Below are 72,089 nucleotides of genomic sequence, written 5' to 3' on the forward strand. Positions count from 1 at the left end.
ATTTATACAAATGGGGATCATGCCGTACACTCTCATACAGTTTATCCTTTAACAGCGATATACTACATACAGAACAAGTCAGGATACAGGGACTGAATGGGTCATTTGTCTTCATATTTGAGCACTGCTGTGCCTGATCAATGGCTGCATGAACTGGCTGTGCTGGTCTGTGTTAAGAAAGCAGGAGTTAACCAGATTGGCTTATCTGACAGTGGTGACCTTTAAACAGACACACACATGGAAAAAGACGACTGTGTCTTATTAGCTGTGTTGTAACAATGTGTTTTATTTATCCCACTCTGCTGCATGAGGCTGTGACACCAAGTTTCCTTCAAATAAGAGTAAACTAAATGGTGGTTTGACTGACTCACTATTCTAGCACACAGAAGGCCAAGCAGTTCATCCACTATCCCAGCAGATATCCTGACTGCAATAGTAGGATTAGGATTAGGAAAGCAGCAGAGATTGATTCTTCCCCATAACACCAAAACAATGGACTGTACTGTTATCATGAACCTCCGAATGCAGTCAGGTGATGATTGTTTTATATGAGCACAGACATGCTAACATAGAACGAACACTGCTGAAAATCTCCAAACAACATCAAGTTTTTGTGTGCGTTAAATCTTATACAGTATAATTTACTTTTATTCATGTAGTGCCAAATCACAACAACAGTTGCTTTTTATTAAGGCAGAGACGCTACAATATACCAAACCTGAAGTACCACCATTTAAAACAGTCACTTTTCACAGACATACTTTGAATACACTTAACTCTATACTGTTTGTGGTTTTCTGTGGCAGTCAAGCAAGTCCTGACATCCCAGAACAATGTCTCTGCACACATGGGTAGACGGGCCACAAACATGGATAAACATGGCAGGCAGGGAAGCCAGAATGAAACACGAGAAGGAAACAAGACACAAGAACTCACACAACCGATATGAACACAGACACACAGAGAGACACACAGGGGGAAACCTCAGAAACTAAACAGACCAACACAGGTGTTACAGAATAAACTCCAGACTAACACAGTGGAACTAAACATAAATTGTATTACAAAATGACAAAAGACACAGGAAAACTCAAAACACTGGGTCAAATCACCCAGGACCATGACACCTCTTACTTTACTTAGACTTAGGTCCTCCTACGCCGTTTGGTGCTTTGGGAGGCAAATCTCCGTCAGCGCACTCGATCAGCTGCAGCTGCTTCGGCCTCGTCCCATGCAATGTGCAAGGCGCATAAATCCTCAATGAAAGTCCCCTGCCTGGTTTGCGTCTTCCATGATGATCCACGTGATGGCGATCTTGGGCAGTCGGTGCGGGAGCTGGCACACGCCGCTCAGTCACGATGTCATGGAGGGGACGTGTGGCAGTCTGACAGTGGACTTCTTCGTTGGTGACATGGTCTGGTGGTAAGAGACCCACGGGATCCGACTTTGCCAGCGCTGTTGGGCCACATTGAGTCTTTTGGTGATATTGGCTGATTCGTTCCACGTCTCACAATCGTAGATTGCAGTAGGTATAATGATGGAGTCGAGCAGACGAATCTTCGTCGCCAGATCGATCTTTGGGGTCGACCAGATCGGCCAGAGCAGCTGGGAGACCGTACCTGCTTTTGCAATCTGGCACACGGCGTCATAGTCAGCATCTCTGTCGCTTGCAGGGATGCTGCCCAGGTAGGCGAGTTGATTAACCGCCTCCAGTGGTTGCAGTCCTACCATAATGGGGTGCTGTGTCGTCAAAATTAAATGTTTTCCTTTTTAATCTTTTTTTTTGTATATTTGTAATATTCTTTTTATTTATTTCATGCATGTATTTTAAGACAGGTGGTGATTATGTCTCCTCCCCCCGTCTTCATCATTAATGACCTATTCCAGTATTTAATTGGGCGTGACTTAACCAATTAACCAATACTAACCTGGTATATGTCAGCTGGTTCACCCGTGAAGATGTGATTGGTTAATTTGAATTTTTTCTGTTTCCTGTTTTTAATTTAAGCACACTTTTACTATGTGTTACTATGACCCTGACGAAGGCCACAAGCCGAAACGCATTGGTCAGGCAATAAAGTTCCTCTTCCCTTCAAGTGTTGCTGGAGTTCCTGTATTGTCCTGTGTCGTCACGACACCTCAGCCTACCAAGAGTCTCCTGCACTCCATGTGACAGAAGCCCCGGGATGAGGATAGCTGTCATGGCGAGGCTAATGTAGGTTTTTCTTTTTCACAGTTTTGCAAATTTCAGTTTGAAGACAAATTCCATCATTTAGCACAGCCTTGTTCATCACAGGACACCGGCCTTCAAAATGCAAACCCTGATTACAATTAGTCTCACTCATGTTGCACCTGTTCAGACTCCGTTGGAAGAATCGTTTAGTCAAGAGTACAAAAAGACGTTTGGAGTGTGTTATGCAGGTGTTAGGTAAGAAGAAGCCCAGGCACACAGCAGACGAGAGGAAGCGAAACCCTTTTTTGTTTTTTCAGCTGAACACTTTGTACTGGAGTGACTTCCTGTGTTGGATTTCCTGTTTATATGTAGTCATGTTTAGTATATTATTTTCATCTGTCTGTAATTCGGCTCCAGTATACTGGATATATTTTAATGAGCTAAGTTGTTTTTTGTGTTTTTGCTGTTGTAGCACAGTAATTTCACAAGTTCTGGGAAAAGTAAAATATTTCTTATCTTACAGAAAAGAAAAACAGCTGGAGGTGAAAGTGCCACACATTAGGGTTCCTTTACAGCACAATCTTTAACACACACAGTAGTCCAATAGCCTTTAATGAAAATCCTGCAACATTGAAATACCTGCCTAAGAAAACAGTGAAACAGCTACTCACATAATTAAGCTAAATGGTTCCTGCATTGCTTGGGCATGAGAATGTGTTGTGTGACATTTTCATTTCAGACAATATGACTTGCTTTAAAAGATTAACAATAGCTGCAGCTCTGAATTTTCATGGGGAGCAAATTTATTTTTCTTTTTTTGGAACGTCTCGTTTCACTTTGAAATGAAAGCAAAGCACAAATAAACAACTGGAGGAATGTGTCTCTTCCACTGTTAATTTCCTTTTTCTCAGCATGTTTGTACTTTCTGCAGTACAATACTGTTCAACTGATGCTCACGAGGGTCTGGTACCACAGTGTGTTCAACACTGATTTTATGCAGACAGAGGGGGCTGGCAGTAATCCAGAAAAGTTGGAGAGCTGTAGGAATTAGCACCAGCTTTCAAGGCTTGATTGTTAAATTGTTAAACCATTTTTTGTTCCCTGAAAAAGGCCCTTTTGTATAATTCTGAAGTCTCACTCATTGTTTTTCAGTTTTGGGTAACTTTACCTTTTTTAACCTCTGACAGTTCACCACTTACCTTTGTACCATTTCAAGCTATTCATTGGACTTGAATTACTTAAATTGCAATAAATAACTGGACAAAAATTGGGCTGTTCCAAAACTTTTGACTGGTAGTGTATGCAGTTGGGACAATGTAACAAATTTGATGTCAGCACATTTTTTATCAATAAATAGTACATAAGAGACTCACAAGAGTTGACTTTGTAAAGTATAACCAAAATTATAATTGTTTAATATGTGGAATGACAGACGAGGGGTCTATGATCTACAAAATAAACACTGAGTCAATGCGTATACAGTGGCTATATGCTCTTCAGCTTTCACGGCCTCGCTGTTTCGCAGATTTTTTGTGCAATTTTGCATGCTTTTTTTTTTTCAGCGGATTGTGTTCTGCATCCTGATTGGCTGTAGACCATTGTCAATCAATCCCGTGCTGTGTCTCCTGTACAGGGCAGAATGCTTTCAGCCTGTCAAATTTACATAACTCTTTCATCGCTAACAGTGTGACTCTGAAGTGCTGCACTGTACGTTTGTATGTTTTCTCCAACAAACACAATACTGTCAATGAAACGTCGTCACATGCGGGTGCCTTTGGTTTCATTCTGTAATACTGGATTTTTTTTTCTACGAAGGTTTGAACTTTGAGAGTTTAAACGAGAGAGAAAAGTGTGAAAATATTCATGCCTGTCAACGTGTATAAAGTGTGTAGTGAGGGGATTTACAGCCTTAAAACATCTATAATAATTGTAAAAAATATAAAGCTGGCTACTTCGTCATTTTTAGAACGTAACTCCAGCGATAAACGAGGGACCGCTGTATAAAGAATAATTAAAAATAACCGTCTTTATTAGTGACAGTCACTCTATTCATGTTGATGCTTATACATGCACCACATTGATATCTTGCAACATAAATCAAGATAAAGAAACCATGTCAAAAGCTCGAAGGATTTCAGTACTGTATGGCAGTAAGACATCATGTCAAATCTGTTGAAGCTGGAATCCAAAATGAGGACGAGACGTGCAGTTGTGTTTAAAAACACATATAGCATGTTCGTGGCAGCAAAGCACTGTGGAACTGTGGTGTTAACATCACTTACACTTTTGGTTTTTGGGAGCTTTGCTGACACGATTGTTATTAGAGCAAATCTTCCCGGGATAAAGCAAAATAATGTGTGTGTGTGTGTGTGTGTGTCACAAAAATGAGCTAAGACAACCACAGACATATATCACAGCCAGTAGCTTTGTTATGGCCAGCAGGCATTCCACAGCTCACGTCTGATCTAGTGAAGATGACACCTGATATTTGCCATGCAGCTCGGTGCTTTCTCCATCATGGTAATGAGCTAGCTGGCTGCCACTGCAGGGACCTTTGTTTAAACAAGCCCATAGGATGTGATGTCAGAGACACAACGCTCCACAGGAAGGGTTGGAAATGATAGCCGACCCCTGCCTGCCCATATAAATGACTCTGATCAGCGGTGGTGAAAGCTCAGCCTGAGCTTATTATTTACTGTTGTTTTTAAGCTGTTGTTGTTTTCTCCCCTTTTTCATATCAGTCATTATATGAAATTCCTCTCTTGCTGTGTCAACACACCCATTTGATTCTACCCAGCTGATCCTTGTTTTGGTGTATGATAATTTATTTTCCTTTGAAAGTACAGAACTGGGTGAGAAAAGTACAACATAACAGCTTATTCACAGGGTGCAAATCAAATACTAATTTGCTGTTCGAATTCAGCCGCAGTGGGATGGTTTCTCTTTCTAAAAACCAAACTAATGCACAGGCTGACTGCAGCCGATGACAGCAGGAGACGCAGCAGCAAACCAACGTTACAGCTTCTTTAACGGGAAGCCTGAGAAGTCAGTATGGTTGATGCCGAGGTAAAGTCAGAGGTTTCTCACCATAATAAGATTTGTTTCCCCGGATTTGCTGCTCTTACAATTCCTGCTCACAGGTTTTCCTCTCGTACGTTTGATCACCTAACACAAGATTACGTTATGGCTCAGGATTAGTTTCCGAGGGAGCGGCCTGGCATCCTAGGTGTGTCTTTCTGCACCCTAAGAGGCTTATGGGAGAAATATGTGCTGGTTAATAGCCTTATATTTTCAGCCTCTTTTTAAAGAGAGAATCAGATTTCTCTTGCTCCTCTCTCGCCAAAGTTTGTCACATAGATGCTGATTTGTCATACAGCCTGCTAATCCAGTTTTACTGTGTAATACATCTGAACGTAGCAGTAAAAGCTTTGGCTTTAATTCTGGGTACACCACAGGAAAGGGGCTTTGTAACAGCGTGGGCCTGTCAGATGGGTGGCTGTGGGTAGGGAACCAAAGTCTCACACGCTGGTCATGAAGATGATGCTGATTTCTCTTCAAGACAAGAAGACAAAGCTGTTTGACATTTACTTAAAGGTTACTTTTTATTATTTCGAACTCTCTCTTTTGTCCTGTAGTTGTTGTTGATTCTGCACTTCCAAAGAAGCCTGACAGGTCCCCTCGGTTCAGTCGTGTAGTTCATCCTCTGAAAAAGTGACTTTTAGCACAGAGGCTCCTCCATTTAACCACCTTTGCAAACGAAAGACATCCAGAGCTGCGTGTGTGGAATGGATATCTCTGAAATTAATTTAGACTATGTGAAAAGAAATGAAGAAAACACTCATAGTTACAAACAAGCCAAACAAAAAGACAACTAATCACTAAAAACGCACACACATCCAGCCCTGACATGCTTGGCTGCAGCAGGCATAGCCTCACCCAAACTGGATAATTAGGGAGTGAAAAACACCTGATGGATCTGCTGAGGCTGAAGTTCAGGTCAGAATCTGACAACAGCATGAATCCATCCAGTGTCCACCTGGCTTGTGCTAACAGTTCAGGGTGCTGGTACATTGGTTAAGCTTCCTGATACAAATGAATGAAGGCCACGGAGTATGGAGGTCTGTCGCTTACCATGTGAAAACTTTTATGTCCACAGTTTAGCTGAAACTCAGGGCTCTGTGCACCTTTGGGATGTGGTATATCTGGAGATTAGCAACAGCAAGAGTGAACATATGAAAATCAGTAAAAATTACTGTCACCATGTTAGCTTTCAGCAAACTACTGGCATGAATTTGTCACATCCTGTTGAAGGACTACAGAATAGGGCTGTATCCCAATTCAGGGTCTGCAGCCTTAAAGGCCACATTTTAAGGCCGAGTACGTCACAGCGACGCGATGAAGGCTGTCCCAATTCAAAGGCTGCTCGAAATGCGGCTTTTAAATGCGTCCTTCATTTCCCTGAATTTTAAGGACGTGGCGGTGTAGACTTCGTGGCCCAACATATCCCAGACTTCATAGCGCGGCGGTGGGTGTGGATAATTTTGCCGATGAAAAACGGCGGAAGAGGAGCGGCCGAAGAGTAAACTTTTAAAAGTAAGTACTGAATATGATGTCACTTATTTATGTACAAATGTAGAACATTAAAACATTCCTGTTGGCCACATGTCGGCAAAGTTATGTGACATTAGTGATGTTTGTACTAACTTGGTTTTAAAGCCTTTACTTCTAAATAAATATATAGTCGACCTTAATCTTACAGAGATGTGATGATTTTGTGGATAATTAAAGTCAGTCATATATCCACAAACACAACAAGCTGAAAGTCAGTCATGCTGCTCGGTTTGCAGTCCTGAATATCACGGCACAAGCAGGATTCACTGAACTGTTAATGTTAGACAAACTCAGCAGTGTGTGAGGAAGAGGAGGAGGAAGAGCCAGCAGCAGCTGACAGATGGAGAGAATAGACAGACTGTTCCCTGTTTGTGAAGGACTGCTAGGAAAGGTTAACATCACTAACTGTCTGTCCTGAATCAGTCTTATTAGGTAATGTTCAAATAATTTTATCATCCCAGTGTTTTCAGTGTGGGAGAAAGTACTCAGGGCCTTCGAGTTACACACTATGAAAGGCAGCAACAAGTTTAATGTTCAGAAACCTAAAGTATGTGTCAGCTAGTGATGGGATTTCCGGCTCTTTTTAGAGAGCCGGCTCTTTTGGCTCCGAACCGGCTCTTCAGGTTGTTTTGTTGATTTAATTAATTTATTATTAACAATAATATAAAATTATGCACAAAAGGAATTACTAATGTAAAAGTGGTTTTATTTATATATGTTAATATATAAATACATACAGTGGCCCCTAGAGACAAAGCACGTACAAACTCCAAAACACATTTCTAGCGTTAACTGAACTTCCAAACAGAGCTACCTAGATCACTTAAATTACACAATTGAAAGCATATGTGTATTGTTTGTGTATTTATACACAAGCACTCATATATATTCCAATAATTTAAAAAAAAGTTTACCTGTTACTACCACACACCAAATCTGGTCGTTGGTACTTCCTGACTTGTGTAGCCACGAGGTAACAAAAGCTCAACACTGGGCCCCAGCATCCTGGAGCACTGCTGTTGTGTTTGTACGTGTTTTGGAGTTTTTACGTGTTTTGGAGTTTGTACGTGCTTTGTCTGTAGGGGCCACCGTAAATATACTTTTATTTATTCTCTCCACATAAAATGTAATAAATAAATCATATAATACAAAAACCAACTATTCACATTTCAACTTTTAACTATTTAAATTTTCAGCTTTTTCCTTTTAAACAAATTTAAAGTGAAACAACACAAAACACTGCAGACCACAACACAATTAAATATAAATTATAATATGAAAACAAAAAGAAGATGCATATTCTCTGTCATATGGACCTGCATGAATAAACTTTCTGAATCCTTTAACATCTGCAACTGAAAATAGTTGTGGATGATTACTATACCTTTCTAATGTGACGTTGTTGTCCCTGGCTCCCTTTCTCTCTCTCTCACGTCAAGGATCCGGCACTAAGAGCCATTTCGTTCGCGACCGAATCAGCAGCAGAATGGAGCTAAAAATAAATGCTGGTTTCAGTTCTATGAAGCTTTGAGTATTTTGGATCAGTAGCACTGCTGTGTTTGTTGCATCATATTGCTGTAATTGTTTATATGCTTTATATATTCTGAGGTAAGTTGATCTATAGTGTTACATCATATTCTATAAGGATGTTATGTGTTTGTTTACTTTGTGCCCAGTTTGACCCATTTAGCAGAAGTCAGCCTGTTTAAGGCTCTGATATCTATTCTGTATGACTTAAAGCAGTTATGACATGGTCTGATTTTCTCACCCAATAAAGGAATATTTCATATATCAGTCGACTCTTCATTCTATCAGACACAGTTTTCGCAGCTCAAACATTTTCTTTTTACACATATATGTAAGCATTGAGCCAAATTTAGTAATGCCAACATATTAAAAGAACAATATTTGTCTCTTATGTATAATACATCTATATATACACTGTCAAAGATACTTGTCTTTAAATGAAGATTTAAGGTGATAGGAAATATAAATAAATGCAACTTGAATCTTTACTGAAGCTCAGTGTTTGACACAGAGTTCAAACTCACTGCTGTAATGACTAATAATGATTAATATGATAACTATAATATTGGCCATATCATATTTACACTGACTTTAGTCTCATGAACAACATGAGCTAATTGTCATTTACTAGCTAATCTTAAATGACTGTTCAGCACAGAAATGAAGCCCAACAATCATGTTTTACAGTCCTGTGGTCTCAGCCTCAGATACTCATCAAATCACACAAAGCTCGTGTAGAAACAAATGAACAAAATATGTTCTCCTTCATTTCAGTCAAACAAAGCTGTATGACACGTTTCCAGCAGTTGGTATCATGGCTGCTAGGCAACCACGGCAGAGCGACGGAGGCTAGACGTCCGGCCTAGCCTCCACCGGCCTTAGCGGTGGAGGCTAGACGTCCGGCCTAGCCTCCACCGGCCTTAGCGGTCTTTGAGTACGCGACCCTTGAGGACCGTGAAGGCTGCGTACTTTAAGGCTGCAGACCCTGAATTGGGATACAGACTAGTTCTGACATCAGCACAAACAGGAACAGGAAATGTAGGGTTTGGACAGACTTCCAGCTGAATTACATGACTCTTTGAAGTACAAAGAAATGGTACGCAGCTATGAGCCACCAGTTGGAGCATCTATTATAAGCTATTATTGTTCATTCTTTTAAGTTAGCTTTTGTTGAATGGTGGCTGAGCTCTCCCTTAGCAATAGGATGGGAATTTGAGTCATTCAGGGGGGGCTCAGGGTAGAGCGGCTACTCCTCCACATTGACAGGAGCCAGTTGAGGCCGTCTCCTCCTGTTAAGGTGCTCCGACTGGCCTTTCCCTATCGAGAGGAGGCCTCATCATAGACCCAGGACATGCTAGAGACATTACATCTATCAGATTTTGAAGGAGGTGGAGAAAGGGAGGTCTGGGCTGATTTCAGATAAGCAGAAGAAAATGACTGGATGACTGTTTTTGTCATATTTTAGTAACACACAACATATTTTGTAGCACCGTGGTTTCATATTGAACATTTTAAGTGTTTTTCTTCTTGTTGTCTGTCTGGCGTATAGCGTACATTGTGAGGTGCTGCACAGCTGAGCGTCATGATTGATTATTGAAGAGTGTGAGTAATGCTTTCTGTCACGGTGTACAAGGTGGACTCACACGCTGGACTCCGGGGATTGATGCACACAAGAGAATTTATTAATGAACAATGTCCAATGAGTATATATACAAAAGGTGCGGGGCAGTGCTATCTACAAAAGGTGAGAGGGGCAGGGCTCCGGGGGAAATCCAGGTAAACACTCTCGTCTCTCTCCAAACTATCCAAACACGAATCCACTCGAACACTCGTCACTCAGGGAACACCAGGGAAACAGTCCAGAGGGTCTGCACACAAAGAAACGCTCGTTAGATTCCAAACACACAACTATATGGAAAAACACTTGCTAGACGCTCGACTTTCACTGACGCGATTCTCACAACGATCCAGCGAAGAACAGCCGTTGCTTCCTGGCTTAAATGCCATCCACACTGATGAGGCACAGGTGTTTCCTCCTCTGAGGGCGTGGGCCGAGGGCGCGAACCCATAATGAGTTCCGCCCTGGCGAGAGAGAGAGAGCGAACTAGAGAGATAGAGAGAAACAGCTGATCAGCGACCAGCTGAACCTCCAGGCCGTGACACTTTCAAATACCTTTGTTATTAATATCTTAGTGTAATATAAAAGGTTCAGACTCTTTTCCTTGTTTAAATGAAGAACTTAGCTGCCAGCACATACAGAAAGCCCCAGCCCCTAACCCCCCATCGTCACCTCATCTCTCTTCCTTGATGCCTTCCTTCATTTCTGCAGCCATCCAAGCAGCTAGCCTGCCCCGTCAGCAGAATCAACAATGCTCTGGCTGCTTTGCAGTAGGTGCCATGCATTCCTAATCAGCCTCTCATTCAGCATGGATAGGAATAAACAGCAGGTACACTGAAGCTTGTATTACTGTGCTGTAAATCAAGGTACCCACCACCTCTTAAAATGCAGCAAATTGCTGACAAGAACAGTGTGTCTGGTGAACCCACAGAGTGGACTTTTACTGCAGTGTGAACCCACAGGCACGCTTGCTCAGGAGGAACACTGAAAAAAGAACACAGGAACATTACACAGTCCAGCTCCATCATAAAGGTGGACGTGACTGAGCCTATGAAATGTCTGATAGCTGCTCTCACCACTCTTAAAGGCACGTGGGAGGATTTTGTTAGAGATGGTAAATACACGGGATTTGTGTCACAGCAGGTTTATAGCCAGCCAAGGGTACCAGTGGGCCTTTGTCCCTTTGGTTTCTCTGTGTACTCACCATTGTGACATTTATCCAACACAGGAGACAATACCCCCAGCACCCCCACCAAACACTACCACCCACAGGTCATGCTTCCAAACACAGTCAGACTCAAAGGTCAGGCATGCTCACTCTGTCTGTTAGTCTTACCTTTGCCTTGATGACTACGTGTGCCTTCACAGTGTCGTTATTAACACAGCGTGTCATCCTGTGTAAAACTCTGACAAATCAAACAAGCAGTGGAGATCCCGTGTGAGAGGGGAGCAGCTAAAAGTAGCATTAATGCTTTGAATTACTCGAGGTGTCCTTCGCACTGTGTCCTCTCATCTCTGTTGGTTTCATTCTAACAGCAGCTTTAGCTCATGTAGTAGGAGCTGTAGATGGTTTCATGCCTAATCCGTATAATCAGTATAACAGACCTAACACTGTGCTGTGCTTCCTGCCACAGTCTACAGACCTGCGCATCAGGTCTACTGACTCTCTGTGGTCTGCTGATGTGACGCAGATCAAGTTCATGAAGCATAAACAATAAAATACTGTGTGAAAGTGCTATAAATAAAGTGCATTAGATTACAATAGAAAAGATGAAGAGTGCAGAGTGTGAGTCATTACATTTGAAATAATTCCAACTGAAAGAGCAGTTTTATTATTGCGTTGATATCAGATTTTGGATATGAATGTGAATACCTCATCTCTGCCCAGCCTGCCCTCCATGTTTAAATGTTTTATGTTTATAGGCGTGTTTGTTTGCTTCTGTCAGAGGAGGTTCCTCTGAGCTCGCCACCTTCCTGTCATCAGCTGATTAACTCAGCTGCTCCTCATCAGGTCAAACTCCTGTGAATCAACCTGCACTGAAAAAAAAGTTCTTTCAATTTACTTGATTTTATTGTGTACATCGGTCCCACATAATATGAATAAGTATGACTGACTTAATTTTCCACTTTCCCTCAAGTAATTAATGCTTGTCAAATCAAAGTATTTTATTTACATCAGATTACTTAAAAAAATCATGTTTGATGTACTAATATTAATCTGTTATCATAATATCAATGTATTGCATAATGTCAATATATTTTAATTTTTAACACCAACTTATTTGTATTTCCACCTACATGAATTTTAATCTTCATTTTAAACATGTAAGCAGGGCATTAAGGTTGACTTAGAACATATTGCTAAAAATCATCAGTAAAAATTTCTTACAACATGATACCAAAAGGAAAAATCATCCTGCATTGCAGTCACATGAGGGGAAAGCAATAAAAACATAAGCAGTATAACGTTACTGAACACAAAATGAAAAACTGCAAAGAATTGCAGAAGTGCAGTCTTTGACTTCTCAATGAAACAGATGGTTTTTGAAAGCAAGAACTTTAGAGAGTTTAGCTCCATCCAGTTCCATGAAAACCTTCTGGAAAACGTCAAAGTTGTAGCGAAGGTCAGCAGGATAGGCAAGGTTTAATGCATACATGAGTCCAAATAGCATTATCACAGCAAATGCTACATTATCCAAATTCTTCACCACCCTGATGCCTGCAAGGACAACTCTTGTTCATCTGCTGAAGCTTGCTCTTTAAAAAGATAAATTCAAACAGTGGTGTCTTCAACAGTCTCACTGATGGCACGTTCTTCCATGCCCTGTAAAAAAGAAGCCATGTTAGTCATTTCATGCCAAGTAAGTAATATGACACACTGTGGAAAGTCCAATAAAAAAAGACAAGTACATACCACATACTCCCGGATAAGCATGCCAGGGTCTTCACCCATGTAGATACACACTCAGCATCAACATCTTCACACTGAAATGTAATGTATGTAATTAGCATCTTCATTCAGCCCTTGTCCTTCATTTAAGTTTTAATAGTGTACTTTACATGAATGTTTTTAAACTAAAGGCACACAAATTAATAATAGGTTTACTGGCAATTAATAATAAGTTGACAAAGTGAAGGTTAAAAAAACAAGCAGATGTAAAAATACAAAATGAGAGAATTTATCATGGGAAAACATTTGAAATCTTCCACAATTATAAAGTTTCATCCAAAGAGGATCATGTTAAGTGAATGTTGAGGCTTTATCACTTACATTATCCATTTATACCACAATTCTTTTCAGTATTAGTCCAAGCTCTCCTCTTGTGTTGACCAACTTCACCAGGTTGTCCAAGTGGAGAGCCAGCTGAGCCACGAACTTTGTCTGAGGGGGGATGGTGGCAATTCTCTTAAACTCAGCGTTGATCTGAAAACATGAGCACAGAGGAATGAGCTTCAAAGGTTTAATACCTGGAAGAAGGCTGCAATCACTCATGCTGAAGAAATGGGCTGTCAAATAACAACTGTGCCTTAACCATTTTAGGCTAATACCGCAAGAACTCCGTGTATGAGGCAAACCTTACCTCATGGACATCAAATAGATCAGGCCATCTTGCCATGAAAGCCTCCACCATTGGTGCATCACGAACATCTTCATGTCTTCTGTATGAAAAAGTCTTTTCCATCTTGAGTTTCACCAACTCTGTTACTCTTTTTTTATGTCCATGTGGTGGGCTTTGACATGTCAATAGCTTTAAGAGTCCCTTTGTCTGCTACTTCTGAAACTGAGGTAAGGTTAAGAAACCCATTCCCAAACAAGGAATCCATAAACCGAAGTCTGAAACTGCCCTGAAGACAACACTGTCTCTTGACCTCAACGATGAGATCCTCAGTTGATTCAGGCGCTCCATTAGAGAGTGAGCCTTCGACAGGTTCCGTCAGCCAAAACAGTCTTTAGGACCATAGGACTCCCCATAGGACTCTGTAGGCAAAAAAGAATTACATATTCAGAAGGAATCATTTCAGTTTAGTTTTCATAAAGCTATCCATACCCAATAGTCAAAGTTATAAAGATCAGACATAAAAAAAGAAGAATTTATCTAATGACATACATGCAACTGAACCTATTACACTTATATGAACACCTTTTATTTCTATATGCCTTTTAAAAGTCACAATGTGGACTGATCCAATCTCATAGTCAACCAATGGATAAGTATCAAGGAGTTCACAGAGTGAAGCGAGTGTGAATATTCTTGTGGATACTGGGCTGAGCTCAAAAGCTCTGTCGTGCTCTCTGTACCAGCCACCAAGCTCTCTGACAATGTAGAATATGCTGTGGTACAATGCAGATATGGTTTTTCAGTATTCTGGCAATCCACCTGCTGCCCTTTGGGCCAGTACCATTCCCTTTCTATAAGTTATGCCCTTTAATGTCACACACTGTACAAGGTTGACCTCTAGAATGTCAGGGAATATGTACCTAATGACTTAAGCTATCTCCTCTTTAAGTAAATCCACTAGAAAGGCCGATACAGCTGAGACCTCTAATTCAGACTTGCCAAGAGATGGGGAGTTTAGATGGTAAGCTATAATCATCTGATGTTTTGACTTCTGTAATCATAAAGGTAAAAATTCCACCATCACAAAAAACATTAATTTTAATTGAAAAAATGTATTCCAGTCCAGAAGAGCATCAATGGTTTCTTTAAAGTACCAATCTTTCTCTCATTTATACATAATGTTTTGAGAAGCAGCTCACATATGTTCTACACAAAGTAGAAAAAAAAAAAAAGGGGGAAGGGTCCTAATTTTTGTTAGGACGATGTTGGAAAATTCACAATACATCACTTAATAAGACACTCTGTTGAACAAACGTATCTCCTTGTAGATATCTGCTGTATTATTTGGGCTTGACCAATAGAATAGTCAAGTAAGTGACACTTCACCTAAAACAATGACTAAATGGAAAAATTATTTGGCATTTATAGGCACAGGTTCTTAAACCCACATCTAAGGTGGCAGGATCCTTATTATAACTTGAGTGCGTGTCAGCAGCAAGAATTAAGGTATGGCGCTGTGGGGCTCCCAGCTTCTTAAACTCTGACGTTACAGCCGGACTAATTAGCCACTGTAGCCATAACTAGCACGAGTAACACAAACACTATTGCTCTCTCAGTGATGTTTTAACTTGCTAAGCCATCAAAAACGTCAGTGCTCTCTGTCACATGCATAAATTCCATATCTGACCGACAACAGCTGCAATTTCTTACTATTTTTCAGCTTTAGCCACAAAGCTAATACCAACTTTAGCTAGCACTGTAAAAACAACATGTAGATGCATAACAGATTACTTTTCATATAGCATGCACTACAACAATTCTGTGAAAACGTACCCAACTAAAACAAATGTATTTAAATTACTTACCTTCTCAGTATGCCTGACTCAGTGCCAAAGTTTGCATGTGGCTAAACAGTCTTCCAGAATCTGGCGGTCAATTTGCTCTCCTTAAATTATGTTGTTGTCTTATTGGATAAGACTCTAGGTCTTATTATCCAATCATATTCAGTTGTTGTCTTTGAATATATTGCATCATTTCCGGTTGTGGTCAAACATGATTACAATGGTTTTAGTATTCTAATTTAGTCACTTTAAATCAATGCAAGAAAAATGAGTAGTCTCAGTATTGTTTATAATCAAGTAAATGGTACTTTGTTTAATCATGTAAATAAGAGAAACATGAAAGGCTTGTGTAGCATTAACTAAATTCATTTGTGCAAATTCAAAAGCCTGCCAATTCCCATTTTTTCAGTGTGTGTTAACTTTTCACCAGCCCGTCATTCTGTTAGTCCATAACAGTTAAACAAAAAAGACTTATGAGTATCAAAACATGTTTTTACCATTTTAATTCAATTAAATTCATTTTCAATTCAATTTTATTTACACAGCGCCAAATCACAACAACAGTCGCCTCAAGGCGCTTTATATTGTACGCTAGAACCTACAATAATACATACAGAGAAAAACCCAACAATCATATGACCCCCTATGAGCAAGCACTTTGGCGACAGTGGGAAGGAAAAACTCCCTTTTAACAGGAAGAAACCTCCAGCAGAACCAGGCTCAGGGAGGGGCGGGGCCATCTGCTGTGATTGGTTGGGGTGAGACGGGATAAGGGATTTTATTTCCCTTTGTGGGCTAAATGAGATATTAAGTATCATAATTTACTCCATAGTTTCAATTCAGTTTTATTTACACAGCGCCAAATCACATCAAAGCACTTTATACTGTAAGGTAGACTCTACAATGATACAGTAAATAAATAACATGTGACACACACACACACATATCTTTTAAGTTAAAGGACTTTGTTTTTAGATCCTGTTTTTGGGAGACCACCATCTATTAGGTGATCGACACACAGGAGGACCTGCATATTTCACTGAGCAGGGTCCACGTCCTTCAGTACAAGACGTGAAAATCCGGCTCCGTCACTGCTGCACACAAAGAGCACAGATCCAGAAAGTAGGTCACCGTTTCCTCGATGCTCCGACTTGTAAACATCATCCTCCCACGAAAGCTGTCTGCGTATGACTAAAACATTTGAGTGAAGAATGACAAAAGGCAGGGAAAAAGGAAGATGTTTCACTCGAACATATCAAGGGAGTTGCATTGTTTACCTGTGTGGGCTTATTACTCCATTGTAGGTAGAGGAGACAAAGACCTGGCTCCAAGCCTAATACACAACACTGTAGATGCTTTATTCTCAGTGAGCTGCATCCTCCTCTCAGTCTTTTGAAATCTGTAATTAATGTGTGCAGAGTTTGTTTATACATAGGATTATTTATCTGTGTATTCGTTTTTATTCCCTGTTCTCTGAAGATTTGAATAATTGAAGTGTTTTGTATTCTCTTAAAGGCAGTAAAGGAAGGACCTGGGGGAATGGCTGAGACTGAAAACACACAGGGCCTAAAGTTTATCTCGATCCTCCTTAAACAGCCTTTTACAGTTTAAACATCTCTTATGAGTTTTTAATATGAAGGGAAACGGGGGAGTAACTGACATGTTTTTCTAGAGCCTGGGTGATAAAAAGGAATAATAAACATTTGTTTTAAAAATAAATATACACTTTTTCCCTTGAACCCTAAATATAGACGCATAGAGGTTATTGATGTAGAGAGCCGTATATCGTCAGCTGCCTCCAATCCTCTCACTGTACAGAAGGGAAAATGTTGGCAGCGACAATATTATTCAAATGTTGCTCAGAGCCTTGGCAGCATTTTGAAAGGTTAAACAGCACTTTAAACGTGGGCTGTCCAAATGTTAAAAGCACCAAAATACTGCTGGCTGCTGCGTGCAACATGAAAAGCATCAAAACAGACAACGAGCCCACACACACAACTTCTAAGGTGAGAGCGTGGAAGATAACACAGGCATGGGCACAATAATCGAGCACCCTTCCCCTCCAGCTCATCCAGCAGTTGGTGGTGATCAGTGGAGAGCTCTTCCTCCTTCTTCACCTGTGTCCACGCTGTATGGGTCACATGGTGCAACGATAAGTTCAAAGTGCTAACCAAACCATGGCTGGAACAGTCTGATAACAAAACACCAGTCGAGATGACATCACATGAAGATGCCTCCTGATGTTTGGGCATTTTCTATTGGGAGGACACCCAAACCCTGCTGGGGGGTCGTTTCTCTTTGCTAGTGTTTTTTAGGCCTTCTGTGGGTCTGTTTTACACAGAAAAGTAGAGACAGGAGACACGAGCTGCGTTCGGTCTGCAGGCTCTTCCTCGTCTCTTTATTAAACTAAATTTCACACCATTCTCTTTGTTCATTTACACACACGTTCCTCTTGTAACAAATAAAACATCACAATCGAGTTCACATGTTAGCCCCACTTGGTTAACTTGTTTTTTTCACAAGTGTAAATCTACACCAGTCTCCTCAATGACAGTAAACTGTAGCTAACGTGTGCTGCTGTCCAGCATCTTCCTGTGCAGTAATGTTAACAGTATACATCAGACTGTTTACATTTAACAACATAATGAGTAAGAGCTGGGTTATGCTGAAATCATCTTTCTCAAACCTTACAGTAACATCAGGATGGAGGAGGTGTGTCTACATTTGTCACATAATAAAACACATGTAATAAAGCCAGCTGCCTCTGTACACTACAGCTGGAAGCTTCCATTACAGTTGGCAGGAACGGTCGCTTTCTCTTGACCTTTGAAACACTCTTTTCTACAACATTCGCGGTTTCTTGGTTTATATGTGCAGTTAGCGAACTCCAACTACTGACCTGTTTTATACAGAGCAGTAGAGACAGGAGACGTGAGCCGTTCGGGCTGCAGACTCTTCCTCGTCTCAGGTACGGGAGCGTTGCAACGGCCTATTGCACTCACAGCTACTTCCCCCTTGTGGTGATGCCACCCAATTACATCTTCATAACTTCAACTGAAAAGTGCAATGCCACAATGAAACAAGGTCTTTTACATCACTAAATGTTTTACTAAAGACTACAGCTGTGACCATACAGATGTGGGTGTCACACTATCTTGGGAACATATCAGTAAAGGGCTGGAGGCAGGAGCTGGCAGATTAGAGGTCTGGGATGGTCTCCTCAGACTGCTGACTGTGACCTGTGGAAGTGGTAGACCTCTGTGGATGCCCAGTGTGCCGCTGCTTGTAGAGAGAGCAGTCCACCTCTCCTAGCACCGCTGCTGCACCACAACCCACACCCTGCAGCCGCAACAATGTCCTGCACTTTTATCTTTAATACTTTGCCTGATCATGCTTAAACTCTAAGACTAATACCGGGATTAATACTGTCATTATTTTATGAGCCAGGATCTGAATACTGCAACTAGTAGAAGACGTGAGGTAACTTTGATCAGTTATTTACATGGTGAAGAGTCTCACACACACACACACACACACACACACACACACACATTTATTTGCAGTGCTTTGAGCGCTGTGGTTCCAGTCAATCTGATTTCTATTGACGAGCACCTTTTCTGAGAGAGGAATAAACAGACTACCTCTGCTGCTCGTGGTGTGTATATCTATACTGTGTGTTTGTGCGCACGCTCTGATCTCCAGTGACACAGTGTTTTTGCTGCTTTCATCGCAGACCCGTGAAAGTAAATAGAACAAATTAGACCTTGACATTCTCGAGACTCTGACATTTCAGCTGCGTTTGATTTGCTTCACACTGTTAGGTTTTTAAAAGACAGCACCTGCCAATTCTTATGAAATCTTTAAACATATTTACAGCCGTGTTAAGACCTTCAGTTATTCAGTAGTGGTGAGTCGAATGTATGTGACTGGCTGTAATGGAATCCTTTCAATGGGATTTTTCTGGTTTAAGACCTCTGAAAAAATGTTCACAAGAATTCAAACGGGTCTTCATATGATGCTTGTTCATGATTTTAAAGCCCCTTCTTGGTTAAAACCAAGATTCCTTGAACTGGATTGGAAATAAAAAGTTCCCAGTTGTAGCTAATTCCAGGATGCTGTGGATGTTGAACTGTGTGATCCACCTAAATTTATATTAGCCCATCTCCATAAAGACATTTTCCTTGTAAATAAAGCTGCTTCTCTGCCGACATGGAAACAGCACTGCGCTCTGGTTTGGGTTGCCTGCCGGGGCCTCCTTCCTTCACTTCTTCTATCCCAGTAGAATTACATCAGAATATTCTCGAGAAAGGGAATATCTGATTAAAACTCTAAATATAGCTACAGATTACTGTAAAGTGAACATTATGAGTTAGCTGTAATTTAAAGAACACAGACAGCACTTGTAAATTCTGTAGGCCTATTTAACATTTAAATATTTGTGCATTTGTCTTCTTCTCCTCTTCTTTATCTTCCTCCTCAACCACGGCTCTCTCTTCATCTATGGCTCATCTTCATCTTCTGAACCACAGAAGCTCTAACACAGGAAAATGTGCATAAACATGCTTATTTATTCTGGATATTGTCGCAATTAGTGGTTTTGAGCAGATCTGACATGCAACCCTCCCGACAGCAACAACAACGTTACGCCAGGAAACATTAAACTCGAGTCGCACTCTTCCTCTGATAAACAGTTTGACTACATTCACTCTCACAGTGTGAGAAGTAATGCTGGCTCATTACTGCAAAAACATTTCCCAACTGAAAAGTTCTGACACTTCTCAACACCTCGGTGTCCGTGTCGCGGGACAGCAGACAGCTGCTCTGACTCATCAGCCTGTATCAGCTCCTTTCACCACGTTTTACAGCCTCTTCAAGAGTAAATAGACGTGGACGCTTCCAGCCTACATGATGAGGTAAACTGTGATCTGTCTCCATGACTGTTGGCCAGAGCTGACTCGGGGTAATCCTGATTTATTGCCAGGTGTTAAAAGATGGTGTGTACAAAAACATATCCATATACAAACAAAGTGGCTGACACCATTGTTGGATCCATGTGGAGGTTGATGGTTTGCAGATTTTAGATGAGCTGGAGCACTTACAGTGCCAGTGTAATCGTGCTGTTATTATTATTATTTGATTCAATTCAGTTTTATTCATACAGCGCCAAATCACAACAACAGTCGCCTCAAGCTGCTTCATATTGTAAGGTAGACCTACAATAATACATACAGAGAAAACCCAACAGTCATGTGACCATGTCTTTTATCGCCTTTTTGAGGGCCGTACTCAGAAACGCAAACATCTTCCACAAGCGTCAGATCCAGTGAAACTGTATGTTTTGGAGCATTAGACAGCAAACTGTAAAATCGTATTCATCTCCTGGTCGTCTACACAGAACCAGAAGAACTAGAGGTGGCTGCAGCCCAGGAGGTCATCCGCTAATTGGAAAATTGGTAGTTTGATCCCTGCTGCTCAAATCTTGGCCAAAACACTTCCCCCAAGCGGCTCAGAGTATGAATGTTAGTTAGAAAATGCACTTTTATAAAACAATGCTTGTATGTGAACGGTGAAGTTGTATAAAGTGCTTTGAATGCTCAGAGTAGGAAAGCACGATATAATTTATTTACTCTACAGCGGTCTCTCGTTTATCGCGGGTTACGTTCTAAAAATAACCTGCGATAAGTGAAATCTGCAAAGTAGCCAACTTTATTTTTTACAATTATTATAGATGTTTTAAGGCTGTAAAGCCCTCACTACACACTTTATACTCTTTTCTCAGACAGGCAGGAACATTTTCACACTTTTCTCTCTTGTTTAAACTCTCAAAGTTCAAACCTTCATAGAAAAACAAGTCCAAAGGAACCCGCAGGTGACGACGTTTTGTCGACACTGTTGTGTTTGTTGGAGAAAACTTACAAACATACAGCACTTCAGAGTCACACTGCTAGAGATCGAAGATTTATGTAAATTTGACAAGCTGAACGCATTCTGTCCTGTACAGGAGACACGGCACGGGATTGACTGACAATGGTCTACAGCCAATCAGGATGCAGAACACAATACACTGTAAAAAAAAAAAAAAAAAAACATGCAAAATTGCACCAAAAAATCTGCCAAACATCGAGGCCGCGAGGGAGCACTGTATGCGCCTCTTATGTTCAGGTAATCTATAGATTCACCTGCACAGGTTTGAGAACGGTGCTTTGTGGTGTGAGCTGAGAGCAGAGGTCTGTAACCACAGTGTGCCCCAAGAAACTGGAACAAAGCATAAACAAAAACACATCTGAAGCCAAAATATTTGAAACTATTCAAACATACATAAATATAATCCATTTATAAAGATGATTTAAATTGATTATATTCCTGTATGTATGTGCAGGGAGAAGGCTGGCTGGGCCACTGACTTCTTATTAAGAATAATTAATAAGGTTTCTTTGTCTTCATGGACAGTTGCACAGTAGTGCAGGTGCACCTGCAGTGGAATAAAGTGAAATGCAATAACACAGTATTTTGCATTATTCTGGGAGCCTGTAGGATTTGGCCTCCTGATGCAGTTCAGTAATTTACACTCATACTCAACAAACATTACATTTGTGAGATACACCTTCAGCTGAAGCTCGCAGAGAGAACAAAAGACAGCAGCATTTAAATATTTTCAGTTCAGACAGATGAAACATTCATTTCCTGTCAGGTACTTCACAGCACACAGATATTTGATCTACGCTCAGCATGTAGTACACAGAAAACCCAAAAACAGCTCTGTCAGAGGCCACGACAGAGACGACTGAGAATCAGGAATTAATTTTCAAGGCACTAAATCATTAGCAGGAGCCTGTTCTTCATGAATTAATAAATAGAACAAGATGTTGCTGTTTGAAGTTAATTACAAACTGGGTCAATAGTGCATCCCAAATAATTAGACCTGCACTTGAACAGATAATTTAATATTGCAGCGTAATTAAATCAAGAGCACTTTGGCATGTCAGGCAGAGGTGCATCAATCTTCAGTGGAAATTTATCCATTTATTTTGTTTGCATGTGAAAGGTGTGCAGAGGAGAGGAGGTCCCCCTGAACACGATGAGCTCCGATGAGCTCCAATGAGCCTGGAGCCAGTTTTCTTTTTGCCTGGCTAGAACAGATAACCTGGTAAGGATAGGTTATGTTCAGAGGTTCAGTTTAAAATGGAAGTGCTGTGTTTTCATTGGCTTTCTTTTATGTGTGGGGGCTGTTAAGGCTGCTGAAACCAAGCTGTGAAGTTAGAGCAGGGCGAGGGTTGCACACAGAAAGGTTTCCTTGACACGGATTTACACAGCTTCTCGAACACAGACCAACAATACCTGTTTAATCAATAAAATCTATTTTACTTTATTTTACTTTATTCAGCACTTAATTAAGATGTTAACTTTACCGCTCTGTGCACTAAGTCACCAGATTGACGATTCTTGTCTTGTCAAAGACAGTTATATATATTTTTTATGTTCTTTGTTGATTTTCACCATCATTTTATCATCATCATCTGATAATCATGTGACTGGAGGAGGCGAAGAAGAGTAAAAGATGTAGATCCTGAAGCAGAGAGCCGGGGTTATCAGAGAAAGTTGATAACCACCGTCGTCTCTTTAATTTGGTCAAGTCAACTAATTTTGTCTATATTCCTTTTCCTTTTCCAAAGAGACATATATAATATATATACTTTACATACAGTTAGGTCCATAAATATTTGGACAGAGACAACCTTTTCCTAATTTTGGCTCTCTACATCACCACAATGAATTTTAAAATGAAACAGCTCGGGTGCAGTTGGAGTGCAGACTTTCAACTTTAATTCAGATGGTTGAACAAAAAGCCTGCATAAAAAAATGAGGAACTAAAACATTTTTAACATAATCCCTTCATTTCAGGGGCTCTTAAGTAATTGGCCAATTTGAATAACTGAAAATGAAATGGTAATTTCTAATACTTGGTGGAAAACCCTTTGACAGCCTGAACTCATGGATAGCACCAGATGCTGAGTGTCCTCCTTTTTAATGCTCTGCTAGGCCTTTACTGCAGCTTGTGGGCCTTTCTGCCCGAAGTTTAGTCTTCAAAAAGTGAAATGCTCAGTTGGGTTAAAATCAGGTGACTGACTTTCAATTCAGTTTTATTTAAAAATATCTTAATATGCACCAGGTCTGCAGTGTGACTCATCTGGGTTTTAAGGACTTTAAGGTGTCTATGTTTACTAAATAGGACACGTTTTTGCAAACTAGAAGATGAATCAAATGATCTTTCCAAATGAAGTTCCAAAGAAAAGAGCTGAATGTTACCTCATCACAAATCGACCCCTAACCTGCATAATTCTGCAGTGACCTCGTGAGCATTCGTGATATGAGTAATCAGGGACAATTAGAACAGTTCCTTCCTGCTCTTTGGCACCACTACAGCGGGTGTCACTGGAATAGTTCACTGTTCATAGCCCCACTCTCCCTGACAGCCTTTACTCTAGGAAAAGCAATTTGCAGTTCAGTTTCAGCCACTTTCAAACTAAGCTGATGGGATTATTTTACGAGCAGCAGCCACCAGACACCGGTGCAAAGATGAAAACCAAAAGTAGGTGGGCATGCGAAACTCAAACTCAGGTTTGAATAAACAGTCTCAGATGAATAAAAGCTTGTGTTTTCCCTGACTTGCCTCAACAGGTCAGGTAAAACTGTCTGCAAAGGACAAGCTAACTCATTTTCACACAAAAATGTTTTAAAGGCTTTTGTACATGTGTGGATGTGTATTTATGACAGTGTGTTTGCCTACATGAAAGATTTACAGGTTGTTTGAATGAAAATGAGAGCGTTCAATAATACATGAGGCTGTCTGCAGAACACTATTACCAAAGATATGTTTTATGAAAGCCCCATAAATGGTGGTGTGGGATATTTCCATGCTGCCATATATTTTACAGATCTGACAAATTGCAGACACAAGTCGACATTGCATTTGGGTTTCATGCTTGGCTGCTTAGTGTATTCCCTCAATTTTGAAAACACTGAAAAGAGGCCGAGAGAATATTAAACACATTTTTTCATTATATTACATTCTTCTGTGGGTCTGGGATGTATGACATCACTGCACATTAAGGGTTTCCTTCTGTGACAACATAGACAAAGTTACCATTTACAGTTTTTCTCAAATGTTAAAACACAAAAGCCAATCCTGTAACCCAAATGACCAGTAGTCTAAACACATTTACTAAATGTAGCCACCATATTCCAGTACCATAAACACATGTCACATGAAGACACAATTCACAAAACACAACCCTCTGTACTCATAAATCTAAACACATTTTTCCTTGCTAAAACACATGTTGCAAAACAACTCTGCTCATATTCTCAAATGAAAGCCCATGTGATGCAAAATGCTTGCCACAGTCACCAATCTTTGAACACAGGGAACACACCTGGCGTCAGTCACTACACACAACGACTCAAAATTGAAGACACCTGTTGCTAATGATGTGACCCCACCTATAAAAGCATAGTTTGGTGAAGATGCCAAACAATCACAATGGATGAAGGCATTCGAGCGTGCGGAAGGAGAAGAGCTGCAGGCCAAAGAGGAAGAGGGGTTGAGATCAGAGGAGGAAGAGGTGAAGGCCTAAGAAGAAGAGGAGTTCGGAGTAGAGGAGGAAGAGAAGGAGGCCAACAAGAGAGAGGAGAAGGTCCAGGTGGGAGAAGAAGACAACCTCGCACCATCATAACAGATGATATGCGAGCAACAGTAATTGATCATGTCATTGGCCATGGCATGACAATGGCTGAAGCGGGACGAAGAGTACATCCAAACCTGAGTAGGTTCACCGTGGCCACCATTATCAAGGCATTTAGACAACACAACAGGTATAGTACGCTATTGCTTTCTTTGTCACACTACAGTTTTACAGGCCTGTGAAAGTGGTCTGTTACTTTACATGTAGTTTTACATATAAATCAGTCAATTGACAACACATGTTTCTTTCTTTAGAGCTGAAAGGATGCCACATAGAGGTGGGAGGGTTGCCATATTCACAGCGGCACAAGAAACCCTCATTGCAGATATGGTCCGTGAGAACAACTGCATTAGACTCCGAGAGATCAGAGACAAAGTCATTGCTGATAATGTAAACTTTGAGAACATTGATGCTGTCAGCGTGTCCACAATAGACCGAGTTCTCCGGCGCCAACAGATGAGGATGAAACAGGTCTACAGGGTTCCCTTTGAGCGCAACTCTGCGCGACACATAGAACAACGTTACGAGTATGTGCAAGTACGTATACATCCATGTCCACAGTACAGTTAGTGGACATACTGTGTTGCTTAGTGGCCTACATTACTTCTGGACAATACTGTGCTACCTGATTGACCGTTCTGAACACCTGTACGCTTTTCCATGTTCACAGAGGATAATGCAGTTGGACGCGATGGCCAGACCCCATGAGTACCTCTTCCTGGATGAGGCTGGCTTCAACCTCCAGAAACGAAGGCGAAGAGGCCGTAACATCATTGGCCAAAGAGCCATCACTGAGGTTCCTGGCCAACGGGGGGGTAATATTACTCTTTGTGCAGCTATGGGTACGGAGGGGCTTGTCCACCGGCATGCTGTCCTTGGGTCTTACAACACCCAACGTCTCCTCACCTTCCTAGAGGAGCTAAAAGACATCCTCCTGGACCGTCAACAACACCATCCTAGGCTAGCACATCACATGTATGTGATCATTTGGGACAACGTCCGCTTCCACAAAACACACCAAATCAGAGAGTGGTTCACCACCAACAGTGACCACTTTTTCAACGTCTGTCTGCCACCCTACTCCCCTTTCCTGAACCCTATAGAGGAGTTCTTCTCATCATGGAGATGGAAGGTGTATGACAGACAGCCATACACAAGAGAGAACCTCGTACGGGCAACGGAGCTGGCCTGTGCTGACATCCCAGTGGAGGCCTTCCAGGGATGGATTCGCCATTCCAGGGCGTTTTTCCCGCGGTGCCTAGCAAGGGACAATATAGCCTGTGATGTGGATGAGGTGATGTGGCCCAGTGCAGCTCGGCGACATGATGCCGCACAATGACTGTGTGTAATACTGTAAAAAGACCGTGTAGACAATAAAAAAGACTTCACACCCTGATCATGTTTCCGAGAGTACTGTTGTGTGCGATAGATTCTGTTTTTGCATTGAGTTGTGTTACAGTAGTGTACGTACATGCAGGATGTTTTTATAGATTTATAGTCTTCATGTGAAACTCACAAATCTAAATGCCTAATCCTCTGCAGGGTTCTGACGATCCGTTACTGTACAGTTTATAAAAATATGCATTGGCAGTTATGAACCAAAGAACCTTCTCACAAATTGAGCATTGTGTTTTCAATTGTTTTGCTGTAGTGTGTAATGCTGTGTATAGTGTTTACAGTTTTGACAGCTTCGAGCTGCTCTCTTGGTGTGGGAGTTTGAGTTTTGCAGTGGGAAGGTGTGGTTGTGTTTATGTAGCTTTAGAGAAGGACATTTGGACATTGGGGGACCTGGTGGTAACGTTTGTGACATGTGTTTTAGCATTTGAGAAAAACTGTAACCTCCTCACACGCTGGAAATTGGACGCATTCATTTATATAATACCTTTACCTGGTGAAGTGAAACCAGTCATTCCTGTTTGTTGATGAAGTTCAGAGCGCAGTGCTTGGAGATGATGATTGCATGTAGTCGTAACGAGGGAGAAGGAAGAGGGAGGTCCTTTTTTTCCATTGGGGAGGGGGGGCAGATGAAAAATAAAAGAATGGGGCTAATGTACGGTGGCCCTGAGAGGCCAAAAAGACTGAAAACTTAAGAAAACACCAGTGATAAGAAAAATGCTGCCAAAGCACACAAAACACAACAGAAATCGGAAAAACGAAAACACAAATAGAAAAAATGAAAACACAAATAGGAAAAACGAAAACACAAATAGAAAAAACGAAAACACAAATAGGAAAAACGAAAACACAAATAGGGAAAAACACAGCGGAAGTGTTTCTGGGGAGACAATAACCCGATGGACCAGTTGCAGGAACCAAAATAAGCTCCGGATCCCACATGACTACCAGTTGTCAGGTGACCATTTTGGGAGCAACATGAACAGCGCCACTGTAAGCGGCACTGCAGAAACTTTTAAGCCATCGGAGTATTCATCTCACTTTAATTCGCATGACATCAAGCTGCATATCAAAAAACTAAATCGGTTAAATATTACTGAATGCTCCTAGCGTGCTTTTCAAAAGTATTTCAGCGGAAGAAGACGTCCCAGATCTATGCTATCCGCACATATATAACTACCTTATAAACTTCCCTTCGTCCTACTCGGGGGATTCTTTAAAAGCTTACAAAAGCCTGGAGGGTTACAAATGGACTCAATCTGGCTTTGTAACAAACATTCAGCTGTGGAATCTTCAAGCAAAAACATTTCTGCATCATCACTTGAAAGGAAAGTGTCATATTATCCCAGGCGGTGTAACGTTAGCATTGTTAGCGTGGTCCACGTTGGCATTTGTTTACATTAGCTTGGATAAAACGCGTCTGGTTGTCAGGAACTATTTTGTGTTTTTGATGTACTTAACCAAGATTGTTAACATTTGTAATTGTACTTATAGGTTCAACATTCCCAAAGGCTTAATGACCCACAGTTAAAGCCATGGGTAGTAGTGAGAAAAGACGGGGATGTCTTGGGAGCACACTGCAACTGCACAGCTGGCCTTGGTGAGAGCTGCTCACATGTGTCAGCTGTGTTGTTCAGCACATGGCAGCAAACCAGTGGAAAAAAAGAAGAGATAGCTGTTACATCTAAGAAGTGCAAGTGGGCCAAATGTGCAAGAGATCATCCTGGCCTCCCAGCTTTCCCACCTCTGAGCGCTGCTGAGCAAGACTGCATCACAACCTCTCCCAATGCCACACACAAGAGGGGAAGATCATCAAACCTAAATTAAAATTCTAAATTAATGCTATTTTTGTTATTAATATAATTCAGTGTTTCATGGGATGGCTGTAGCTCAAGAGGTAGAGCAGGTCACCTGATCGGAAGGTTGGTGGTTCAATCCAGTCTGCATGCCAAGTATCCTTGGGCAAGATACTAACCCCAAGTTGCTCTCCAATGCATCCATTGGAGTGTGAATGTTGTTAGAAAAGCACTCAGTTTAGAGTGATTGGGTGAGTGTGGCATGTTGTATACAGTGCTTTGAGTGCTCTGGGAGAGTGGAAAAGCACTATATAAGAATCACTCCATTTACCATATTGCACCTTACCACTGAAACAAGTGGCTAGTTTGTAGATTTTTGTTCACTGACAAAGGCAATAAAACTTTTTTCTGATTTTGATCTGTTTCTGTCAATCAGGAATATGAAACGTGGTTAGTGGAAATCATTTGAGATGGATGTGAAGATCAAAAAATAGTGAGCCCAGGTGACATCTGCCATTCTCTTGTTCTGATATTTGTAGGACAAGTAAGAAAGCTTTCCCTTCAAAGGTCAAGTCACAATAAGCAAACAAAAAGTGAGAGTTAATAATGTGTATTTGTTGGTTGAGCACATCAGTCACGTCATTTTCATTTACATCACTGGAAGGGCACCACAGATTCAGATACATTTGTAAGCACACAACATACACCCATCTTGTCAAGATAGTTCACATCATTTTCTCTGTCTATGTCTGTGAAAGTTATGGGACAGTGCTTTGCAAGATCGTGTACTTTTGACGGAGAACTATTACTCTTTTGTATGTATCCTGAGAGAAGCTAGACATCTGGTGCTCTCCAAACAACAGGATCCAACTGTTTCTTTCCACGAGTAAATGCTGGAATCTTTAATTCTGCTTGGCATCTCTGAATGGACTCTTTAACCAGGAAACCCCTGTCTACTAAAACTACATCACCTGGGAGCAAATGAGATAAAAAATTACTTTGTTCTGTAATAAACCTATCACTTGTGTGACCTCCCCATCCAGAAGAGATGAAACAAATAGAACCTTGAGGTTAAACTGCAATTAAATATTTTACTGTGTGATGTGACTTGTACGAGCAGTAACACTGAGCACTGGCTAGCAATCTACTCGGTTTCTCTAGAAATATTTCTAAACAATCTATGATGCAAACAGTCTTCTCAAAGCTGCTGTTCCAAAATGCATATGGTAGAGATTGTCTTAGGGATTCTCTGTCAGGACACAACACTAGACTTGGCACCCATCTACAATGCATCACACTGATACTGTGTTTGAAAAGCTTTGAAACAGTGGTTGAGTCAATTTTGAAATAAAAAGCCAAAAAGTCAAAGGACAAGTTCATTCTAAGCTTCATTAACGTCACCATGTACTGCTGAAAACATATTAAACAAGATTTAAGTTTGAGAAAAGGAGCCACAAAATGAAAATCTGTCATGAGAATTGCATATGTTGGTAAACCAGTAAGAATAGCAATGCTTTTATCACCATTATGGAAGCTCATTTCATTCAGTGTAGTGTTATTCGTTTTTTCTTTCAGCAACACATTTTCAGTCCTCAGAGCTTGACATTCTTGCTCAAGAGATTGGAGGCGTTTACCACGTGTTTCGGTGCTACATAATAGAACATTCTCACGGAGAACAAGCTGGACATCATTTCCAGGTTCTTCATTGGTGGAGTTCTTCAAATGCTGTGAGGTGGACGTTATCTTGGGGATAATCGCTTGGTTGACTGGTGAAAACACAAAAGAAGTATATTAAGAGAGGTGTTAAGATATAAACCGCATTTTTGTCAATCATTCTATTCCTACAGTATACTACTACAGTACATGATACCACTACTAGCTTGTACTAAACTTAGAACCAATTGTGCAGAAACGTTTTGGTTTATAATTTTACCAAGGAGGATAAAGTGGGGTTGAACAGATTAAGAAGATATCTTTTACATACATTAATTTAAGTATGATAGTCAGAGTAAGAGGCCAAATCAACATGCAACAGAAAAACAAGTAGGTCCAACATATATTACAACAGTTCGCTTGAGAAAAACTTTGATATATTCATCTCGGGGGAATGCCTTCTGCAGATAGCTTTATTTGCTCTATCCGTTGTTGCTTTGTTTTCTGTCTTCTGTTGAACACATCCAGTCTCATTTTTCTTCTTCTCTTCTCTGGAGATGGAACGTAGGGAAGGGGAAGGCCTCGAAGGGGACTGGCGATGGCTCCCGGGCCTGGCCGATCCCCATCCACTAAATAGAAATGAAGAAGTTAAAGAATTGAGAACAAGGAGGGAGGGAGGGTGGGGCACGTAAACGAGAATGAACAGCTTGCAGAACTGGGGGAAACTATATAGATGACAACCGGAAGGAGTGTGTTTGGAGGCATGGTCCTGCTCCTGAAATTACGATACATAATCTCCAATTAAGGACAACAGTCTTGAAATGGATTGTTAAGAGATATATTCTAAAACACTTCTTCAGCTGAGAATCAGAGAGGAGAAACACACAGTTTTACTTGTTGCTTAGCAAGGGCAGCTCTGAGCTCTCGCACGAGAGTGAGGGCTCAGGGACTCGCAGCTCTGAGACTGCCCTGGTCTTTATTTATACATCAGTGGGTGTTTGTTCCTTACATTGGAATGTGGAGGTGTATATGTATGTGTGTGTGTGTGCGTGTGTGTCAGAGTGTGACCCCATAAACGACTTCACTAAACCTGCTGGTCTGGAAAGTCCAACAGTTCATCTAAATGTAAAAAAGGCACTTAGATTAAAACTGACATAGCTACGTTTATCCTACCGTAAAACAATAAAAGAAGGTACGACCTCTCCCATGCTCCCAGGATGTGGGTGTGAATGCCAGAGCACTCTGGAATGCACACAAAGCCTTTGCAGACTATTAAGGATCGCACATCCTATCACTACCATGTGTAAACTTATATTATTAAAAGATTATACTGACTACTAAGTACAATTTTCTATTGACATGGATGTTGTAGCACAAGCCATCACAGAAATCCCTCTTTTGCACTGGCTGTGTGTCGCTGAGAAAGGCATTGCTGCCATATCCAGAACCAGCTCTGCAGACACTCTCAGGGCCAGTATCCTTAGCGTCTGTCCAGCTTCTGCTGAAGCTCTGCTGTCTTCATGCTGGTGCCACTTCTGGACTTGCTCTGTTACTCCTCTTGATTACTCTCACCTCCCATCTTTTGTACAGTGTGAGCAGGTGTGGAGAATTGCTTTGATTACAGTGTGGGTAGGAAGTAAAAAAAACAACCTTCAAAATAAAAGCATACTAAAAAACCAAACCAATAAAAGACAGAACAAAAGATTAAAACTACTTCTACCCCATAACCTAGTCATATTTCATATTCATATTGCATCTGAACAAACCACATCTGAGCAACAAAGTGGAGATGCCGATGTGGTATGCTTGGGTGTGAAACAAGCCTGAATTATTACCCCTCCACCATGGTGCATGGTGTCGGGTTTTTGTCCATAGTGGGTGAAAACCATCTGCAGTCACTGACATGACCACAAACTCCTTCTATAGTCAAACGTGAGGCCATCTGTCTGACAGCTAAAGATCGGCTGAAACTTGGTTATGAAGCAACAATGAACAATGAACCCACGCTCACCAGCAAATCTGGATGGATCAAAAGAAAGAATCAAGGTGCTGCAATGGTGCCGTCAAAATCCAGACAACCTGTGTAAAATGCTGCATCAAGACAGAGAGACCTGTGCCTGCAGACACCAATGTACTGGAATTCAAGATGGGAACCTCAGACAATGCAGAAGACAAATATGCTCCAATTATGAGTTCTATTATGAAAAAGGTTAGAATTTGAGATGAGCTTCACATGGCGCCATGGACCTCCCCTCTCTGCCTCAGAGACAAAAGGCTGCCGCGCCCTGATAGTAAATGCTTTTTGTTATGTGTGATAATCTGTGTGGTATCTGAGTATAGCAATCTACTTCTAATACTACTCTACATGCTTAACTGTGTGCAATAAAGTATAAAACACAAATATGTGATGCTAATAATAAGACATTAGCCTTAAAGATAAAAATAAATCCCAACAACCACTCCGACATGAAGCTAGGACAGGCTTTAGGGGAGTAGATGAGCACAACCGTGAGCTGTGTTGACCCAGCCAGAGTGACATCAAGGCACTGAAAAGAGGTGACACTGGGTGAAGGAAGTCAGCTTGGTCTGTGACAGATTAGAGCAAACGTTTCTTAATGTACACAAATCCCGGGGACTGACTTGGTGAGTGACATAAAGTCTTGCTGATTTTGCCATGTCTCTGATGGGCGAAGGAAGTCAGTAAGAATATCACAGATTAGTAGCGTTCATGTTGAGTGAAGAGCATTCGACAGCATGAAAGATGCACTATAGACAGCTGATGTTGAGATAGATGTGGAGGACATGGTGCTGTTGATGGAAGCCAGTTGTTGTAAATTGCTCAGTTTTCCCTTTAGGTTTGTTGTGGTGTCGTTGCTGCCAGACAGTACAGAGCAGATAACAGTCAGTGCCTGTGAAGCAGCACGGAGGGACGTTCAAATGAGAATCAGAATCTTTACAGTCATTAAGCATCAGATGTTCAACCAAATACCAACTATACAGATGTACATGGTTTACACAGATGTGAAAGTTGCTCAAAGTATTGCACCTGTGTTGAGGTGATGTGTATGTTAGTGTGCGATTCTGTTTTGCTGTGTGTGTGTGTGTGTGTGTGTGTGTGTGTGTATGAGAGGTACTGATGAGTGAGTCTGGGTGGGGCATGTGTGTGTGTTCAGTACAGTGATTCATGGTGGAAAGAAACTGCTCCTGAGTTCTGGTTTGTATTCACCTGTATCGCTCCCAAAGTGCAGCAGGTTGAACAGGTGAGCTGCAGGATGGTTGGTGCTCTGTGACTGCCTTAGCTCTGCTGGCACCTAGATGTCTGCAAAACAGGGGAGGGGCAGCCAATGACCTTCTGTGCTGTGGTGAGCACTCACACTCGGTGAAGTGTATAAATTACACTGTGAGACAGTATGTAAGGCCTTGGGGAGTTTCAAGGAATTTAATGACAGCACTGAGTGAGGTGGTAGGACAGACTGAACCCTTACCCTGATACTCTATTTTAGGGGCACCATCCCACATGGCAAAATTGGTATGGTCTGGATTTGGCCCACACAATGTGCTTACACATGGCCCACATACCTTAAAGAATGACGGCCTTTGGTGGCCCAGATCTGGTTTGCCAGAGGTCATCCACACATGGACCAGCACAGGACCACCAGTGTGTCTGCAACTGGCCATGTGCTGGCCCATGTGTGGATTACCTCTGGCAAACCAGATCTGGGCCACCAAAGGCCGTCATTCTTTAAGGTATGTGGGCCATGTGTAAGAACATTGTGTGGGCCAGATCCAGGCCATACCAATTTTGCTATGTGGGTATGTACAATGAAAATCAGGATACGTTTACTCCAGATGAACCTCAGCCACATCATTTGAGGTGGCTTTGAGGAAAGACAAATAATTCAATTCAGTTTTATTTATACAGCCCCAAATCACAACAACAGTCGCCTCAAGGTGCTTTATATTGTAAGGTAGACTCTACAATAATGCAGTAATAGTATTTAATTGAAACATATCAATTTTAATTCCAGTTTATTATTAATTTTTGGTATCGTTCACACACATTAACATATAGTGTCAATGTGTTTTAATAGGCAGACAGTGTTACAAAGTCGCTGTGGAAATGCAGATCAGCCATCAGTGGGTGCTACAGTGGAAAGGTTTAATAGGTGACTAGTATGACAAAATTTTTAATTTCTGTCATTCACTTGTAGAGAAGAAATCATAACTAAGGGTGCTTGTGCAACTGAAAGGTTTATGGGGAATTCCACTATGACGTTCCACAGGTAAGCTCCAGGGTAACATCTCTGTCACAAGACATTTTTGTCCATCCCATTTTTGCTATGAAAATTACAGCGAGGGAAAAAAAATATTTGAACCCCAGCAAAGTTTGCCCACTAACAAAGAAAGGATCAGTCTATAATTTCAATGGTTAGGTTTATTTGAACAGTGAGAGACAAAACAAAAAATCCAGAAAAATGCTTTTGTTAAAAGTTATTTTATTCATGAAAATGCAAATTAATTTATAAGTACTGTATCTGATCCCTTTGCTTTAGTACTTGGTGGCAAAACCTTTGTTGGCAACCACAGAGGTCAGACGTGTCTTGTAGTTGGCCATGAGTTTTGCACACATCTTTGGGGGAGTTGTCCCACTCCTCTTTGCGGATCTTCTACAAGTCATTAATGTTTCGTGGCTGATTTTTGGCAACTCGAACCTTCAGCTCCCTCCACTGATTTTCTATAGGATTAAGGTCTGGAGACCGACTCAGCTGCTTCTTCTTGAACCAGTCCTTTGTTTCACTGGTCCTGTGTTTTGGATCATTGTCATGCTGGAATATCCACCCATGACCCATTTTCAATGCCCTGGCTGAGGGAAGGAGGGTCTCACCCAACATTTGGTGGTATATGACCCCATCCATCCTCCCTTTGATGCGGTGCAGTTGTCCTGTCCCCCCAAAGCATAATGTCTCCACCACCATGTTTGACGGTGGGGACGGTGTTCTTGGAGTCATAGGCAGCATCCTTCCTCCTCCAAACATGACGAGTTGAGTTGATGCCAAAGAGCTGGATTTTGGTCTCATTTGACCACAACACTTTCACGCAGCCCTCCTCCACTGAGATGTTCAGTTACAAACTTCAAACCGGCCTGTACATGTGCTTTATTGAGCAGGGGGACCTTTCGGGCACTGCAGGATTTCAGTCCTTCATGGTGTAGTGTGTTACCAACTGTTTTCTTGGTGACTTTGGTCCCAGCTGCTGTGAGATCATTGACAAGTTCCTCCCGAGTAGTTCTGGGCTGGTCCCTCAACGTTCTCATTATCATTGAAACTCCACGAGGTGAGATCTTGCGTGGAGCTCCAGACTGAGGGAGATGTTTCTTCCATTTGTGAATAATTGCACCAATTGTTGTCACCTTCTCACCCAGCTGTGTAGAGCCCATTCCAACCTTGTGTAGGTCCACAGTCTTGCCCCTGACATCCTTGGAAAGCTCTTTGGTCTTGGCCATGGTGCTCAGTCCAGAATCTGGACTGATTCTATGGAAAGCTGTTATTTATACAGGTACCGAGTTGAGAAGGCTCCCAGTGTCAGCTCGTTACATCGTCACTCTATTAACATCTTACTTGTGGTGACCTTTTTCTTAGATCAGTTACAGCATACAAAAAGATGCACTGACATTTTCAACAAACTTTCATTAGAGACTGTTGTTTTAATAACTTTGTTTTATGCATCTTCACAAGTGTCTCACATTGATGAAGTGTGCTTATTTTGCATTCCCAAGGTCACACTGACTGTTCAGTGCTTTCAGATACCTGCAACATAGTAGCTGGTTATAAAGTGTTTTAAGGAAAGTAATGGAATTTAACTTGCACTTGTGTAGCATAGCCTTGAGTGTTAATTAGCTCCAGTTAGAGGGAGTTAGAGGAACTCAGGGTTCAATTAGTGGGTTTATCCTGAACAAAAGGCAAACAACACTTCTTAGTTTTCTCTTCAAAACAAAACAAACAGAAAGTCAGGAAGAAGAGACTTCGTGTGAAAATGACGTCACACCACGGCTCTAAAATGATACCTTTTCTCCCTGAATGCGAGTGCTTTGAAAGATTTAATATTATACAGACACAAGTGGTTTGGAATAGCACAGCCTCTAATTAATACACTCAAATTAATTAATAAAAGAGTGGGTAGAATCTGTCTCCACCTTCAGGTTTCTTGGGACCCACATGTCCACCAGTCTCACCTGGACTAACACCATCGCCCTGGTAAAGAAGGACCAGCAGTGGCTGCACTTACTCCGTGTCCTGAGGAATAATAACCTGGACGAGAAGCTGCTGCTGGCCTTCTACCGGGTGTTTGCTATGCAGGGGCCACGACTGAGAACAGGGAGGTTGTGCAGTAATTAACACCTCCCAAAATATCATTGGGGTGTTAGCAGGGTAAGCCCCGGGCCTCTTCCAGCTCGTCTGAGGGAACACCAAGGTATTGCCTGGAAAGCTGAAAGATGGAATCTAGCATGTATTGGAACACTTTGCATAGACGCCAAACCGCCTCGACTGGCTCCATTCAGTTTGGAGGAGATTTGGCTCTACTTTGAACGCCTCCTAAATGAATGAGCTCCTCGGCCGTGTTGGTCACACATGGCTGTGTATTCTTGAAAATGCCAAGCTGCCAACCTTTGAGTAAACATGCATGTTTTTCACTCTGCGCCACACAGCTTTCTTTATACATGCATTTGAAAGACTGAAGTTGCACACAGAGTAAGAAATGCTGCTTTAGTTTCTCATTCTGACTCTTTCTTTTCCATAAATATGTCCTTCGAGATTCATTAGAGATTTATGTTGAAACTCTTACATGCCCTCATAAAACGGAGGCTATTTTTTCAAGTTGCACCTTTTAATTTTCTTGACATTTTTAATCTGCACCAAAGAGATCTTTGTTATGTTTGTTTGTTTTTTAATGTTGATTATGATAGGCCATACTGAGAAACATGTATATATATTAATAGAAGCTAACACAAATGCAGACTTTGTAAAGGGTCAGGAGGAGCCACTGTTACAAACACATATGAGCACAAGCAGTGAAAAACAGGGTTTGCCTCATTGCTTCCTGTGTATGCTCCCAAGGCTTTCTGGAGTTGTTTGGAGCAGCCGTGTGTTCATACCGCCAAGAGTTGTTTGAAAAACCAGAAAACGAGCATAAGAGCTTCTCCTCTGCAGATTTTCCTTTACAAAGCTGCACATGTATGTTGCTCTTGAGGGGTGATTGTGGCAGTGAAAAGAAATCCCATAAAACTGTCTATTAAAATATGAAACACGAGATGTGTGCAAGCACTGTGTTGAGTAAGATTTTTAGTTAAATGTTTGTATTTTATGTCACTAGCCAGCTCAGTTTATTCCAATGATAGGGAATGTCCAATATTACGATAAACGAGCCAGTGATCATACCATCAAATGCATATTGTCCTATGAAAACTATGTACACTACATATATCACTAGCTTATGGAATCCTTTTTATACACCAGTCTCTCACATTGTTGTGGAGTAATTTTGATTTTCAACATTGCGTTCCAGGATCCACATGTGCTGCACTGATTCATAGGCTGATTCTTGTAGTCAGTCCAGGCAGTGCACAGCCAGCCTTACAGTTGTGAGTGACTGCTCTGTCTGCCTGGAGCTGCTGTTTTTCCCATCTGGTGTTTCTGCCACCTCTGTTCTGGGCCCTGCTCATGTATTGAGCCGTGTGTCTCTACAGGAGCTTCCGTGTTGTACCGAGGCAGGTTATTGGCTGGGAGTTAGATGGGTCCCTTCTTGAGACCGTTGAAAATTAGGCCTGTCCAGCCTTCAGTTAGCCTGTGTGTGTCTCGTCTATTAGCAGTTGGTTCATTTGTGCTGGAGTGGAGTGCAGCAGCCAGTAAGTGTGAATCATGTCAGGGCCTGGTACTGTCCGACTCCTCATGCTTGAGACTCTTTCGTGGATGTCTGTGATGGTTACTGGAGCCTTTTTGCTGTGGTCTGCTTTTACGTCCACTACCCACTGAGCATTTTTGTGTTGTGTTGCATGCTTCTCCTATATGCCCTTCCAGTATTGCTCCATCTCCAGCCTTGGTGGGGCTGTTCTCATATGGTTCCCCTGCCACTGAGAGCACACCTTAGATGATCAGTGGAGAACAGCTGTTTATTCTCCTGGCTTCTGTCTCTGGGGTGCACTTCTTCAGGTGGTTAGCCAAGGCCGTGAGTCTTGTAAAATGTCTATCTTTCTGTATAGACATGACAAAAGACACACTGTGGCACCAAGACTGTGTGGGAGCGACAATGTGCATATGTAATGTATATTTGCATATACACAATACATTTATGAGACCACCTGTCAGAACAAACACACGAAAACTAAAAAAATGTCAACTCAGTTCACATTTTTATCTCCAAATTTGAGCTGCGTTCCTGTATTCATGTGTGCAGCACTGAGTCAGAGGCTGATTCTTTCAGTCAGTCCAGGCAGTGCACAGCTGGGTCAGTCTGGGCTTTTTTCTCATACATAGAAATTAGTGCTGTCAAAATTAATTTAACGTAAATTAATCCACCATCACGGTCAACACGATTAGAGGTTTTTACACAGTTAACACATCCACAGTGCAGAATGACTCAAAATCCCTGAAATGTTTCTGTCAATGCATTTCGGGCAGTTTGTCCAAGCAGAGTTACCTTCACACATGTGCAAATGGGCAGTTGATCTGGTAGTGACGGGCAGCTGAACCAATCAGCTCAATATGGAAGATGATAAACGCACATCGGTCCTCTCGATGGGAAATTTGAGTATTAAAAAAATAACAAGACGGAGCAGTCGACCGACATAAAAAACAAATATTATGCAATATTACGGCATATTACGCACGTTGTGCAAGAAGGAACTTTGTTTTCACGAAGCACTTCCAGCTTAAAATATCACATTGACGTGAAGCTTATGTCAATCTGGGATGCTGCTAGCACTTTGGCTAACGCGTCACCCAGCTTGCGGCAAACCACTCACGGAGTGAGTCTACCTCCGAAACATTGACTGACACAACTGCCAAGTGGATTGCAACAAACTGCAGACCTGTTAATATTGTTAAGAACGCGCGCTTTACATAGTATTGGTTCCTCGTTTCACTCGTTTCAAGGACTTGAAGCCTCCCCAAGAGTGACAGAGAGAGACTGGATAAACGTTTACAGAGTTTTTTGTTAACATGAATGTTCAAGATGTTCAATAAACATGTTAAGAGCGTATATTTTAAGTTTTTTCTCGAGTCTGTTTGCTCATGCAAAATGAAATGCGATTAATATAGAAAAATAAGAATGATATTTAATCGTGATTAATCAAAATAAATCCACAGTAACCCTGTGATCAATCTGATTAAACATTTTAATTGTATACTTACTACGGAGCCCCGCAGGGGACATGGGAGAAAAAAAATTAAGACGAACTTTTGCGAGATCTCGCAAAACTAACTCGGGATCTCGCAAAACAAATTCGGGATCTCGCAAAACAAAAAGTTTCAGCCGCATTCTTCGGCCTTCGACCTCCCGTTAGCTCGAAGCTAACGGGAGGTCAAGGCCTACTACAGCCGGGAGGAACACCGCTTTCCTGGCACATCGTGCCTCGACCTCCCGGTCGGCTTCGAGCCGGCGTCCGAAGAATGCGGCTAAAACTTTTGCGAGATCTCGCAAAACTTTTGCGAGATCCCGAGTTAGTTTTGCGAGATCTCGCAAAAGTCCGTCTTAATTTTTTTTTTCTCCCATGTCCCCTGCGGGGCTCCGTAACTTACCTATTAGTATATAGGTTTTTTAAAAAATTGCATTTCACAGGAGAGAAATACATGAGAGAGAGTTAAAAGATTGAAGAAAACTATTCAAATTCTCTTTGAATTTAAGCATTTAACATTCTTTGTGTTTACTCTGCATTTAATTCATTGTATTGCATGAATGTCAGTTACAAGCTTAAATGTAAAGTTGAAAAAATGTAATTGCAACCAGGCTATTGATCAAGTAATTGCGATTAATCGCGACTAATTACAGAAAATTGTGAGATTAATTAGTTAATTTTTTTAAATCTATTGACAGCACTAATAGAAATATATCTTATTTAATCTCACACTGGGAGGAAAAGGAAGGAAAAGGAAGATAAAGTGAACTAGAGATATGTTAGGTTAGTAATTTGGCTTTTTTTGTACAATGTTTTTCATATTTATTTTCTATGTCTGATGGTCAGAGCAGACAAACATAGAGCGAGTTGGCTATGAATACGAGAGATGGATGGAGGAGTAAATGTGTGGCTTTCAAATCTAAGACACTAACACGGTACCATCTGCCAGTGGTACTAACACACTGCACAAAGTGGATGCAATAATGTAGGACGACCTCCAAATTCTTCATCTTCACCTAAAATCAACAAGAGATTAAAATCCCAAACACTAGTTTTGGAATAAGAGGGGAAAGGCTAAACCTCAACTCTACTGAACAGTTGCAGACTATGATTTCCTGACATTTTCATGTGGATTTATGCATATTTTAGACCCTTTTTGTCTAATATTGATCCTGTGTGGAGAAAATCTAAAATAAAGTCATCCTTGAGCATTAAATTATTGATTTTTAAGTCATTTAAGATACGTTGCAGTTTTATTTCACTGTTTATGAAGAACGTTTTAAAAACCGTTCTAAGGCCTCAGATACAGACAGCTTTTGCACATCTTAGGCTTCCCTTTCTTCATCTCCTTTCTGCAGAGCTAATATAATTACCTTACTTCCCTTTGTGCTGCCTTGATCTTGGCCTCTACTTTCTTTGTCTAAAGAGGGTGCTGCTCCTTGTGCCTGTTTGGCTTGTAGACAAGCAACAGTCATTGTTGTCGTGGTGTAGATCAGCTGTCTGTAGCAGTGCAGCCACATCTTGTAGTCCACTTTCAAAGGTTACATCACAAGATAATCAAGCACTGAGGGTCCAGGTTTCTATCATAGCCACAATCCTCTCTTTCAGGTCAGCTGTTCTTGTATTCAGCGCCTTCATGTTCACACCAGTTGTTCCCGGATGGGAACTGATTAGATTTTATCAGTTGATAATGGAATCATCCAATGATCCACCAGGACCTGGTGGGAGGACGGAGCTGAGCTGGAGGCATGACAGTTGGAAGGCTGCCACAAGTTTTGGTGGTGCAGTTGTACTGTAAATAAATCATCATCACTTCCTTGCAAACACAGGCTGTGTGTGTGTGTGTGTGTGTGTGTGTGTGTGTGTTGTACTGGAGTCCATAACTCACCCTTGGGAGGCTCAGTTGTACCATCACTCTGGTTTCCTGGTCAGGTTAGTGCTATCGTGCTGTGTGTGCAGGCGCTTGCAAAGAGTTGAAGCTGTATTAACAGCATTTTGCAGTGGTGTGTGTCCTGGATGCAGTTTGCATTGCAGCATGGTGCTCTTGTTCTTTTGTGAAATAAAATGTCCATAACCACACTGTGGCCTGGGCCACTGTTTCCTCCTCGGGCACTCGAACTGAAATCAGCTGATTGTAGTTCAACTACAGTATATATACTTTTGTGCTACGAGGCACAGAATCAACAATGTGCTGGAAACATTGCAGAGATTTGGCTCCATATTGACATAACCTGACAGCTCAGTTGCTGCAGAACTGTCAGCTCCTCATCCTCTGAATATTTGTCTGTGTGAGTTGCTGCTTATTGCTCACAAGTGTGGACACATTCCTACATCTGTGGATACACGGTCCATAACAGTTCACCTGAACCCGGTAAGGGAAATGGAATGTGCCCACTGTTGTGCTCATTACACATCTGTGCTGGTGCAGCAGGCTGTGTTCAGCTGAACCTCAACCCACACCACCACACGTCACCTGCCCACTCCACTGCACTGAAGGCTGAACACCTGTTCACAGCTACTCCTACAAGGAGTGTGACTTAATGCAGTACCAGTCAGACTTTGTTTAACTCGTCTACCCCCCGTTTAGGATTCGCTCACAGATTTGTTCACAGGTGTTGTGTGCTATAGACCTCGCATTAACTACAAGTTAATGTTTTTAATTTCTAAGTGGGCTGGGAGGCAAAGCCTTTAGCGACGAGGTCATTCCCAGTGAGCGTTCAGGAGACAGGGACCCTCTCTCTTCTTTACACTTAAATCTTTTCTTTTAAATAAAGCACAGCCAGGGCTAGATGAGGTTACCCCAAACCCTCCATTAGTTACGCTGCTACAGGCTGCTGGGGGCTTCCTGTGATGCAGTCAGCATTTCTTCTTACTCAGTGTTTCTGCACCACTACCGCTGCTATTATCTGCTTAATAGGTGATAATGTAACTGTGTGTTTACTTTCTCCGCTGAGTAATTAAGTAATGTACTGCATTAGTTTTAAGTAAAGAGTATTGTGTAATAGATTACTTTTTTGAGTAACAACCCCTGGCTTTCACTCACACACGTGTTTATAAGCCACCGTTGCATGTCAGCGACTGTTGGACATCTCACAGTTTCTTTTCGTTCTTGTGTCTCTGAGCTTAATGTCTCTTAGTTACTGATATTTGTGTGGAAACATTCTTATCATGCACTAAATATGAGCTTGCATGGAAAATTAATATCAGTGTTATCACATGTGCGCACTGTTGTGTTCTTGACACTGCTCATATGTTAGTCAAGCCCCCAGCGGAGCTCCTCTCTGAGGTTTGAAGGCAAGTTCAACAGAAAGGAGAGCGCCCCGAACTCACTGCAATTATTCTAACGGGGCTTTGATTCAGGCAGATAACAGAGTCGAGCCATGACTCCCATGGACACCAATGACCAATACACCACTGAGTATGTTTGTTCAACTTTGTCAAAGCAGAAAACAATTAACTTCATGTCAAATGATTTTAATCCATAATCCAAATAATCAGCATGAATGGGAAATCTGGAAACGTTATTAGTTTAATCAGCTTCACATAATACAACAAACTATTAGTCTGGAGGTCTGACTAAATGGATCTCAGTATTATGGTTGTAGGATCTGAAAGCTCCACATACCAGAGGCTGATAGCGTGGTACATGAATTAGACCAGCGTTTGTATTCAAACCAATTTCTTTACAAAATACTACAGAAAAGCAAAGAAAACTCTAACGACTGCATTTTCATTTAAATAGATATAAATAATGTGTGTGTGTGTGTGTTAATGGTTCAATGAATCAAATGTAGGATCCCATGAAATCATTGAGGAAGTCAGAGCCTGTGCACAATGTAGGATAGATACCACTTAATAAGATATTGAACAGTGAAGTCTGAACTCTTTGGATCACAGGTTTACATGCAGTACATGACTGCCCCCATTCTCAGGCCCCTCCTGTCCTGCACATGAAGTATTTTGCATGGATTTCTTCTGCTCAGAAAAGCACATCGTCGGATTGTAACACCTTGACTCCAGTATCTTTGCTACCATGGAGCCTTACATGGTTATATAGAATTATATGTTGAGCGAGTTGGTGTCTTTTCCTTGCTCACACATTTGTATTAGAAAGAAAAAGCCAGTATCATAACCTCAAGGCAGTACTCTAAAAATGTGTAGCACCACAGGTGTGCTGCTTAACACAGTGTGGAGCTGTCTCAGGTAACACAAGGTGAGCATGGGACGTTTCAGACAGTACTGAAGTTAAAGCCACGACCAGTTTCATGCTACAGGTGCAACAGGTTAGCCTGGCTGCTAGTTTACCCCAAGTATGTTTTCCTTGATGAGCTCAGAGTGCACTTGACTTTGATGCCACTAAGCTTATAAAAATAGAGCTCCAAAGGTGCATGGAAAGGCATGCATCTCCATCTGCTTTATTGATTCAGTCAATCTTTCAGCAGAGCCACCACAGCTAGCAGAGCAGCAGCAGCAGCCGTGGTGCCCGTCTGTCCACAAACATGAGTGAAGCTCGCTCGATGAGCGCGTGGGTGGAGGAAAGCTTCTTTAAAGTGCAGTTTTTACTTCTACAACTACCATGCACACAGCGAGTCACTAAAACGGCACATAGCTGCTGGAGAAGAGAAAAACAACTTCACTTGACCAGCTCATGAAAGTCTCGCTTTCCCCCCTCTGTGACAGAATGACACAGAGGGGGAAAGAATCAGTGGTTCCAGTCAGTGCACTGAATACTGAACCGAGTGTCCACTGGACATCAGATAGATACATCAGCAGGGTAAGACTTGTTTTCTGCACTCCTGCTGACTTTAGTCTTCAGTCTGACGAGCCCTGGCTTTCACACGTCTGCAGCCGAGTCTCACTGATGCAGTTTGAGGCCGTGTGAGACACTGAGCCATGAGAACAAAGCTGATGATGTGACACTGGGCCTCATTTAAAAAGATGGAAATGTTCTTACTGTGCATAAAAACTGAGTTTGAGCACTGTTAGTTTTGTGACGCATGTATAATGTTGTGTGTGTGTGTGTGTGTGTGTGTGTTAGTAATTCAGACTCAGTCTCCATCAACAGGCTGTGGATTCTGCAAACAGCCGTAACCTGATTTCTCTTTACAAGTAAACACATTGGAAGTGGAGGAGTGGTCACAGTGAATTAAGGGAGAAGGCTTCAAGTAAAAATCCAGCTGGAGAAACTTCAACATCAGGTTTCAAAGAGCAAGCCAGAAAAGGAGCATCTATCCAAAGGGTTTCCACAGGAACATTGTTTCTCTGGAGACACACGTAGGAGAAAAAAGTGTGTAATTAGATTTGACAATATGCAAATACATTTCGCTTGAAGCGCAGAAGAAAACCGTTGCAGCTCGTCTGCTGTGCTTTTCCGCATCACTGTGAGTGTTGATGTGTATGTGTGTGGTGAGCTGTTTGCAGGGTTTCAGTAGCCCTGAGCACAGGCTCACAGGCTGCCTCTTCCAGACTGCGTATGGCTCTGCTGGGACCTCATCCCGTACACCTCCAGCCAGCCATGGAGTCCAGGGATTACACTACACCAGGCTGCTCTTGAGTGGTTTGGCTGCTGAACTGTGACAGACTAAACAGAATCTGGAAGTGTTGATCTAAATACACACTTACTACTGACAGCGGTGTGCAGGAGTATCACTGAGTTAAGTGAAATATTATTGCTCAATAAATTACATTTGTTCAGCTGAGAAAACTCTGCCAGCCGGCAGCAGCAGGCTCACTGGATCAATTAAAGGAGCTGAGAATGATGTGTACACAGCATCAGTGGAAGATATTAGCAACCTTTTCCTTTTTAGACTGATGGGTCTGAAAATCACTGTGAATTATTGAAGATAACCTGAGATAGCTTTAAACCGCACCCAGGTTTGTCATACAGCCAATACAAAGAAGCACGGAGCTGGAAGGCTTGGAATCATTTCCTATAAGTGCCTTTAAGTATTCCCCATAACTTAAAACAATATGCTTTGTTGGACATGTGTTCAATTCTACGGGAATTATACATTAACATTAATTTCTTTCTGTTAGCAAGATAGTTGTGTGAAAATATCTATGTCTGTGTGTATGAACAGCCACATTAGTACGTGACCTCATGACTGTGTTTACTATGCATAGTAAACACAGTGATGAGGTATGATGTTGTGCTTACATGAAATCCCTGTGAGACAAAAGCTAAACACACTTGTCTCTACTCTTAGCTCTATGGCACCAGTGACAGAGGACATCCTGGTCACACAGGATAGCACAGGACAGGAGCTAACCATGTTTGTTTCAGACGCAGGAGGAAGATGGAGTCTGTGGCTTGAATAGAGCTCTGGCTGAGGTGGAGATGGTTGATGCACAAATGACTGTCTGAAAGCAAGAGCACAGATTTAAACCATCGAAAATGGAGGTGACTGACTCAAAGGCATCTGGATAGAAGATGACTGGACTAGAGAAGCAGCCGAACAGCCAGGAAAGCAGGCAGAGGGAAATACAATTACAGAGCTGGAAATGAAAACAATACTTGTATTTTCAATCTTTCACGAAAATAAAATCACTGTATTTTTGTCTTTTATACCTGAATCGAGTCAAACACACACAATGGGTCAGCAGAGACGACTGCCAACAACCACGACTGAATACAAATACTACTGTGAAGTCAGCTACAGCCCAGCGCTCTCTCTATGAGTGTGAGGCTCTCTCGCTCTCTTTTTAAAGCTCACGTGTGCTGCTTTGGAACACGCCAACAAACACACGAATCCACAAGACGAGCCAAAGTTCACGGAGTGAAATAGGAGTCAGAGCAGACCTCGTCATGCTCCACTCCACCCACGCGTTTAATCAAACCCCCACACCAGTCTGCCCTCACGGGCGAGCACAGGGCGGAGAGGTGCTTCTTCTTTTTTCTTCTCCTCGTTTTAAGTGTTTGACACTGAATATTTCAGACAGTGGATCAGTGGCCTGAGAGTGGAAAGACGAGAGGAACAGAGGAGAGGCACACAAGGCACGAGTGTTTTTAAATCAGACGGCCAGAGTGGCGTTTACAGCAGTGTGTGTGTGTGTGAGGTTTTAATGTGACTGATGCTTTGTTAAAATATGGTAAATACAACCACATCATTCTATTTCAAAAGGTACACATCTCATGTTTCCATGCAAACATCACACTGCTGGGAGCTGCTGCCACACACACTGTGTCAGCTTGTTGTTAGCTTGTTAGTGATGCTACACACCGGTCTTGCTCTCATAGCCAGTCACTCCTTAGTCTTTGTTCTCTTCATTGTAGACAAAGAGACTGCTTCAAGCACACACTTCACAGGCCCAGAGTTCATGTAAATGTTAGAAATATCTGGAAATGAAATATTAGCTTTTTGCCTTTTTAGTTACATTGTTAATACAATGTAACTAATGAAAAGATTTAAAAATGCAGCAGAAGAAGGTTTCATAGGAGTGTCATGTGACCCAGAGTCCACATTACTATCCACAGCTACGTTCAGCCTGGAGAGAAACCGTGCTGCCTGCGTGCACCCTGCATGCACACCTGCAGCTCTCCACTCTCCTTCACGTCATATTATTAAAACATCAAAGAGTTTGTGATGAGAAATTCTCAGGAGAAAAATTCAACATAAATGTTATCATTTGGTTTCAGCTAATAAATATGAGACTATAAAATGTATGCCTGTTAAAGGCATCTGCAGCCTACAGGTGGAGAGAAACAACAACAGTGTCTGTCTCTGAGTGCAAGACAGGTTTAAAAGTTCATCACAAACCGAGATGAAAAGCTTGTTCATACACAGATTTATTTCTTTCATAGACGTTAGCTGTGTTTGCAGTATTTCACACATATCTGTGAAGGAGTGTCAACAAACTGAGATATGAGCCACAAACTGGTGAACTGAGATTACTCACGGTTTGTGATTCTCAGTAATTCCTCTCTGGTGCGTTTAATCTGCCATCGATGCCGGACTGTTGAGAAGCACGCTTTTGTTAAAGTGCAGAAATGGTATTGATTACAAGTTTGATTTTAGAGTTATTGTACAAAGACCTGTGGAGGGACTGTTATTAGCAGATATTTAATATTTAATGATGCTGTCATCCACCTCCTACATCCATCACGCACTGACCTGGAAAATGCTGGAAGCACTGTGAGAGTCATGTTTGTCATTCCTCTGAGGGGACACGCTGGAGGACGTGGCTCATCACCACACCACATGGATCCACACCGTGTGCCTGCTGTGATCATCTGCAGTCCTTGGTGCTCCACATCTTTCTTCTGTTGTTGTGTTATTGTTGTAGATCAGTCGTTCTGTGTAGAATGACTGGTGGGACGCGGCAAGTCTCCAAGATTTATTTCAAATATACATACATTAAAAATTATTTACCACACGATCACCAAAATTCAGTTTAAACCAGGTTTTGTCTTTTTTGAAAAAGGGATAGTCCTGTTTATATCAGCCAATAGGCACGCTGACTGGGCCCGCCTAACTAGGAGCTACAGGGCTGACAAACACAATTTAATGTTTTGATTGTTGCCATGGAGCTGTTATTAATAATATCCATCTGCTGTGAGTGTTTGAATGCAGTACAAATGTTAATAACCTCACTGAGTGTTTCAGTCAAGTACAGTTATTTTTGTTTGTATATTTATATTTATTTTTGCTAAAAAAAATAAAATTCATATAAGAAATAAAACTGCCTCATGTAAACTGTATGTGTTGCTAAATAGGCCAGTACTACTGTACTTTAATATTGTGGTACGTGCAGGGTCATATATTTTCTGAGGTGGTACTCATTGTGAAAACTTTGAGAACTACTGTTATAGACTGTGCTGCATCTGCTGATTCCAGCTATATTCATTTAGCTGCTGTAACAATGTGAATTTTATCTTATCTCATCTTATCTTAATAGTTACAGCTCTTCAAAGGAGCCAGGGGACGAGTCCAGCCCTTTGCTCTGAAACGGTTTCACTTGCCCTGACTTTAGTAAGTTGTGCACATTTCTACATTCATGAGTTCCAAATGCTTTCTTGTTTCTCATTTGTATCTATTTTTCTTTTGTTTTGACTTTCTGTTTAAAATTCAGTGCTTCCACAGTGAATTTCCTTATTTCAGTATGTTTTTATTATTTAAGCTTTATTCATGTTTAGTTTTAATTAAATATTATTGTACGGAGAACATATGTCATATACAATATTTAGAAAAAAGAAGACGTGTGGTAGAATATCCCTGTGCTGCTGCTGCTGCTGTTGGTGGGAAAGACAATGTTTGGCTTGGCAAATAGTTAAAACAAGCATCATAAGCAGATGCCCGAACCACCTCGACTCTACTCTGAAGCCCTTTCAGAATGTCTTCCAAAAACAGAAGACCAGGAAGGCTCCAGGAGTCTGTGCCAACAGATCTCTGGAGCTGTGTGAAGTGCCCTCCTCCTCCCACCGTGTGTTCCCCCCTCTACACTAATGACTGTACCTCAGTAGAACCAGCTCTGAAACTCCTGCAGTTCGCGGATTACAGCTCTTATTCAGAATGGCGACGAGTTCACGTACAAACAGGAGGTGAACCAGCAGGTCCACTGGTAGAGTCAGAGCCATGTTGAGCTGAACCTGCTCAAGACCTGCTCAAACTCTCCTCTTACAATCCTCAACAAACAGTACCCAGTGTGGATCACTTCAGATTCCTAGGACCCATCTTTTCATGGGATTTGAGGTGGTCCTCACACACACTCTGACTGAGAGAAGGCCAAGCAGAGGTTATACTTCCAAATCAGGAAGTTCAACCTGCAACCTACACTTCCACCATCCAGTCTGTCCTGTGCACATCAATCATGGTCTGATTCGGCCACAAAGCAGGACAGGGCCAGACTGCAACCAGGTCAGCAGAGAGGATCATCTGTGCTGATCTTCCCTCCACCAGGACATGTACACGTCCAGGGTGCACATGTCCTGGTGGACTTAATAAAGTTGATTCTGATTCCACCTGTGGTTCACTTAAAGAGGCAGAATGTGAACATAATCCACTGAGCAAACAGGTTAGTGGCATCACGACACAGCTGGGAAAACTGCTTTCTAAAATCTGAATGTCATTTCGAGGAGACACACTTGGTACAGTATTGCAGTGAATCTCTCTTTGTGTCAAACTTGGGTGAAACTGTTGTTCTCTTCTAAGCATCTCTGTCAAGTTTTCTATGTAAATGAGCTCTCTATATTGCCTCTATCTTCTGCTCTCTGTCCCAGAACAAGGTGGGAATCCTCCGCAGGGATCCAAGTTACTTCTCTTGTCAGAAAACAGACGGGATCATTGCTTTGTTCTGCAGCCCTGTTATCTTTGGCTGTGTGATAAGGAACTCCACAGAGTTTCCCTATCTGGAGGAAGAAGAAAGACAACCCCAAGGTAAGCTCAGATTATGACATGAATTTATCATTGCCATCACTTCTATTTACACCGGCTTTGTTGCTGCTTGCATGCACTCACAGTGAGACCAATGTGTATGCTTGTTTGCTCATGTGTCAGTGCAAGCTTAGATGAACACATTTGGAGGATGTGTCAGTAACTTTTCTTTAATTACACCGGAGAACTCTGCAGACTTCTTGAGGAGTCAAAAGCCCGTTTTCTCTGTAGGTTAATGGATTCTAAAATATTTGAATATCATGTTGCTGCCACACCCTGTAGCCTGTAGCAAAATCCAAACTCCTGAGTTCTAAAAACATTGATTTTAAATGAATAACATACTGTTTCCTTCTCAGTAAATAGCTCTCAACCCAGCATTGATCCCACTGTCATCATCGTGACCTTAAATAAAGGAGTATCTGTTAGAGGGAAAAGGTAATCCACCCCTGCAGAACAGCTATGGAGACTCAATTCTGTTTTGTGAGTCGTGGCACTGGGATATTAAAATACAAGCAAACACAATACAACCTTACACATTTGTTCATTTCCCAACAGTAGTTTACATCCGTGCCCACACTGTCCTGACATAAATAAATAAAGATTTAATAAGTACCTGTTTGGAGTTTGAAGACATTTAGAGTAAAGCATCTTCAGGCTCGAAATTCAAATGAGTTCCTTATTTGTATCACATTTTTTGTCTTTAACTTCAGCTACTCTGTAAACACAAATATCTATTTTACCCGCAAACAACAAACAAACACAAAAACAACCTTGACGTGATTCTCACATATCTGGTTCGATACGTGGTCAGGTGCAACGTGTGTCAGGCTGCAGTCAAGTTCGGAGGCCGTGGTGGTCCAGTCCGTTTAAGGTTGCGTAGACTGAATGTCGCCTCACTGGTAGTTAAGGAGCCTGAGCTAAACCACGAGGTTGAGAGATGCTGGCGAGATGTAGTCGGGTTCACTTCAACACAGCGCTCTGGAACTAGCCTCCTGGACTGGGGGCTAGACTGCGTTCCAGTCCAGAGCTGCCCTTGGTGACAGTCGGCATTTCGGGGTGAGTATAAATAGAGCTCAACAGACCATGTTCCCCTCGTAGTGGTAATACCCAAAATAGATGGTGGACACCAGAGGTGAAGGGAGCCATCAAGCTGAAGAGCAGCTCCTGTTGGGCTTGATTAGCCAGTGACAGGTTCTGTTGAGCTGAGATGAGTTCAGCTCTGGAGGTTGATGCAAAAACTCTGGTGTGGAAGGAGTCAGGTGAGGCTGTAGCACAAGACTTTCAGATGGCCACAAAGTGATGTAGGGTGGGGATCTTAATACCACGTGCCAAAGTGGTACAGTGCAGCTCCCCAAACTCTATTCCCTCATGAGTCAATTATCTAAGTAATAGTGTTACATCCTGCATATGTTCTGGATACTGTGGATCACCTGAAAAAGAAAACGTCAAATCAGAAGAACTTGATCTTCATTTAGCCTGAAAAAAGAGGGGGAAAAAAAGTAAAAATAGGACATCTGTCAAGAAACGCTGTGTGGCAGGATCGGAGCCAAATGCAGGACTCGCACACACAAAGGGATGAACTGGGCAGCTTTATTGCACTGTGCAAACACTCAAAAAATAAACTCACGAAACACAAACTTGAAACTAAGGACTTAAACACTAGGAAACTAAGAGCGATGGAAAACAACAACAGGAAAACACAGGGTTTACAAACACGAGGGATCACGAGGTGATGAGACACAGGAGGGGAATCACAATCAAATCACTTTTATTGTCACGTCACATGTGCAGGTACACTGGTACAGCACATGCGAGTGAAAGTCTTGTGTGCGAGCTTCACAAGCAACAGAGGTGTGCAAAATACAAATAACATAAGAACAAGCAAAATATAAGAACAGGAATCTGAAGATTATAACAATTAATATATGTACAAATATAAGAGTGTTTGCATATTACTGAATATGTATAGTAAAGATGTGTGTGTGTGTGTGTGTGTGTGTGTGTGTGTGTGTGTGTGTGTGTGTGTGTGTGTGTGTGTGTGTGTGTGTGTGTGTGTGTACATATATATAAAATAAAATAAAGATAAAAATTTAATGTACAGAGGTCAGCTGTTGGATATTGTGCAAAGGAAATAGCACATATGTACAGTGTGGAGTGCATAATGTTGAAGTTCGGGTAAGTGAAGGTGACGAGTCTATGAAGTGTTCAGCAGGCTGATGGCCTGATGGAAAAAGCTGTCTCCCAGCCTGCTGGTTCGGGACCTCCTGCCTGATGGAAGTAGTCTGAACAGTTTATGGCTGGGCTGACTGGAGTCTTTGATGAGCCTCCCCGCTTTCCTCAGGCACTGATTCCTGTAGATGTCCTGGCTCATGCTGAATCTCTTCAGTCTCCTGAGAAAGAAGAGGCGCTGCTGCGCCTTCTTCACTGTTTTGTTTGGGTGTCCTGACCACGTAAGATCCTCAGCCAGATGTACACCAAGGAAGCGGAAGCTGCTCACTCTCTCCACAGCAGCGCCGTTGATGGTGATGGGGGTGTGTACTTCTCTGCACCTCTGGACGTCCACTATCAGCTCCTTTGTCTTCACGACGTTGAGGGTGAGATGGTTGTCTCGACACCAGTGGGTCAGGGCGCTGACCTCCTCCCTGTAAGCCGTCTCATCACCGTTGGTGATAAGACCCACCACTGTAGTGTCATCCGCAAACTTCACAATGATGTTGGAGTTGTTAGTGGCCGTGCAGTCGTAGGTGTAGAGTCAGTACAGGAGAGGGCTCAGTACACACCCCTGTGGAGCAGCAGTGTTCAGTGTGAAGGGGGATGAGGCGATGCTGCCCAGCCTGACCGCTTGGAGTCTGTCAGACAGGAAGCTAAGGATCCAGCTGCAGAGGGAGCTGCTCAGTCCTAGATCCTGCAGTTTCCTGTCCAGCTTCGAGGGAACGATGGTATTGGATGCTGAGCTGTAATCTACAAACAGCATTCTCACATACGTGTGTCTCTTCTCCAGGTGTGACGGGGCAGTATGTAGTGTCAGGGCTATGGCATCATCGGTGGACCTGTTGTGGCGATATGCGAACTGTAGAGGGTCCAGTGAGTCGGGTAGTGCAGAGCAAACGAAGTCCCTGATCAGCTTCTCAAAGCATTTGCTCACGATGGGGGTCAGGGCTACAGGTCGCCAGTCGTTCAATGAGGAGCTGGTGGAGGATTTGGGAACAGGGACGGTGGTGGCCATTTTGAAGCAGGCTGGGACTACAGACAGAGAGAGGGAAAGGTTGAAGATGTGTGTGAACACTCCAGCCAGCTGAGCCGCGCATGACTTGAGGACGCGGCCGGGAATCCCGTCCGGACCAGTAGCTTTGCGCGCGTTCACCTTCCTGAAGCACTTCCGCACATCCTCCTCAGACACAGTGTGCGCGCTGACGTCATCCGCGGTGCGCACACTGTCCGGTCTCGTGGTGTTCGCTGTGTCGAATCTAGCGTAGAATACGTTTAGATCCTCACACAGAGAGGCCGTGGTCTGCGGTGTGCTGGGTTTCCCTCTAAAGTCTGCGATTGTGTCCCTGCCACATACTCCGAGCGTTGTCAAACTGTTGCTCCACCCTGTCCCTGTGCTCACGTTTGGCTGCTTTGATCGTCTTCCGGAGTTGGTAGTGTGCGTGTTTGTAGTCCGATGTGTTCGCGGAGGCAAAAGCGGTGCTCCGTGCCGCGCGAACATCGCTATTAATCCAGGGTTTTTGATTTGGGAAGGATTTAACTGTTCTGGATGGGACGACATCTTCCACGCATTTCCTGATAAATCCACAGACTGAGTCTGTGTACTCATCGATGTCATTAGCAGCCACGTGAAACATTTCCCAGTCCTCGTGATCAAAACAGTCCTGCAGCATGGACTCCGATTGGTCCGACCAATGGTGCACCGCCCTCAGGGTTGGAGCTTCCTGTTTCAGCTTCTGCCTGTAGGCAGGCAGGAGCAGGATGGAGCGGTGATCTGATTGGCCGAATGAGGCGCGGGGGAGGGCTCCTTCTCCATCCTAGAAGGAGGTGTAGCAGTGGTCAAGTAGCCGGTCTCCACGAGTGTTGAAATGGATGTGTTGGTGAAACTTTCTTCAGGTTTCCTTTGTTAAAGTCCCCGGCTGTGATAAACGCCGCCTCTGGGTGTGCGGTTTCCTCACTGCTGATCGCGCTGTACAGTTCCCTGAGTGCTCGGTCAGTGTCGGCTTGTGGGGGAATGTAAACAGCCGTAATAATCACTGCTGTGAATTCCCTCGGTAGCCAGAATGGCCGGCACTTAATCATCAGGTACTCCAGGTCCGGTGAGCAGAAGGATTTGACTGGATGCACGTTTGCATAATCACACCAGCTGTTGTTGATCATGAAACACACCACCGCCTCTGCTTTTCCCAGTAAGATCCTGTGACCTGTCCGCGCGGTGCACAGAGAACCCCGGTAGTTGTATGGCGGAGTCCGGTACCTTGTCCGATAGCCAGGTTTCTCTGAGGCAGATCACGCAGCAGTCCCGCATCTCTCGCTGGAATGAGATCCGTGCCAGAAGCTCGCACAGCTTGTTCTCCAGAGACTGCACATTAACCAGTAATAAACTGGGGAGCGGTGGTCTGTTAGTGCGCCGTCTCAGTCGAAACAGAATGCCGGATCTTCTCCCTCTGCATTGGCGTTTGCAGCCGCCAGGTGCCCAGATCAAAGGCGTCTCAGGTGAGATGAATGGGGGGTCTGCAAACAGAGGGTCCGTGGTGCAAAACTTGAAGTCTGGAAAGTGATGAGAAAGTCCATCTCTTATGTCCAGTAAGGTTTGTCGGTCGTACACAAGAAGAAATGTGCTACTCGTGAAAAAATAAAGTAAAATTAAACAAAATTAAACTGTTGCTTGGGGGAGCTCGCAACGAGGTTGCAATACTCGGCACCACAATGAGACAGGGAGGAAGCCAAACGGCATACACTGAACACAGGACAAGGAACTATCAAAATAAAACAGGAAACATGATACATTCACAAAGACGCAGACTTGACACTGACATGCACGAACATAGAGACAAGCGTGACTCGACAGGAAACGAGGCACACCGGGACTATACACAGGCTAACATAAACACTGAGAACTGAGATCACCAAGAACCAAAGAGATAAAGATAACCATGAATAACAACAAATTACTGGGCGACCGTGGTTCAGGGGGTTGGGAAGCTCATCTGCAACCGGAACCCTACCGCCTACTGGTGTTGGCCAGAGGGGCCGATGGCGCGATATGGCAGCCTCGCTTCTGTCAGTCTGCCCCAGGGCAGCTGTGGCTACAACTGTGGTTTGCCTCCACCAGTGTGTGAATGAATAGTGGAATTGTAAAGCGCTTTGGGTGCCTAGAAAAGCGCTATATAAATGCAATCCATTATTATTATTAAATAAAGATTATTGAATCAAAAACATAAACACTAGATCACCAGTATATATGTCCTGTAACATTAACCAGTGAATGACGTCACAAATGAAAGTTTAACAACGAGAGAAACAACAATCATAACCATCTTACAGGTGTATCATTATATATACAGCTACTTTCAATAGTCTTTCTCTCTGATTGATCCTGCTGATAACTTCAATAATTACTTTCTCCAAACCATCATCGTGTCCATTAGACCCCATTCCTACAGAAAATGTATCAATGCTTCAATCTTAGATACAATGAATCTATCTCTATTAATAGTCTACGTGGTGGTGGCAAAAGTATGGACATCATCTACTTAAGCAGAAGTACAGATACAAGTGTTAAAAAATACTCCAGTAAAAGTTGAGGTACTGATTCAACTTCTTTACTCAAGTAAAAGTAAAACAGCTCTGGTTCTAAAATGTGCTCAAAGTAAGAACATAAAAAGTAGCTCTTTGGAGGGCGTTTCTACCTGTGATTTTTGTGCAAAGCTAACTGAGCCTTGTGCTATATTAATGTAACAATAAATAAACTTCATTTCAGTCTAAATATTAATTGTAATAAAGGTACCCAGCTTTAACATGAGCAGAGAAAATGAAGGACTATAAAAACAGCTCTGTGTTCTGTTGCCGCCACTGCAGAGGATGGCTCTGACTATGAACAGGATAATTAGAAAGTATTTTCATGCAACCTTTAAATAGCACACTTAGTCCACCTCAGTTTGTTCTGCAGCACGTTTCACTAAATGAAAAAACATAACGTCACATGTACAGACCCAACATCTGATTTAAAAACATGAGGACTGACATGTAAGTGAAGTTCGCTCTCATTCTTCTCGCTCTGTCAAATACAGCAGCTGGACTTTTAGCTGCAGTTTGTGTATTTGTTAAACTGATAGAAACGTTGCATTTGAAACTGCTACGTAAAAATATTACTCCCTTAATGCTCCTCGCTCCTCTTTTGTAGCGCTAGCTAGATGCCGAAGTAGCGCAACTGTAATTTATGGACAATTGCAGTCGTTAAATATCGATAAATACAAACACCGTCCCACTTTAACCCCTGACTTTGGCACAAGGCTTTGCCTCGTTCATCTCTTTTTACCTGGTGATTAATGCATGTCTTTCATGTGTTAGTGTTTAGACTCAAACCCGTTTGATGTTTGAAGGCCCACAGTGACGTGTAATAATAATTCACCTCAAATTAAAAGTAACGAGCCTGTTTTGAAAATGTAGAGAGTAGAAAGTGCCTGGTTAAAGAGTTAGTTCATCACAGCACAGAAACAGCTTTAGTGAAGGTTACAAATGATCTTCTTATGGCCTCTGACAGTGGACTCATCTCTGTGCTTGTCCTGCTAGACCTCAGTGCAGCGTTCGATACTGTCGACCATAATATCATAGCAACCATTCGCGCTCACATTCACATCTATGAGCAATTTGGATTAATCCATTGACCTATCCCCACAAGCTGCATGTCTTTGGGAGGAAGCCGGAGTACCCGGAGGGAACCCACACAAACACAGGCAGAACATGCAAACTCCACACAGAAAGACCCCAGCCTGATGGCGGAATTGAACTCAGGACCTTCTTGCTGTGCTAACCACTGTGCTAACCACTGTGCTGCCTGTTTGAATCATATCTATCTAATAGACAAATTTGTGTGAGGAGGACCCCCTATTTACATCAACAAACTGGACAGAGGTTAATTGCGGAGGACCATTCGCGTCTACACTAAACACACTTCCCTTACCCATTATCATTCGAAGACATAGCATACATTTGCTGCCCTTAAACACAGGGCTCTGGATAAGTAGAAGATGGATGGACATCATTAGTCATGTCATTGCGACTTGGGCATCAATGATCAGTCTGAAAAATCCTAGAATCAGCTGTGATGAAGTAGTGCACACAGTTCAGTATCACAGAGAGAACAAACAGGGGAATCCGTGTTGGGCACAGAACACCCTTCTATTCTTTAGAAATGCAATAGAAGCTTTATCCAAATGTCAGCAAGCTTTTTTTGTCCCCACAAAGCCACTGTGCTGTTTGCACAGTGTTATCCTCTGCTCTCCCACAAGCCTCTGGGGCCTCGTCTTGACCACCTGGCAGGGGTTCCTATGTTGCAAGTGACCTTCTCCAGTCAGCACGCCGTCCAGACCGGGGAATGAGTGATTTATTTCTTTTTTATCTTGATATCCTTAAAGCCGTGACTGTTTCTATGTATATGAGGCCAGTTGATGCAGCCCTGATGGAAACAAGTCGTGCACCTGTGTGTCTTTGAAGATAAATCTGCTTTTATTCCAGCACTGTCACGTGTTTATACTTCTTTTCATCCAGACCTTTAAAAGCATGTAATCTCACCTCCAGATCTGTTTTAGTCCACTGATATCTGACAGGGAAAAACAAGCAGTGTGACACGCTAGGTGAGGATCAAAGACTCCTTCACTTTAGAGAGAAAGGAAAAAATGTGGAAGCTGAGCTGGAATATTAAAAAAGCAATATCAGCATATAGTAACCCAGTTTCCCAAACTCTCACTCCGATGTTTTCCTCACAATATTAGGACTCTGCTCCCTCAGCACAGTTATGGATGTACCGTTAGGTCTGTTTGCATCGTAGCCTGGAGCCCTCTCCTGCTAACGCTCTCAGTGGATTTATCATAGACACACCAGGCTTTTTGAAGACTGTAAACCAGGGCTGAGCTTTTATGTCATGCAAAGCAGGAGCGCCAAGTGTAATCACACAGTTTATGATTAGTATACTAAACACTCTTTAAATTCACACATTTGACCCACTTAGTGTATAATTTCACAGAGCAAGAAGCAAGATTTTCCAAAAGGTGTTTTCACCAAAATGCCCCTCACATGGTTTCACTGAGCGAGCAAAGATATTGTTGTGCTGTTTGTTTTGCTTGGTTCATACAGGAAAACAGCAATCACTGGGCTGGAAGAACTGCATCAGTCCCTGCTATGCACTGATGGCTCCTGCAGCAGGCTGACATTACACAGCGTAATTACTAACAGGGAGGAAGGTGGCCACCACAACTCATAATGTGACATTTACTCCGGTTTGTCCCTTAAAGTGTGATTTTTGCTCTTTGGTGAATCTCAGTCAGGTCAAAAATGCAAAGCCAACGCAGGCTCCTTTGGGCCACCATGCTGGTCCTACCTGGACACATGTGCTAAGAATGGTATGAAGGTATAATGAAATTAATACTTAACTGCTATTTAATTTTTTTATTGTATTATAGGGGGGTCTTTACAATATTAAGTGCCCTGAGGTGACTGTAATTTGGTGCCATGTAAATCAAATTGAATTGAATTATTACATGGAGTGGGAGGAGCTACTGAGTGTGTCGGCAGGAGCTGCAGCTCCTCTTATATGACGGGCATGTTTGTACCTTGTTCTTTAACAAATTCCTCTCGAGATTTAATCAGATCAACATGATCGGTGCTCACTTTGTTTCCTGAAAGGGTGTGTCCATAGCACCATGGTGTTGTTGAATACCTCCTACAGTGGACAGGAAGTAACTTAGCTGTGCAAACAGCCAGTTAGACTCCAGATATCCATGTGACTGCAGGAAACGCCTCCATCATGCCCCAACGTACAGGAAGGTGTGAGTGACCTGTTATTGCTGCTTGCTGCTTTATTTTTGTGACTCAGTTGCAGAAAAAATGACCAATAGGAAGTAAATTTGGTCAACAGACTATATGTAAAATTATCCACGATCATGAGAAATGAGTGGAACGAGCGACTGGTCCAAACAAGTCATGATATGAAAGGTCTGCTTTTTACCAGCTGATGTCACACTGACGGTGACCTAGACCTGGATGTAGATGTGGACGAGCTTCCACTTCACAACCATGAGCTTTGTGTAATATTGTAACTATATTCAAGAATAACGTTGTCCTCACAAAGCACATCCTGTTCGTTACACACAGTGTTTATGTGTTTGTCCTCTGTTCATTCTAATGAGTGTGTGCAGCTGCAGTCTGAAGCTTGTCCCCTTTTCACTAAAACATAAACGCCACACTGATTTGCATCTCCACTAAAACCACTTGATGGTTTTCCCAGCACAGTGGGATGTAATCAAATGCATAGTGAGAGATTTTGAGTAGTGATGCAATGCATCATGGCCCCATCTTGTTTGACAACGTTCCTCTCTCTGTTTGACAAACCTGGGGTGTTTCCAGCGTTCCAGCTCTACTTTGGTGCTTTATATGCAACATGTGATGACCAGAGTAAATGATGCTCACACTGAAAAGGATTTGATATTAACAACACTCATAGGTAACAGGAAGTGAGCACACAGTTAGCCAGAGAAATGCATTCACAGGCTGAGTAATGATAGATGCACACTGAGGGGAGTGGAAGCAGCTACCATCAGACAAGATGTGAAACAGTAGCTTTGTGATTTTTTGACAGGCTGGACTTTGATGTTCAAGTCGAGACGCTCCGTTATGTTCGCTCTTGGATTGTCAGTAATTAGACCAATTGAACTACTGCGACTGAGCTACACGGAAGCTGCCCACGTTTAGTTCCCAGCACTCTGTTGACAGTTCCACTGTGAGCTGGGACATTGCTCTGAGTACATTACTCTGATGCTGTGTTAGCTGTGTTCATCTGGTCCAGTACCACTGTTGGAAATTACATTTATATGTAATCATTCCAATGATTTACATCTAATTTACACTAGACTGTCCACCGCTCAACCTCCCGCTTTTACAAATAACTCCAGGCTCATCATAACGGTGCGTTCACACCGAACGCGATAGACACGACCAAAAAGCGCCAGACGCCCCTAGCTGGTGGCGTGCACATTCGCACCTCGACGCGCGTCCAACGCGAATTGGTCAACGGAAATGTGGGAGGAAGTAGTGCCAGACGGTATGTTTGCAAGATGGCAGCTGTCGAGCTAGCGCTTGAAGAGAGAGTCTCCCTTCTCTATTTACTGTGGAGAGCAGAGCAGCGGCGTTAAGGACGTCCTCGCCGTACCTGGGTCCATCAGGTCCTCCAGAGGCGTGAGCAGTTTGGTGAGTTTCACCATTTGCTCCAGGAGCTGCGCCTGGACGACGGCTGCTTTCAGCGGTACCACCGTCTGTCCCTCGCCCAGTTTGAGGACCTGCTGTCCCGCGTCGGTCCAAGCATCGCCCGCCTAGACACCAACTAATCAGAATCAGAATCAGAATACTTTATTGATCCCTGGGGGAAATTTATTATTTTTTTGTTACAGTGCTCCATTATAAACCAACATTAACAAGACAGACAATACGCTAACTAAGAATAGTACAATATATACATATATATACATATATATATATATATAAATATATATATATATATATATATATATACATAAGTCACTCATTAATAAATAGCTGGAAAAGAAACATGTGTAGTTGTAGCAGTAACCAGTGTGTTAAGTGGATGCGTTGTACAGGGAGCCACAGGCAGGAAAGGTTTCCTGTGTCGTTCAGTGGTGCTTTTCGGTAATCTCAGTCTCTCACTGAACGAGCTCCTGTGACTGACCAGCATGTCATGGAGTGGGTGGGAGGTGTTATCCAACATTGTCTTTATCTTGGACAGCATCCGCCTCTCCGACACCACCTTGAGGGAGTCCAGCTCCATCCCCACAACATTACTGGCCTTACGGATTAGTTTATTGAGTCTGTTGGCATCTGCGACCCTCAGCCTGCTCCCCCAGCATGCAACAGCATAGAGGATCGCACTGGCCACAACAGACTCGTAGAAAATCCTGAGCATTTTCTGGCAGATGTTGAAGGACCTCAGTCGCCTCAAAAAATAGAGACGACTCTGGCCCTTCCTGTAAAGTGCTGTGGTGTTTTTTTTTTACAGGCGCTCAATCCCACCTGCAGAGCGCCTGTCCGTCTGCCTGAGGTTAGTAAAAGTGTTTAATACGGTAGTCCTTTATTGATACCTGTGCTAATATATGCTAAACTATCGTTTATACACTGCTAACATGGATGTGCTATGCTAACAGTGAATGCCGTCTGTGTTTACTGAAAGCAAACTGTGGTACGGAGACGACTGTTTATAATATTTCTAGTGATACTCGAAAGGTCTCATCAAGTCCCGATTTAATTCGATTTATGCTGTTATCAGTGTTTGAATGATAGCATGGCTGTGGTGTCTATCAGTGTATGCTCTCGGTGTTTGCTGATATCAAACTGTGGTATGAGGACCACAGTGGGTTAATCTTTGTAGTGATACTCAGAAGGTCTATCTTATAAAGTCCTTTTTTTATTTAGACCTAGTTTAATTCTGGTGTAGAACCAGTTGAATATTTGTATATAATCCCTGCAGCTGTCAGACTCTATAACAGGGCTCACCAGCCTTTCTTTAAACCGAGAGCTAGATAAAATTGCGAACAGTTTGGTTCATCTTTAGTTATATGATAATAACGTTTCTATATATGCTGTCTTATCACAGGTTAATTTTCAAAACAGGCCTGGGTCGTGTAGCAGCCAACAACTCCTCCAGAGAGGCTGTCCTGGTGAGGGAGAAGTTCATGGCCCACTTCTCGGCGGAGGGATCAGTGTCTTGGCAGCCAAAAGAACAGCCTGTTTGAAGTCCCAGTGACTTCCCCACAACGGCTCTGAGCCACCCACAAACCTCTAAAGAGCGTTCCTGCCTTTTTAAAACATATTCTTAATAAATGGAGCTCTACTCCAAAATAAACTAACCTCTCTTTATGCTCTTAAATAATTGGTCTTCACTATGTTTCTATATAGCAGTATATTCTTTCATTAGTATAATATGAAATTAATTCTACATGTGTCAAGCTGTGTGCCAACATTTGCTGTGTAGTAGAACTGAGACATTAGTCATTACAAAATTTATTTGAAATAATATTAAAATTCTCAAACAGAAAAACATTAAACATAAATACAGGTCCTTCTCAAAAAATTAGCATGTTGTGATTAAGTTCATTAATTTCTGTAATGTACTGATAAACATTAGACTTTCATATATTTTAGATTCATTACACACAACTGAAGTAGTTCAAGCCTTTCATTGTTTTAATATTGATGATTTTGGCATACAGCTCATGAAAACCCAAAAAATTAGCATATCATGAAAAGGTTCTCCAAACGAGCTATTAAGCTAATCATCTGAATCAACGAATTAACTCTAAACACCTGCAAAAGATTCCTGAGGCTTTTAAAAACTCCCAGCCTGGTTCATTACTCAAAACCGCAATCATGGGTAAGACTGCCGACCTGACTGCTGTCCAGAAGGCCATCACTGACACCCTCAAGCAAGAAGGTAAGACACAGAAAGAAATTCCTGAACGAATAGGCTGTTCCCAGAGTGCTGTATCAAGGCACCTCAGTGGGACGTCTGTGGGAAGGAAAAAGTGTGGCAGAAAACGCTGCACAACGAGAAGAGGTGACCGGACCCTGAGGAAGATTGTGGAGAAGGACCGATTCCAGACCTTGGGGGACCTGCGGAAGCAGTGGACTGAGTCTGGAGTAGAAACATCCAGGGCCACCGTGTACAGGCGTGTGCAGGAAATGGGCTACAGGTGCCGCATTCCCCAGGTCAAGCCACTTTTGAACCAGAAACAGCGGCAGGAGCGCCTGACCTGGGTACAGAGAAGCAGCACTGGACTGTTGCTCAGTGGTCCAAAGTACTTTTTTCGGATGAAAGCAACTTTTGCATGTCATTCGGAAATCAAGGTGCCAGAGTCTGGAGGAAGACTGGGGCGAGGGAAATGTCAAAATGCCTGAAGTCCAGTGTCAAGTACCCACAGTCAGTGATGGTCTGGGTGCCATGTCAGCTGCTGGTGTTGGTCCACTGTGTGTTATCAAGGGCAGGGTCAATGCAGCTATCAGGAGATTTTGGAGCACTTCATGCTTCCATCTGCTGAAAAGCTTTATGGAGATGAAGATTTCATTTTTCAGCACGACCTGGCACCTGCTCACAGTGCCGAAACCACTGGTAAATGGTTTACTGACCATGGTATTACTGTGCTCAATTGTCCTGCCAACTCTCCTGACCTGAACCCCATAGAGAATCTGTGGGATATTGTGAAGAGAAAGTTGAGAGACGCTGAGCTTAAGGCCGCTATCGAAGCATCCTGGGCCTCCATAACACCTCAGCAGTGCCACAGGCTGATTGCCTTCATGCCACGCCACACTGAAGCAGTCATTTCTGCAAAAGGATTCCCGACCAAGTATTGAGTGCATAACTGAACATAATTATTTGAAGGTTGACTTTTTTTTGTATTAAAAACACTTTTCTTTTATTGGTCGGATGAAATATGCTAATCTTTTGGGTTTTCATGAGCTGTATGCCAAAATCATCAATATTAAAACAATGAAAGGCTTGAACTACTTCAGTTGTGTGTAATGAATCTAAAATATATGAAAGTCTAATGTTTATCAGTACATTACAGAAATTAATGCACTTTATCACAATATGCTAATTTTTTGAGAAGGACCTGTATATAAAATATAACTATTTACAGAGAGACGGGAATAAAAAGGACCCAGCTTAAAGTGGAAGAGCCTCAGGGAGAAGGAGGAGAAAAATGAGAACATTGTTTCTGCCCTGGAGAGCTGCTGCCTCATCAGAAAACTACTGATCGCTCGGGTCCAATGTCTCCAAATTTAACACAGCTGTGCTGTTTTCAAAAACTAATTTATAAATTTGAAATTTCACTAATGCTCTCATGTGAGGTGGCATGCTCTCCAGAGCAGGAACAAGGCTGAGGAGGAAATGCTCCGTTGGAGACTGGTGTGGCCTCTTCAGGGACTCCAGGATGGCCAGCTCCACCGGCGATGGACCGTTCTGGGACCCGTCCCTCGTCCTCCTCGGAGCCGTCCTCCTCGGAGCCGTCCTCCTCTGTGGGCCTGTAAAACAGCACAAAACAACACAAAGTAATGAGAAGGCTGCTACTAGATTTTAATTTTCAACATTGAAAAAAAAGGATATAAACAGATTGGTTGTAGATATTTAGTAAAGGTAATTGTTGGGTCTGTGTTTCTACAAGCCCCGCTAGTTTAGAGACTTATTCATCATGAAGAAAACAAGACAGTCAGCGATCGATCGATTTACTTGCCTCGTCGGTATCTCAGGAACGCACTTCGAACCCTACCACAAAATGACCCCAAATCCGGCCTCCGCTTGCTGCCTTTTATTGGGAAAACAGTTCACACAATACACATCACAGCAAAAGCACCTCCCACCGTAAAACCCCCAAATGGTTCTAAGACAAGGTGTGTGTGTGTGTAAGCACCTGTATGCATGTGCAAGAATGTGTGTGTGTGTGTCATGTGAGAATGTGTGTGTGTGTGTGTGTGTGTCTGTGTGTGTGTGTGTGTGTGTAAGCACCTGTATGCATGTGCAAGAACGTGTGTGTGTGTGTGTGTGTAAGCACCTGTATGCATGTGCAAGAACGTGTGTGTGTGTGTGTGTGTAAGCACCTGTATGCATGTGCAAGAACGTGTGTGTGTGTGTCATGTGAGAATGTGTGTGTGTGTGTGTGTGTGTAAGCACCTGTATGCATGTGCAAGAACGTGTGTGTGTGTGTGTTTGTGTGTGTGTGTCTGTATGCATGACTTCCTGCTGACCAAAAGGGTCATAAAAGCAGGAAGCTTACCACACAAGAAACAGATCTTTCAGATAGGATGTATCTGCAATAAAACCTCCCCCAGCACAGAGTGGCTGGAGAGGTGGTCAGAGACAAAAGAATGTATTGATCCTATAGACTGAACTAAGACCTTACAAATTTAAGAAACACAATGACAACATTCAACAATTAGACTTACCAGTAATCACAAGGGAATCCAAGAGAGTAAAAAGCTATCAGTGCTGCTGTACATAGCTGTGGGTGCAGCAGCAGGAGCTCAGGGACTGGGGAGCCAGGAGAAGCAACAGGGGATGCTCTGCTGCAGAATCAGTTGGCTCTGTCAAGACAATATTAAATGTTACCAGGTTGAAAACAATAGTCATAGAGAAAGTATATACAGTGGTCCCTCATTTATTGCAGCAGGGGTTCTCAGAATAACTAGCCCCTCACCACGCACTTTATACACTTTTCCCCCCACACACATGAACATTGCTCACAGTTCTCACAAGCTGATTCTCAAAGTGCAAACCTTTGTAGATTGCAAAACGTAAAAGTATTATTATGCCGCGTTTTTTGATGAACGGTGGGACCACTGTATACTGTTTATTAATAAACAGTAACATATATTCCTATATGACAACATGCATGAATTAATTGCCTACATTAATTCATTGTAAACATACCTTCTGACTGAGACTCCTCTGATGCCTCTCCGGGCTGTCTCTGGTCCACGGGGGAGATGTTCTCCACGGTCCCCACCATATTGCCGCTAGTGTCCCGCGGGGTGAGGAAAGGGTCCAGAAACCCCATGACCGCGAAGAACTTCCATCTCCTCCTCGATCCTGCTGCAGACCCACTCCTCTTCTCCTTCTCCATCCTCTTCTTCTTGTTCCATGTGTCCCTGAGGCTCTTCCACTTTCTCCTGCAGATGTCCTCTGAATAAACACATTGTCTTGTTAGCGGAAAGGTTTTGTACATCAGTGGGAAAATAGCCGGACAGTAGGCGGGCTTGCTAGCTTTTGCGCTAGAAGCCAGTCAAAACTTTCAAAAGAGAGATGAATGAACTTACCAGGTTGCCCGATCTCTTTACATATCTTCCTCCAAGCTCAGTCCTTTATATTCCTGTCTCGGTACAGAAAGCAGCTGGTGTCGTACAGCTCCGGGTGGTTTGCTACGGCGTTGATTAGCCTTTCCTCCATATTGAATGAAGTATGAAGGGCTTTGGCTGGACCTGCCCCTTTGCACTAGGCCAGAGCCACGTCACAAGGCTCCCGATTGGTTGTCGCGGCGCGACTTGACGCTCAGATTTTTCCAACTCGAGCGGTATACGCGATACGCGCGAATGCACAAAATGCAACACAAAAACTGAGGCACGTATTTTTATCCACGCTTCAAACGTGTCAGTCGCGCTACTTGCTCCCGCAACTGACGCGTTTTCGCGACGCAAATCTGCTTCTGAATTTTCGCAGGAACCCCAGTCGCGCTTCATCGCACTCCTCCATTGACTTTACATGTAAACCTGGCGCTCTGGTCGCGTCTATCGCGTTCGGTCTGAACGCACCGTAACTCCAACACATCATCTGAAGCATCTTTCCCAAATTATGAAATGCTAAAACTTACCCAAAGCATTTAGTTGTGAGCACATAAGAGAATTTGAACTCTCACAGAGAATCCATCCATCTTCTTCCCCTTATCCAAAGCAGTGGGCTAAATCATTCTGTCCAAACCAAACGGGAACAAGAAGCGGGTCGTACATTCAAACACAGTGAGTGGGAGTCGTTATGTGAAGGAGCTTATCATATAACACTCCTCACAAGCTTTCGCAGCTTAAATTATTCACAAAACTTATTTTACATGAGGATGACTCAACATGATGTAGGACAGACACAGGTGACCTCACCCACGTGTACTGGAAACTGGAAAGAATTAGCGGGAGACTGTCACATTCGAGATTCCCTGTAGCATTCCCAGGTCGGAGCACCCAGTCCAGCTCTATCAGGTGACTTATGGTTGCCATTAGTGTGATAAGTTCCTGTTTGGTAGTAAATGTGTGGTCGTGTGGCCTAAAGAAATCAGTAACCAGGACTGCGTGTGGCGATGTGATACACCACAGTTCATTCATGTTATAACCTTCATTTAGAAACTTTAAAGACACACAAGGCTGACCAAATTGCTGAACAACAGAAATATAAGAGATACAATAAGAATAATAAATACGATAAAATAATAAACATAGTAATAACAATACAATATAAGTAAATACAAGTCAGTCAACCACTGAGTCAAAGGCCGGCGAATAAAAATGTGTTTTTAATCTGGATTTAAAAACCAGCACTGATGCCGATCGCCTAATGTGAAGAGGAAGATTATTCCAAAGCTTAGGAGCCACGATAGAAAACGCTCGGTCTCCTCAGTTTCAGCCCTGATTTGGGGACAGAGAGCAACAGCTGCTCAGCTGACCGAAGCGAACGAGTGGGGACATAGGGCTTCAGCAAATCAGACAGATACGCAGGTGCCAGACCATTTAAGGATTTAAAAACCAATAAAAGCACTTTAAAATGAATCCTAAATTCAATTGGAAGCCAGTGCAGGGAGGCCAGAACCAGAGTAATGTGCTCAAATTTCCTTCTACCAGATAAAAACCGCAGCATTCTGGACTAGTTGCAGGCGTGTCAGAGTGCCCAGTCCAACCCCTATTAAAAGGGAGCTGCAATAATCCAAGCGTGAGGTTATAAAAGCGTGGATAACAGTCTCCAAGTCACGCCTTGAAAGAAAAGGTTTAACCTTCGACAGACGCCTGAGATGATAGAATGACGATTTCACCACCCCATTCACGTGGCCATCAAAGGTAAGCGCAGAGTCGATTTTTACCCCAAGATTGGTAATCGAGCTCTTCAGGTGAGGGGTCAGAGCAGCAAGGTCAACATCAGGGATATCAGAGGAACGATTCGGGCCGAACAGAATTGCTTCTGTTTTACGTTCATTAAAATTTAAAAAGTTTTGAGCCATCCATGACTTAACATCACTGAGGCAATCAAGCAGGAGTCTAATTGGGGAGCTATCAGAACGACTGAAAGGAAAATAAAGCTGGCAGTCATCAGCATATAGATGAAATGAGACTTTGTGTTTATGAAAGATCGCACCCAGTGGCAGGAGATGAAAACAGTAATGGCCCAAGAATAGATCCCTGTGGTACACCCCACGGCAGAGGACGATGACGAACCCAACTTAACACAGAAGCTCCTGTTTGACAGATATGATTTTATCCACAGGAGAGCCAAGCCAGAAATGCCCACACAATGCTGTAATCGAGAGATCAGCAGGTCGTGATCCACTGTGTCGAATGCAGCAGTCATATCTAGTAGTATAAGCACTACGTGTTTACCACAGGCTGTCGCTACCAGAATATCGTTCATGAGAGCCGTCTCTGTGCTGTGAAACGGCTTAAAGCCGGACTGAAAAACTTCAAACATTTGAGTTATTTAGATAATCCATCAGCTGAGTGTGAACAACCTTTCCCAAGATCTTACTCTTATTCTATTGAAACAAGGTTGTGTTTTAATAAAACTGCTACATCTGTGCTTTTGTCGTTTATCAGCTTTCTATGTTCTAAGCATTATATCATATTTTATAAGGATGTTCTTTTGCTAAATAACAGCTGAGACATAAATGCACATTTTTACTGAAGCTCAGTGTTTGAAACAATTCACTTGATTTCCACTGCTATATTTTTTCATTAAATATGTTTGATATGTTAGTCAGGTGACAGCCTACAGCACAGATGGATGTTTCATGTGTTTGCCATATTCTGTTGTTTCCATCATTTACCCCAGACTCATGGACTACTAGCTTATTTTAACATTACTGTTGGCTAAGAAGACACAGCCTAACAACCTTTTCACACACACACACACACACACACACACCGACAGGACAGGTAAAATGTGTGGCAGTGGGAGGAACAGTGACATGCTGATTTCTTTTTCCTTTCTCGTGCTCTTATTGTGTCTTGGTCCCTCTTTTTAATTTCATGTCCTGATGTTTGAGTATTTTACTCCTTGTAAATGGGCTCTCAGAGACAATGCTACATGAACAGATGCAGAGGGTCTTTGGTTTAGACTGTTGTGTGCAGACTTTGTATCCTCTCCTGGTGGGATTTTCTTCTCACTGCTGAAAATAATGCTGCTTTGTTTCAGGATTGTTGCAAACTACTAATCTTAGTCTCAGGTGTTTCTCTTTCTGGTAGCAGAGAGTAAGCACATGGTTGTTGTAGTTTCTGGGTATCCACTGAGTCTCCTTTCATGAAAGTGACTGTAGCATAGCCCTCAGCTGTCCACTGGTAGCAACATGATGGCATCCAGCAGACAAGGGAGGACCCCTGTGTCCACTGCGATGCACACTTGTACAGGCTGAGTGGGGTAATGAGAGTGTGCTTGTGCCTGTTTCTGAGGACGCCGTCAACAGGAGACTAACAACAACCCCACAGCAGAAAATGAAACCTCTGTCCAAACAACAGCTCCCAGTGGACACTGTAGCATCTGCAGACACTATTACTGTTCTGCACTGCAGAGCGAGGCGAGGAAGAGGAGGACGGAGCGGTCCCTTGAGTTAAGGGTGTTTTTCAGTTTTAGAGAGATTAGACTGTGTTTGTGTGTGTGAATCAGTGCACCTCTCATATAAAGTCACACCGCACACACACAGCATCATTTACCCAGCCTCTCCTCTCAGCCTGCCCACGCTGCACCTGTGCTGCATGTGCAGCCACCACCACAGATTTATAACCAGAGGCGCGGTCGTGCTTCATATCCCTCTCAGTCGTCGCCTGTTGCCCTGACATTTGCTCAGCCCGAGATCAGATCCATTAACACATCACAGCAGCCGTCCAGCACACCAGGACATGTGACCGTGCATCAGGGTTGTGTCTTCTTCTTTGACATTCTTCTTCCTTGTACGGTATGATTTGTGCTACAGATCAGAGGGTTGGTAGTACGATCCCTGGCTCCTATGTATGGGCCACATGTCAAAGTGTCTGTGACCCCAAATGTGTGTGTGAGCTGTCCTACATGACTGTTCTACACCTGCTCACTGCTTTTCAGTGGAGTCCTTTCTTTTAATTAGTCTCTTTGTTTGCAGGAAACATTTCCCACTGGTGATCATACGGGCACTTGAATGTGGACAGGCTTAGTATGTGCAGCATCACATGTGTTGTGCTCCGCATGATGAGGATTTGGAAAAACCAACAGATGAATTGATAGACTGAGCTTTTGCTGTTCTCATAGAGAACATCCTTACTGTTGGAGTGATGTTGATAAAAGTTGTCATTGTTGTGCTTAAAACTGTAAACCTTGCCCTGCATGTTCAGATATTTTTCTGTTCCTCCCCGACATCTAGGATGGTGGGGGATGCTATGAGCTATAGCGTTGCAGGCACATTGCATGTAAGGTTCTGGTTTCCTTATTTAGTAAGGGATGTTTACTTCCTGCCATTTATGGGCTCACCTGTGCTTGTATATGGTCGACCGTTAAAGGAGTTGAGCCATATATGGGATGAGGGGAGATGACCCTTCGGGATGTTGTTACACGGTTGTAACCAGGAAGACACACACACACACACACACACACACACTCACTCACATGCTCACACGTGCATATATACACACAGTGCCTTAGCTTTTACGACACACCATATGGGTTTTGCAATGAGGTATTTCTGTAACTGTTTTCACTGAATAAAAGGCTGCAAGGGGACGCGGGTTCTTTTGCGTTGGCTGGGATCAGGTGAGGGGCTTTCAGAACCGGACCGGCTTCCCTTGCAAGTTGAAATGGATTGAGCTCTGATTGTCTTGCTTTGTTCACGGGGATGCGTCTCTGAGCTAGCGAGGCCTGCGAGTGCAGACCTAACACTTGCATGTTTGTCAAGGTCAGGCACTGCTCGACCTCTCAGCAGCATGAAGCAGGTTTAACCTCCATGGATAACTTCTACCGTCATGACAGCTGCATGAAACTTTTCAATCGTTATCCTTTTGCTAAGCTTTAAAACTGTAACTGGGAGTCGACAGCTCTCGCTTGTAGATGCTGCTGTGAACCATAACCCGCACAACAAGCTCGTTTCAGTTTTATATAATTTACATACAGTCTGTAGAAACAATGGGATAAATCTAATGCACAGTCCTGATGGCAGGACACTCACTGAGGTTCTGTTAATGCAGCACAAGATCAGCCACAGGGTTTTATTGTTGTGTCTGATTACTGTTCTATGAGTCTGAGGATGAAGTGCTGTTCAGTTCATGGTCTGTGCCTCTGTATTAGCCACCCTGATAATACTTTGGCTGTTTTTAGAATTAGTGCTAACCGGGGACGCACTGAGATTTAAAACAACAGTCTGCCTGAGGGCCAAATGCTGATATTATATCACTATTTGCTGGTTTTGTTTCTCTCGTCATTTAGTCACAATTTTCTTTCAAGGAAAAAAGAAATATTAAATATTTATTTTATAGTATTTGCCAACATGCTGACATCAGGCTGACCAGCACATATACCAAAATATAATATCTAGTGATGTATTTACTAGAAAGGAACTCCAGAAGAAGACCTATTTTTATCCAGGACATTTCTCCATGCCTGTTTGGACTTGAAGACCTGGTGACTGTGATAAGTCGACATGACCGTGTCACTTTAAGTTAGCAAAGGCAGGCAGAGCTGCGTGGCTCCTCTGGCACCCTATAAAGGATGACTCACCATATTTGCTATATGCCATATATCTAAAGTGACATTATGTGTTTATGTGAAATATTACTTGGAAACTTACAATAGAATTTATTAAACTGGGTATTTGAATATACAATAAGTTTAAGACCAGAAACATCAAGCAAAGCTTTTATTGTACAAACAAAAACATGCTGTAATGATTTTCTCCTCCTGGTGCTCTGTAGGGTCGCAGATCATCTGCCTCTTCAGTCACACCAACCCACGACTTGACATGTGGCCTCCAGCAGAGGTGGAGACCCTCAGACTGTGTGGGCCCCACAGGCCTGGGCTCAGGCATCACCTGACGTATACCGGCTCAGGCTCCGCTGGCTCTAAAAGCTGTGTAGGTGCTGAGCCTGCCTGCACTGAAGATTTAGGATACAAAGGGTAGCAGTCTCTTCTGACAAGAGGAGGTGCTCTTTTCCTCCAATTTAGCATCTTTCGTAACTTCTAGTGGGAATGTTGATGTCTTCAGCTCTGCCTCTGGTCCATTTGTTTGTGCCACCATCTTCAAACCATACATCAGTATCATCTTGTAAACCTTCCCGTTCACTCTTGCTGCTATCCCTCTGTCATAAATCATTTCTGACACTCGTCCTCACCCACTGCACACAAGCACTGTTTTCTATGCTTAAATGTCTTCTGACC

General features: G+C 42.6%; 1 pseudogene; it reads right to left on the reverse strand.

The window, feature by feature from the left end:
* Nucleotides 1–28,918: 28,918 nt before the first annotated feature.
* LOC146393030 (uncharacterized) lies at nucleotides 28,919–31,496 on the reverse strand (annotated as a pseudogene).
* Between the last annotated feature and the right edge of the window lie 40,593 nt (nucleotides 31,497–72,089).

Source organism: Perissodus microlepis, chromosome 2, assembly GCF_051167445.1.
Source record: "Perissodus microlepis isolate ML-2025 ecotype Zambia chromosome 2, ASM5116744v1, whole genome shotgun sequence".
Lineage (NCBI taxonomy): Eukaryota > Metazoa > Chordata > Actinopteri > Cichliformes > Cichlidae > Perissodus > Perissodus microlepis.